This window comes from Leptodactylus fuscus, chromosome 2, assembly GCF_031893055.1.
Source record: "Leptodactylus fuscus isolate aLepFus1 chromosome 2, aLepFus1.hap2, whole genome shotgun sequence".
NCBI classification, from domain to species: Eukaryota; Metazoa; Chordata; class Amphibia; order Anura; family Leptodactylidae; genus Leptodactylus; species Leptodactylus fuscus.
In genome coordinates this window covers 139,144,658-139,216,746 of record NC_134266.1, presented here as the reverse complement: position 1 = coordinate 139,216,746, position 72,089 = coordinate 139,144,658, and the positions used below count along the sequence as shown (strand labels likewise).

General features: G+C 41.6%; 1 protein-coding gene across 5 annotated transcripts; it reads right to left on the bottom strand.

Moving 5' to 3' along the window:
- Positions 1–19,393: 19,393 nt before the first annotated feature.
- Positions 19,394–70,955, bottom strand: CLTC (clathrin heavy chain). Of its 5 annotated transcripts, none has more exons than XM_075264746.1 (34): positions 70,638–70,955; positions 60,930–61,137; positions 47,571–47,600; positions 43,622–43,890; positions 42,357–42,518; positions 41,581–41,694; positions 41,214–41,387; positions 40,560–40,757; positions 39,156–39,356; positions 38,826–38,978; positions 38,594–38,716; positions 38,129–38,266; positions 37,886–38,050; positions 37,230–37,410; positions 35,403–35,566; positions 34,019–34,144; positions 32,975–33,117; positions 32,612–32,846; positions 32,369–32,491; positions 32,111–32,256; positions 31,817–32,000; positions 31,538–31,730; positions 30,218–30,375; positions 29,846–30,010; positions 29,644–29,751; positions 29,321–29,488; positions 29,083–29,232; positions 28,719–28,850; positions 28,485–28,595; positions 28,206–28,376; positions 27,038–27,259; positions 24,625–24,645; positions 21,449–21,524; positions 19,394–20,669 (listed from the first exon to the last, which is right to left on the bottom strand). In XM_075264746.1, exons 1-34 carry the CDS (start codon positions 70,677–70,679, stop codon positions 20,542–20,544), a joined length of 5,082 nt encoding a protein of 1,693 aa, XP_075120847.1. In that variant the 5' UTR covers positions 70,680–70,955; the 3' UTR covers positions 19,394–20,541. The 5 variants fall into 5 exon arrangements, with proteins under 5 accessions (XP_075120847.1, XP_075120848.1, XP_075120850.1 ...); XM_075264747.1 differs by having other exon boundaries at positions 47,571–47,597; XM_075264749.1 differs by lacking the exon at positions 47,571–47,600.
- Between the last annotated feature and the right edge of the window lie 1,134 nt (positions 70,956–72,089).

Below are 72,089 nucleotides of genomic sequence, written 5' to 3'. Positions count from 1 at the left end.
CCACCCAGCGTGCACGTTCGGTAAGTAGATCACATTCTTTTTTAGGGTATTATTTTAAAGGGGGGGGGGGTAGTTTAATATAACATTTACGGTGCCTGAATAGCCTTTTTAAAGGCTATTCACGCATATGTGGGGCCCTATCAGCATGATTTTGCTGATAGAGCCCCTTTAACAAGATGTGTGACTGCAGTAAACTGGCATGATTTCCAAGAAGAGAGAAATATTTAAGATTCACCAAAGTGCACCAAGATTCTGAAACAGGATAAGTCATCTAATACGTTGGATAAAACTGGACCATCCACTTCTTGCATGTTAAATCGGCCTAAAAACAGTGAACTGAACCTTTGCCCGGGTGAAGGAAAGCCTAGCTACGGCTCTGCCTCCAGAACAATATTTTTCTACATAAAAATTCAGTAACTTTGCAAACTGTGATATATATGGCAAGTTGTTTTCACACTCAAACTGAAAGTGAGAATTCTGTTTTTCTTGTGTCTATTTGTGCAGCCAGAAGTGTGACCTTATAGCTTAGCTCTGTGGATTGGTTACATTAACTCCCACCATGCACTGCTCTCAGGAATTCAGTAGCATATTCTAATGATAGAATCCCTTTAAAGGATTCAAGGTATGCTACTGAATTCCTGAGAGCAGTGCATGGTGGGAGTTAATGTAACTGATAACTGTAACTGATCATATTGTAACTGATATAATTAGAATCCCTTTTTCACGTAATATCACGTCAGAATAGCCTTAAGAGAGGCTATTCGTCCCCTACCTTTATATTTCTGCTACGCACCGCCGTTCCGTTGACGTACCAATTTTTCCCGGTACGCAAATGAGCCTCCAGACAACACAGGCCGAGTCCCCTGTGCTGCCTGTAGGCTCTCCAGCTACACCTCTATCTTCTACAGCCAGGCCTCTCCACCGTGTCCTTCATGTAGTCTTCTTCTTGTGAGCCTGCGTTTGGAATCTAAACTCTGCACAAGCACAATCGGCTCTGCCATCGGGCTTCAGGCAGCGCTGACTGCGCATGTCTGTTTGACCATTTTACTGTCGCCACATACACAAGCGTATTGTGACTGTACATGGCCATTAGACTCCCTGGCCATGGTAGGCACAATGACCTGCGGCAAAACTTATAAGAACCTGCTTAAGTTGACTAAGAGTTTCCCAGCCATGGACTCCCTGTAAAATAGCACGCACAATCCTTCCTCAGCTGGAGATGTACTTGATATTCAGTGACTCAATTTAGCGGCAGCAGTAAGGGCACATGGGATCTTCAACCCTGCGTGATGCCTAGATCTCACCAGTTATTTCCATATCTTTATTAAGCTTTCCACAGCAGGTTAAACAATTGTGAAAAAAGGCCAAACAAAAGGGGTGCACATCATTACTCCAACTACACTTCCTTCACTTAGCATAATCGTTGATTATGATGTTAATCTGTTTTCCCTTAGTCCTAACAGCAGCACAATAGGGGGAGTTTCTGTCCCTGTGTTCTGTTTTTTTTTCTCGATCACATGTAGGAATAGCCTTAAGAAAGGCTATTCTTCTCCTACCTTTAGATGTCTTCTCCGCGCCGTTTGGTAGAAATCCCGGTTTTCGTCTGTATGCAAATAAGTTATCTCGCAGAACTGGGGGCAGTCCTCAGTGCTCAAATAGCACTGGGGGTGTCCCCAATACTGTGAGAGAAATCTCCAGCACACCTCCATCTTCTTCAGGAACGGCCTATCTGCGCATCCTCTTCCGGAGCTGGGTTCAAACTTCTACGCATGCGCAGTCGGCTCTGCCATTGAGACTCGGGCAAAGCCGACTGCACATGCATGCGGCCACAAGAAAATGGCTGCTTACACCAGGCGTGCATGCGCAGTCGGCTCTGTCCGAGGCTCGATGGCAGAGCCAACTCCACATGCGTAGAAGTTTGAACCCAGCTCCGGAAGAAGACGCGCAGAGAGGCCGCTTCCTTAAACCATTTTGATAAAGAGGGTTTAGAAGCCTTGAGTCTTTTGTCATATATATTAATTAAGAGGTTCTCCGATCTTCTGAAGATATGCAGAAGATAAATTTGGAGACACCTTACTACATTCAGTGCATGAAATTTTTCCTTCTCTGCGGAAGATGGAGCTGGGAAAAAATCTGGTACGGAAACCACCTGGTTGACACTAGCCTGAGAGGGCACCTTAGGGTTAAACCCAGAAAGAAATCTGAGTTGAACCCTATGGAAAAAAAATGAATAAATATATGGCTCTTCAAAAGAAAAGGCTGCGACCCTCCTACAATTTTTTCTGAAGTGATAGCTAGAAAAAAAAAGTGGTTTTGAAAGCAAGAAAGATCAATTTCCTCCAGTGATTCAAATGGCGGTCTGCAGAGACCAGAAAGAACTGTGGATAGATTTCCTGTGGAACGGGAGCTGCAACCACTGGCCTAAGTCTCATAGCAACCTTTAGAAATCTGGAAATTAAGGGGTTCTGAGACCATCGTCTGCTTAAGGCCTACTTCTGGAAGACCCCACTGTAGGGTGATCTGGTGGAAAACCTTTTGATTGAGAGATCATTTTCCTGATATGGTAAGACCCTGACTCAACAGATCCATTACTGTGAACCGTGGAGAGATGGTTTAGATTTTTCTCTGCCCAAGTGAAAATCAGACCTGCCTCCTTAACGAGGGATAATGATCTGGTCCCTCTCCGGATCTTGGCAGCTCTTCGTCTGAGAAGAGGAGGGAAATGGAGGAGCGCCCAGTAAACTGCTCTGAGTTCCCTCCAGTTGGATGACGTCATCCTTTTTAGCCTGCTCCAGACTCCTTGTACAGTCTTCTCGTACAGATGCCCCCCCCCCCCCCAAACCTGAAAGGGATGCATTGGTATTCAACAGGGTCCAACAAAGTTGGACCGAGAACATCCGTCTTTCAGGTGTATTCACCAGTTGAGAGAAGGATGGGTTCTGGGAGAAAGTCTAATCCTCTTGTCAAGACTCAGACGGCCACAATTCCAGACCGCTAGTACTTCCAACTAGAGGGGACGCATATGCCATAAAGTCCAAGGGACTGCATCGACTGAGGCTGACAAGGCCTAGGATTCTCAACCAGCTCTGATGGACACCAGACGTGTGCTGAGAAGATATTGAACCACTCTGATTATCTTTTCTCTCCTTGCCGGAGGTAAAGAAATTTCTAAGCAGACTGAGTCCAAGATGAAAGTATTAGCCTACAATTTTCCACCCAAAACACATTATATATCAAATCTAGATTGGTAAATCCCACAAAAACACATATATAACCTATATGGATGTTCCAAAGAAACTATACACAAACAGTCCAAGATGAATCTCAGAAACTTCCTCCATGTGGAAGGCATCACCTCTGACTTCCCCGAGTTTATTAGCCAGCCTAGGTGCTGGTGAAAAGACACAGCTGTCTGCAGGTGCTGGAGCAGGATGGTTTCTGACTGGGCTTTTATTAACCAGTCGTCCAAATATAGCAATATGAGCAGATTTTGAAGTCTGAGTGTGACTACTACTGGAGCCACCACCTTGGTAAAGGTTTGGTGAGCCAAGGAAATGCCAAAGGGCAGAGTTGCAAACTGAAAATGCCCCTTGTGGCCGGCAATTGATATAGCAATTCTCAGATACCTTCTGTGAGGCGGATAAAACTGGAACATGTAAGTATGTATCCCTTTGGTTGAGAGTGACATGAACATCTCCTTGTTGAAGAAAGGATGTGACTGACTTCAAGGTCTCTATTCAGAAACGTTTATTTTTAGATATCTTAGGATAATCATTCTCCAGTCCCTTGATTGTTTAGGCACCAAGAAGACTGGAAAGTAGACACCCAAACTTTCTTCTGAGAGGGAAACTTTTTCCAAGGCCCCCTTGCCAGGTATCCAGAATGGATTTTCCAGTATAACCTGCTTCAGTGTAGGAAAACAGCAATTTTCAATGAATCTGTCTTGTGGAGGGCGATGAAAATCGACCACATAACCCCGCTATATTACATGTAAGACCCAAGGGTCTTGGATCTTCTCCTGCCAGAAGGTGAGAAAATGGGAGAGGCGTCCCTGAGCAGGACTATTTGCCACGGCAGGAGGCGAGAAGCTGGTGTCAAAAGCCATGCTTCTTTCTTTCCTCTTCCTTGGGGAACTTACAATCCAGATAATCTCGACTGATATCTAGCCTTCCTCTGATATTGGGGCCTAGACTTACTCAGCTGCTGATAACTTTTGCGCCAGCTAGGTGGTCTTGCTTTTCCTCTAAAAGACTGCAAAAGGCTCTTATCCTTTTATCGGTAAGACCTTCCATCGTATCGTCCAAGTTTACGTGGCTCAAAGAGTAGGGAGCATAAGTTATATTTGGATGCATTGTCTACTCTCCAAGGCTTCAACCATAATTACCTTCTAGCAGCTGTAGAGAGGGCCATAGATTTGGCGGCCATCTTTACTTGGTGTACACAAGCTTCCACTAGATAGCCTGCTGCCAATTAAACTGAATCTATAAAGGTTAATAGATTGTCTCTGGAGACTCTGGAGTCAATGCCCCCAGTAGCCTGAGCAGAAGCCAAGGAATAAGCCCTCCTATGGTTGCACTCCATGCGTCTATCCATAGAGTCTTGGAGACTGGAGCCATCTTCTGTCGGGACAATTTAGGTACCGCCATATCCACCTTAGGCAGGGGACCCCAACGATCCTGCTGAGACTCAGCAATGCAAGATAAAGTCCTAAACCTCCTGGATAAAACATAACTTCATCCAGTGTCTTGTCCACTTGGAAGGCTCTATGCCCCCTATTGGTGGAACTAAAGGCTTCCCCAAATTAAACATCTTGGTCCCTTGACGGGACAGACTTCAGCAGCCTATGCATCCTTTCCAAGGGAAAAAGAGAGCTGCTGGGATTTTCAGAAGTGTCTTCATCAGACGAGTGCGTCTCATTGAGCACCTGAAATTCCTCCTCTGATGGAACTGACTGAGAAAACGAGTCCCGACTCTCCTTTCACATATTCCTTGACCCACATAATTACATCATGTATGGACCTCAGATGGAGTCCCATGTGATTGGCGACAGTGAGTGTAGTCATACCCATCAGGCAGAGGAATGTCTCACACTCGGTATAAGCAAAACGTTTCAGCTTGGAGGACCTATACCTCTTGGAGTGGCCACTGGCACCATAAGCAGAGCTGGACATCTATTAAAGAGAAAAACCAAAACAGTATGTTTGACAGTAACAGGAGATCGGAAAAATAATGCAGTGGTAATACCCTGATGAGGCCTAGGCATTGTATAGAATGCCCGGAATTTTTAGGTAATGTATGAAATGGGAGAATCATTACATACTTTGCCTAGGCACTGTATAGAATACCATAGAATACTATCTATAAAATGCCAAATGCTATTTAGGCAAAGTATGAAAAAACAAACATAGAATCAGAGTGCCAAAACCCAAAATTTATTAAGGGCCAAGGGTTCATGCTGGAAGCGCGCGATTGGAGATGCTGCTAGTGCCTTGTCACCTATTTCATACTTTGCTGCTTTCTCATTTGGCATAGTATAGAATACCTAGGCAATGTGTGAAATGATGAATCGTTTCATACATTGCCGGCTAGTTTTAGATTTCATACATTGCAGGTAACAAATATATATATACTAGCTGGTACCCGTGACTTCGTCTGCGGTGATCGTAGAAGTGGGTATATACAGGCGCGGATAAGGTTTTCGTACTGTGTATAAGGTATGGGATATGAAATGTAACTTTGTATCTTGTTGTTGCTGTAATTCTGAGAGCACATGAGACTTTTGTGTTGGATGTAATTTGTATTTCAGCTGCTATACGGTGTTGATATAGTGTCTTTGGGACAGAGTTATTTCAAGTGAATATACTTGGATATACGATATGGTATGATTTTTTATTTGCCACCAGTACATGTAAGTTTTGGGCACAGGATACTCTTGAGCAAGCAACATAAAGTCTGGCCCTGTGCATGACAGTGTAGTAACCAGTGGCGGATGCAGGGTTTGCGGGGCCCTGGGCAACTGACTTTGGCGGGGCCCTACGCGCAGCGCGCCGCAGCAAATTAGGCCCCACCCACTTTTATGTTGACTCCGCCCATTCTCATTCATTATTCATGTGATTCCACACAGTATAATCCTCCTACAGTCACCCGTAAATTATGTCCCCCCTCCATCTCTCCCCATTTTCATATACACCCTTCATCTACCCCTAGTTTCATGTCCCCCCCCTCTATCTCTGTCCGCAGTTTCATGCCATTCTCCCCCTTTATCTGCCCACAGTTTCATGTCCCCCCCCGTCTCTGCCCCAGTGTCATGCCGTTCTCCCCCCTTCATCTGCCCCAATGTCATGCCATTCTCACCCCCCTTCATCTGCCCCAGTGTCATGCCATTCTCCCCCCTTCATCTGCCCCAGTGTCATGCCATTCTCCCCCCTTCATCTGCCCCAGTGTCATGCCGTTCTCCCCCCCTTCATCTGCCCCAGTGTCATGCCATTCTCCCCCCCTTCATCTGCCCCAGTGTCATGCCGTTCTCTCCCCCTTCATTTGCCCCAGTGTCATGCCGTTCTCGCCCCTTCATCTGCCCCAGTGTCATGCTGTTCTCCCCCCTCCATCCACCCCAGTGTCATGCTATTCTCCCCCCTTCATCTGCCTCAGTGTCATGCCGTTCTTCCCCCCCCCCCCCTTCATTTGCCACAGTGTCATGCTGTTCCCCCCTCCCCTTCATTTGCCCCCCAGTTTCTTTGGGCCCCCTCCATCTCTGTCCCCAGTTTCATGCCGTTCTCTCCCCACCCCCTTCATCTTCCCCAGTGTCATGCCATTCCCCCCCTCTCCTTCATTTGCCCCCCAGTTTCATGGGCCCCCTTCATTATTTTCCACCTTAATATTTAATACAAAACAAACACTTACACTCACCTTCTATCACTCACCTTCCATCGTTCCCCCGACGCTCCTCTCTCTCACTCCAGTCACATACGCGATGCAGGAGCTGTGACCTCAGCTCCTGCTTAGCTGCGGCCCGGCTTGCGTTTGTAAGCGTGATGTGATGACGTCATCGCGCCTACACATGCAAGCCGGGCTGGAGCTTTAAAGCAGGAGCTGATCTCACAGCTCCTGCATCGCGTATGTATTCAGCTCATCGGCGGACGGACGCCGATGAGCTGAAATCCTGACAGGCAAGTGCCGGGGGGCCCCCAGAGGCTCTGAGGGCCCCGGCACTTGCCCGACTATGCCGAGGCTGACCGGGACCATTTTGTTAGGGCAGGGCCGCGGGGCCCCGCTAAGCTCGCCCGGCCCTGGTAGTAACTCCATGTGCCTCTTATTAATAGCAATTAACCCCATCATGTCCCTCACATTAACCCTTGTGTAAGAGTTACTGATATGTGAGAGACTTGGAGGTAATAATTAAGTATCTTCATTATTGAGGTCTTTTATTATTACCTCCATATGTCTCACATAGTAGTAACCTTTATATGAGGCACACAGGGGTTAATATGAGGGACATGATGGGGTTTATTCCTATTAATGTGAGGCACATGGAGTTACTAACATTAAACTAATAACCCCAAATGCCTGACATTAATGAGAACAGTAATCCTATGTACCTGTGTGTTTTTCAGTGTCACTTTGCTAGCAGCTTCCTCTCCTCCTCGGGGAATGTTAGCAGGATGTAGACCACTATAGCAGGCACAGACCTGAGTGATTAAGCTCCACCCCCTGGGTTTCCTGCACCCCTCTCAAAGGGGAGTGTCCTTATGCCTCAGCTCTAGCAGCCCACTGAAGAGACTGGGACTGCATTTAACTCTTGCAGGTCCTGTGCTGCTGGTGTGCCAGTGAAATATGGCAGGAGTGCCACTCTTGACATGCTGACCTCTGCTGTAGAGGGTAATATGAATTTTGTGGCTTGCTATGGTCCAAAGTGTGTGAGATTGCAGAGATAGTGATGTGAGTTTGGGTTTTGTGGGGGTCCTGGGAAAAATGTATGTGCGCTATTGTGACGAAAAGTAGCCTATTGCGCAATCGAGTGTAGTAACAATGTTTGTGGAAAATTTCAGCTTGCTATGGTCCAAAGTGTGTGAGATTGCAGAGATAATGATGTGAGTTTGGGTTTTGTGCGGGTCCTAGGAAAAACGTATGTGCGTTATTGTGACGAAAAGTAGCCTATTGCGCAATGGGGTGTATTAACTATGTTTGTGGAAAATTTCAGCCAAATCGGTGGAGCGGGTTTTGCGTGATTGATTAACAAACATCAGAACATCGAAACCCACAAACATCCAAACTCACAAACTTTCACATTTATAATATTAATAGGATATATATATATATATATATATATATATATATATATATATATATATATATATATATGTATATATATATATATACACAGACATATATATATATATATATATATATATATATATATAGCTATAGCAGGGTAAACAAGCGTACTGACAAGCAGCAAGCAGACAAGAGTATACCACAAGGAATGGGGTCTTTAATATCACTACAGCGGTAAAGAGAATAACCTTAAAACTAGGTCACTACCAGAAGTAGGCTGTAAAAGTGTTACATGAAAAAGGGTTCCCCCGGAAAACAGAACCCGCCTAAAGGTACCAGAGCCTGAAGTGACAATGTCACTTTCCCCGGCTGCAGAGCTGAAGCTCCACTGAAGCGCACAGCCAGGCCTGAATCTGCTTAGTGGCTGCAATCTGACAAAGACAGGCACATTCAGCTTAGAATGGCCATTGACACAGAGCACAGCGGGGAGAAAAAAAGGAAGCCTTGGGAGTAAAAGAAATGAACAACTGGAGAGGAGAAAACTATTAAAAAGTAATAGGAAAAAATAGGACAAAAGAGCCTTCCTCCACCTGACCCACCACACAGGACAGGAAAAAACAAAAGGGGGAAGTCTCTTTTGCCCTCTTATAGGGGTGTTGTCCTGCAATTAATTATGCTAATTAAAATTCTGCCTGTTCTATCAGCACATAGGGGCAGAAATACACCATAATGTGCTGCTGGTAGGATGTAAGGGAATTGTTTTAGTGGGTGGATGCACTAAACCTGTGACGCTTCTAGCTGACCTTAACCTGTTTATTCAAAGTCAAATACAGACAAAGCCTTCACTAACCTGCAGACTGAGAAAATTGTGTTACTACGCCATCAACACCCGAATATATTTCTCTGGACCAGAGATTACTGCTCTGTTGTCCAAAGTTCCAGAATGTCTAGCAGCTATAGTTTCCTTCTGCTTTCTCATACTCAACATGCAGAGAATAGAGTTCACCACCTTTGTCCCACTTTGCATGGACCCTCCCTACCTGACAAATCTTTCAAAGTTAATGGTACCACATTTACCCAGTCCCACAGGTCTGTTGCCTTTGGAAAGTCTTTGACTCTGATTTATCCTTCAAGCCACACATCCAAGCCCACACATCCCGGCATCTCCTGTCGCCTCCAACTCAAGAACATTCATTCATCAAAGTTGCTCCTTCCTCACCCTTGAAATTTCAAAAATGCTAGGCCACGTCTTCATAATCTCCTGTTTAGACTACTATGACACCCTTCTCCACGGCCTCCCAGCAAATCCTTGTGACCCCTTTCAGTCCACCCTCAACTTTGCACTCACTTAATCCACTTCTCCCCTGTCAGTCTCTACCCTCTGCCAATCCCTTCACTGGCTACCTGTTGCCCAACGAATAGAGTTGAAAATGTTAATTCCCCCTACGCCCAACAGCAGCACAACTGGGGTAATCCTGCCCCTATGAGCTGTTAGGACGGGTGGAATTTTTAATTACCTAACAGCTTTGACCCCTATAAGAGGTCAGAAGACCAACTCCCCCTTGTGTTTTTTTCTGTCCTGTGGGACAGGACAGGTGGTTGGGGGAGAGGTGTTCCGTCCTCTTACAGGGATTCCCTCTCCCCCCTTACTCATTTACCTTTCAGGGTCCTGGCTGTATTGAGGGTCCTCCCAGGTCTCCTGCGGTTGCTGCAGCTCTGTCGGGGTCTCCATCCGCTTCCCAGGAACAAGCACGTCGGGCGGCGCCTGTGTCTCAGTCACTCCACCTAGGATCAGGAGGAGGAACCCTTTTTGCCAGGAACCTTTGTGCCGGTCCGAGGTTCCGGCCGTGCGAAGGACCGCTCGGGTCCACGCAAAAAAAAAAAAAAAAGGAGGAGAGTAAGTGGCATGTAGGTCCCTCCAATATCCCCCCCCCCTTTCTAATGCGAGGGGAAGGGGAGGGACCTGGAGTAGAAGAAGGCAGCAAGGTGCTTGGTCGGCTCCTCCCCCTGTGCGCTCTATAAAAACCTCCCCTCCACCTGACAAAGTTGCCTGTCGCTCCGGTTACAGGCATACCTTTCTGAAGCTGCTGCTCAAGAGTTCCCTATTGCCCTATTGAGAGTACACCTGCTGCATACACTGAGAAAAGGTTTGGTGGAGGTGGAGGGGAGCGGGGGAGGGTTTTTTTCTTCTCTGGTTTAAAGATTGCTGTTTCAGCCTAGCATTTGCTATGCCCCCTCCTTCTCTTTCTTCCAGAATGTCTTCCTCATCTTCTTCCACCCCTCTGCGGAAGAGATCTTCCAAGAGAAGGCATTTGGCTTGTGCCAAGTGTAGAGTGCCACTCCCGGCTTCCTGTGAGTACAGGTTTTGTCAGGGCTGTAGAGCCCCCCCCTCTGAGGCTACCCCCATCAGGGAGGTAGTCTCATGGTTGAAGGATTTTGTATCCCAATCCATGTCTAAAGTGGATAGCGCTCTTCACCAACTGGCCAAAAGACCACGGCTGGAGATGGTCGAGCCTTCTCTCCCGCCCCTGGAGAGGCTTCATATTGGAGAAGTAGAGTCTTCGGATGAAGACGCGGAGGAAAAGGAGAAGGAGATCTTCCCCTTGGACAGAATGGGGAGGCTCCTTAGGACCGTTAGATCCAGGGACCACGAGGCTGGTGAAGGCCCAGCCACAAGCCTAAGGCTTTTAAAGCTAATCCGGACCTGATCCGCATTATAGAGGGGGAATGGAGACGGCCAGAGAAGCCTTTTATTCCATCGGCTCGCTTTAATGCGCTATTTCCTGTGTCTGATTCCCAGATGGGGGCCTGGAGTTCTCCACCGAAAGTGGATATGTTGGTAGCAAAGCTGTCCCGACGAACCTGGCTTCCTGCTGAGGACGGTTCAGGGTTACAGGACCCCCTGGATCTCAAGGTAGAGGGGTCCCTGAGATGGACCTACTTCACTGCCGCCTCCCAGGCCTCAGTAGCCGTGGCAACCAGCGCAGTGGTTTCTGGCCTAAAGGCAGATCTGGCATCCCTAACCAGGGATATTGATAGTGGAATCCACCGGGATGACCTTCTGTCAGCAATGACAGATATATACCTGATGGTGGACCACCTGGCAGAAGCATCAAGGATGCAGGCGAGACTGGCCTCTAAAACCATGGCCCTCTCTACAGTTGCCAGGTGGCCTTTGTGGCTGAAGCTATGGAGAGTGGATAATACCTCCAAATTGGGGCTGTGCGCATTGCCATTCGAACCAGGTTGGCTCTTTGGCCAGGAGCTAGATAAGATCATTGAAAACCTGGCAGACACGAAGTCTAAAAGCCTCCCTCAACCCCCTGAAAGAAGAAGGTCATCCTTTCGGGGGCGTGGATCCTCTTCCAGAGGTTTCAGAGGACAGAGGTGCCCTGGGGTCTCTGCCCGTCAAGCCGCAAGCCCTCCAGAAGTAGGCGGACGTCTCCTGTACTATCTAGACACCTGGCGCCATCATATTCAAGACCCGTGGGTCATTCAGACTATCCAGGACGGCTACAGGATCAGGTTCAACTCACCTCCTGTAGACCGGTTTACAACAACTCGCCCTCTTCAGGGCATCAAACAACTTCATCTGGAGAGATCCATCCAGGAGTATATAGCCAAAGCAGCCCTAGAGCCTGTCCCCCTGAGAGAACAGGGCCAGGGCGTCTACTCTCCGGTCTTTTTGGTTCCCAAGACATCAGGCGGATGGCGGATGATTATCGACCTCAGATACCTGAACCAATTCATCCGCAAAGTACGTTTCCGCATGGACACCATCAAGTCAGTGTTACCCTTTCTACAGCCCGGAGACCACTTTGTTACCCTGGACTTAAGAGACGCATATCTCCATGTTCCTATCTTTCCAGCGCACAGGAAATTCCTGAGAATAGCCATATATCTGGACGGAGGGCTGCGGCACCTTCAATTCTCCGCCCTCCCATTCGGCATATCTTCAGCCCCACATACCTTCACAAAGGTAATAGCTCCGGTCGCTGCCGCCCTGCGCCTACAAGGAATCTTCATAGTCCCATATCTGGATGACTGGCTCCTCAAGGCCCAGTCAAAGGAGGTCCTTACTTCGCAGGTTCAGACCGTGGTAGCTTTGCTAAGCCAGCTGGGCTGGCTGATAACTGGCCAAAGTCAGTTGTGATTCCATCTACACGAATCCAGTTTCTAGGGTTCATTATAGACTCTCTCACTATGACGATCTCTCTGCCTATGTCTTGCAAAGTGAAGATTGCTCGCCCGGTTCATCATCTTTCCGTCACCAGGAAAGTCTCCATCAGGACGGCCATGAAGGTCCTAGGATTGATGTCCACCAGCATAGAAGCAGTCCCCTGGGCCCTGTGGCACATGCGCCCTCTGCAGAACGAGATCTTGAGAGTCTGGAATCACAGTCCTTCGGGACTACAAAAGCCTATCCAGTTATCCATCAGCACCAGGTGTTCGCTAACCTGGTGGTCCCGTCTTCGCGACGGGCAGTCCTCGGCCAGGTTTACCTGGACCCTGTTGACAACAGATGCCTCCCTCACAGGATGGGGAGCTCATCTGGGGGAGACCCCGGTACAGGGTACCTGGAACCACCTCAAGAGAACGCGCTCATCCAACTGGCGAGAGCTTACGGCAGTTCACCGGGCACTTCTGACGTTTGCTCCACTCCTGCGGGGGAAAGCAGTCAAGATTCGGACGGACAACCTGACGGCAGTCCATTACATCAACAAGCAAGGGGGAACCAGGTCCCCATCCCTCCTTCAAGTCACCAACTTGTTCTTCGCCTGGACGGAAAAGAATCTTTCCCAGTTGTCAGCGGTTCATATCCGAGGGTGTCTGAACATCCTAGCGGACCAACTCAGCAGAGGGTTGGCGACCTCAGGCGAGTGGTCCCTTCACCCAGGTATCTTCCACTATCTCACCGAGATGTGGGGTCTCCCTGAGGTGGATCTGATGGCCACCCAATACAACGCCAAAGTAGAAAGGTTTTGCTCCCTGTACCGGGAGGACAACCCTTTGGCGGTGGATGCCCTGTCAATACCTTGGAGGTTCAAACTGGCATATGTTTTCCCTCCCATTCCGATGATTCCGAAGGTATTGACGAAACTCAGGCAGGGCCAGACCTCGGCAATAGTAATCATGCCGTTCTGGTCAAAAAGGGCATGGTTCAAAGACCTCATTCTTATGAGCCGGGAAACCTACTGGAGGCTTCCACCAGTGCAAAATTTGGTAACCCTAAGCGGCCGGCCTTGTCAAGGCCTAGACAAATTCAACCTCACTGCCTGGAGGTTAACCAGCCCATATGTGGCGATAGAGGATTGTCCCAGGGAGTACTGAGGACCCTGGCGCATTCTAGAGCGGAATCAACCAACCAGAGCTATCAGAGGGTCGCCCGGACTTTCCAGAGCTGGTGTATAAGTAACCAGCACGACCTCAACAGATATTCAGTCTTGGGGTTCCTGCAAGACAGCCTACAGAGAGGGTTAGCACCCGCTACCCTGAAAGTCCAGGTATCAGCTCTGTCCGCTCTCCTGGAGACCAGATTATCACTAGACCCTCTAATCAAACAATTTCTAAGAGGGGCAACCAGACTTCGTCCCCAGGTACAGTCGCCAGTTCCAACCTGGGACCTAGCTGCAGTGCTTCAAGGACTCTGTTCATCACCCTTTGAACCCCTATCTGAAGTGGACTGGAAGTACCTGTCATACAAGGTGACCTTCTTGTTGGCAACAACCTCCGCCAAGAGGGTTGGCAAGCTACAGGCCTTGGCGGCCTCCGAACCCTTTATAACCTTCTTTCCAGACAGGGTACAGCTGAGGTTCGTCCCAGGATTCTTGCCAAAGGTACCGACCCTTCAGAATATTAACCAAGTGATTGTTTTACCAGCCTTTTTTCCCTCCCCCACCTCGGAGAGGGAGGAGAAGATGCACAAGTTGGACTTGGTTAGAGCTTTACGGATCTACCTGGAGCGCACCGCACCTTTCCGAAGATCGGAAAATTTACTTGTAAACGTGTTTGGCCATAATAGGGGGGCCAAGGCATCAAAACCAACCTTGTCAAGATGGATCAAGGAAGCCATCATCTGCTCCCTACGAGCCCAAGACCTTCCCGTACCAGACTTTGTCCGGGCTCATGCCACCCGAGCAGTGGCAACATCTTGGGCTGAAAGACGTTCTCTTTCCTTAGAGCAGATATGTGCCGCTGCTTCCTGGAGTTCGCATCTAACTTTTGCCAAACATTATAGGTTGGACTGGCGGTCGACGAATGCGGCAGCATTTGGACACTCTGTTTTGACGTTGGCCTGCCAGGATGGCCCACCCTAGGGTAAAAGTGATACTTGCTAAATCCCCAGTTGTGCTGCTGTTGGGCGTAGGGGGAATGGAAGATTATGAATGATAATCTGTTTTCCCTTAGCCCAAACAGCAGCACAAGACTCCCTCCCTATGCTTTGTACTGTTGTACTATTCTGTTTATGTTCATAAACTTGTACTTTAATATATTACTTGCTACTAACACAAGGGGGAGTTGGTCTTCCGACCTCTTATAGGGGTCAAAGCTGTTAGGTAATTAAAAATTCCACCTGTCCTAACAGCTCATAGGGGCAGGATTACCCAATTTGTGCTGCTGTTTGGGCTAAGGGAAAACAGATTATCATTCATAATCTTTCATTCTGTCATACAAAGCCATCCACAACCTGCCCCATCCATGCATGTGTAAACTATTCTCCAGACGCCTATCATAACAGGTTTTAATGGATACTAACTGATGTTAATGTGTCCGTTGTTTTAACCGATCCATTTCATGGATCAATTAAAATCAAAACGAACACACTAGCATCAGTTACTGTCAGTGTCCATTTTTTTTTTTTTTAATACTGTCTGATTTTTTTTTTTTTTGCATCTGCTTTCTGAGCATGTGCAGGAAAAACCAGACACAAAATAACAGTAACTGATGGCTATCAGTTACTGTCTGTTGCCCATATACTTCAATGTTAAAAAGAATAGCGGACATTTGCCTCCATCAAGAATCCATGTGAAGCTAGTAGTATGTAAACTTTTTTTTTTTTTTTTCTGGAGGGGGGGGGGGGGGGAGAGAGGGACGGGACGCCTCTTTCTATAGTCTGCCTTAGGGTGCATTCACACTACGTAATCGCCAGCTTATTCTGAACGTAAAACACATTCAGAATAAGCGGCGTATAAAGCAGTTCCATTCATTTTTATGGGAGCCGGCATACGAGCGCTCCCCATAGAAATGAATGGGCTGCTTCTTTTACTACGAGCAGTCTCATTGAAGTGAATGGGAAGCGCTGCGTGTACGGCTCGGCACAGCCGGCTCCCATAGAAATGAATGGAACCGCTTTATACGCCGCTTATTCTGAACATGTTTTACGTTCAGAATAAGCTGGCGATTACATAGTGTGAATGTACCCTTAGGCAGCAAAGAGGGTAAGTTCACCCCTGTGTGTATGTGTTTCACAGGATTTAAGTACTTTTATGTGTGTTCTAGGGAAAGGGGGGGTGATTTGAATTTTATTTTTATTTTTTGCATTTATTAGACCCCCCTAGGGGTCTTGTCACTTAAAGAGGACCTTTCATGGTTTGGGGCACAGGCAGTTCTGTATACTGCTGGAAAGCCAACAGTGCGCTGAATTCAGCGCACTGTCGGCTTTTCCGATCTGTGCCCCGGGTAGAGAGCTATCTGTCCTAGTACCTGTCAGGAACATCCTTTCCCCACAGCAGTGCCTATAGTGCTGAACAGTGTGAGCAGGGAGGAACACCCCCTCCCTCTCCTCTTGATAATAATAGTCTATGGACGAGCACTGTGAGCAGAGGGAGGGGGCGTTCCTCCCCGCTCACACAGTACAGCGCGATAGGCGCTGCTGTGGAGAAGGACGTTCCTGACAGACTGTCAGGAACGCCCTTCTGACTGTAAAGAGCTACGGTACTGGGACCGAAATCTCTTTACCCGGGGCACAGATCGGGAAAGCCGACAGCGCACTGAATTCAGCGCACTGTCTGCTTTCCAGCAGTATATGGAACTGCCTGTGCCCCGGGCCATGAAAGGTTCTCTTTAAGCAATGCATTGCAGAAAAATTACATTTCTATTGAAAGCTACAAAGAGCAGCCTACAAAAGAAATATACTAAAGACAAGCCTGGGAGCCGTCACAAGGCTCCTAGCTGTCTTAGTAATGCAATCCCCAGCAAAATGGCACCAGAGGGGTTAATGCCCACGATCAGTGCAGGCACTGATCGCGGGCATTGGTACCGTGTCTCTGCTGTATAAAACACTCAACTCCCGAGCAGCCGCCATATTTAAACACCTGTCATCCACAGAACTATTATGGCAGATGTCGGGAAGGGGTTATGATGATTTTTGTTTGCTCATAAAATTGCCTTTGCTGTGCAATGCTCAAGAGAAAAATTTTAAACTCTTGACCCGGTGGTATCAATGTCCAGATCTCCTACATAAGATGTACCCTTGTGTGTCTGGTGTTGGTGCAGAAAGGGGCAGTGGGAGTGCATGGGGATCTGATAATTCTAGAAGTCTGTTTTTCAACCGCTACATTAAGGACTGTGGTCATGCCCTCACACCCTCCCCCCCAGTTGGCCCTCCATTCCCTTATTCTGGGTAAACGCAAAGCAGTTAAGGATGACCTCCCGTGACAATTCCTCGTGGCTGCCAGGACCACCACCCCCTCTTTACCGGAGTTCCTCCACATACAGCGTATGCAGGTGCTATTAGTGTCACACTCTGCTGACGACTCTTGGTTTGATGCCCTCTAGTGACTGTGGGTGGAGTTTCAGGAGTCAACTGATTGCACTAGCTCCTTTTCCTGAGGCCCTGATCACTTGGGATGGGTTTCTGTTACTAAATTCAGGTCTGTTGTCCCCCTCGTCTGTGTGTCTTTCTGTTCCCTGGTCCTTCTCAAGTCTGCTCCCATGGGAGCAATAGTTCCTGGGAAGCCCTCCTTCTAGGCTCCAGCTCCTTCTCTTTTTATCATGTTATTGTGAGAGCCTGAACTGCACCTTCCCAACTATCTTCTAGGCCTGCGGTCCTGGTTAGCCTTGCAATATGGTGCTACACAGCTTCCTGTTTTACATTTTTGTTTCAGCCTTTGTTACTTTTTAATGTTCTACATTTAATTTTTTTTTATACAACTTGATTAAACTTAATTTCCGTGTGGAACTTCTAGTCAGAAGACTGGCCAATAACCCTAGCCTGGCTTTGACACAAAATAATTGAAAGATTGAACAAACTTTACACTTATTTGACACTTAAGAGACTTCACACTCCAAAGTGCAATTAATGTTTATTAATGACCAAATCTGTGTATACTTTATAATCCAGATTATGCAATAATTCAGCAAATTAATCCAAAACAAAAATAATCCAAGTGTATATCATATGCAGAGATGTTAATGTCTTCCACTCGCCAGACTTTCTTCAGACTCTCACACTCCTGGAGGATGATGAATAGAGAATTGGCAGATTGCCAGACAGGCGCAGGTAGAAAGACGCTTCCCATTTGGCGATTAGTTGCCTTTCTACCCGCTTCTCTCTGTGGCAATCTGCTATTTCTCTACTCACCATTCTCCAGGAGTGTATGAGAGTCTGATGAAGGTCTGATCACTTACTGATACTACCTATGTTTAGTAGGAGATGCTCTATTTACTGTGGCCTTTAGGATTTGTCCATTAATATATATCTCTTTGTGAACCTTTCCATGTGTAGGTATATTATTTTTATTTTCATTTGACATATCTAAAGTTATACTATGTCTTACTGTATATTTTTTGGTTAATATACATGGCTTCACCATTACTATGGAAAATCTACAGGACTTGTTCTACATGCAAAACCACTAGCAAGCATGATTTTTTTGTATTTTGCTTTGTGTATATAGCATCTTCATGTCTTCCAACAAAACCATTTCATATACAAGACCACATTCAAATAGTGGTGGATTTTCATTGCAGATCATGCACTGTCAAGTCTGACAAAAGACAATGCAATAAAGGTATACAGAGTTTTTATATCCTAATTTACCTGCGTGGATTTTTCACAATAACATTTAATTTCACAATAAATTCCTCTGCTTGCACCAGCTTCCTCATGCCAATTTCTGCAAAGTCAGTGATCCTGCTATAAAACATCACTACAAGCAGTTATACTTTATGGTGTGTAAGTATATATGTAAAAACAGAAGGGTAGCCAAAGCAATGAACACTTTTTTCATCATATCACCATGGGACCAGCTTCAGAAACTCTTGGTGCTATTTGTGGAGTAAAGCAGTGCCTGCTGCAGGGAGAATACACTGTGGTATTACATGCTGGACTATCAAATGACTTGCTAACCATGCAATAAATGTATGGACTATGGCTGCTAAAGCAGCGCTCTCGTTAGCAATATTTTAATCCAGAAGGGTGGAGGTCGTCAGCAAAGGGAAGACAGAATGTCCGGGTCCTTTATTTACAATGAAAAGTTCAATCATTCATATGGACTAGTCGAAGCTTGCGCTTTTATTTACCCTATATACAATTTTTTTTTGTCTCAGCCAGCGAAAATGTACATAATGCTGAGGTGGCAGGTATCGGGGGATACATTAGTTAACTTATGTATAATCTGAAGTCAATTGAACAATAGGATATTTTAAAATGACTTCCCTCTCCAGATTAGCTGATCCACTGTGGTGGTAACATACAACCCAATGTTCATAACTGTTCAAGGATTTACTTTTCAGCAGCCACAAAGACATTAAAACCTAAGTCAGCGGATGACCCACAGCGCCTTCCCAGGGCATAGTCAATGACATGCAGAAACAGTGGGAGTGGAGAAGCTATGTGGTCTCCTTCATGTGTGGTGACCCTGTGTGACTTACATCCACCTTCACTGTAACGATAAGATGACGACTATATATGATCGCCACCACATAGGAAGGGTCTTGCTTATTGCCAGGGTGTAGAACAGATACATGGAAACATACAAACATGGCCTTTAAAAATCCATGTTATTAAAAAGGTAAAGAGGCTGAGGGATTTCACGTTTTATAGATTTCAGCAGTGGGCAGAACCAGTCTGAGTATAGAACGTGTAGAGGAATGAAATAAAGACAAAAATCAGAACGCATATTGTATAATATGTCCACAGTTCAGTATTTTTATTTCATTTACGTATTTTTTTTCTTTTAAATCTGTCATCTCAAATTGCACAAACAAAACCGAACAGCATTTATAGTTGTTGTTGCTTAAAGTCTCTCCTCTGTACACTCAAAACAGTGACCTAAGAACACCACAATACCCAACATACACAAACCTCAGGGAGCAGGAGAGGGGTACACAGACTGGAATTATGGTGCCTTCTTTGTTCCTGAATGAAATGGTCCCACAAAAAAAGCACAGGATACAGCACGACATAGGGCCATCTGTTCATCATGGAGTGAGCTACACACACTAGCATTATCTATATGCGCAACTGAATATTCCCTTACGTGACTGATGTTTTTTTCTTTTACGCAGAGTTGTCTTGTATGTTGCTAAAATTAACAAGAGTCACAACAAAAGTGGTATAGAATATGTAGATTAGTGTTCTTTTGTCATCGGCAGTCTTGCATGTGGAAATAGAAACATTTTCTTTTTTTCTTCAGAATATACAAGTAGATTTATATGCATTTAGATAAGACAGTACATAAGCTGCTTACATACATCAATTCTGAGTCAATATTAACTTTTCTAACACTAAGAGTGCAAATCAGATTCTTCACAACAGACTGTTAGCATTGTTAACCCCTTCGCTACCAGACAGTGTCTACAATTTATTTTGTTTTAGGTCATGTATTGCAAGTCCTGTAAGGGGTGAGAGTTGTATTAACCTCTCTAACAGCTGCTACACCATATGACGTCCCAACTAATGGAGGGGTTAGAAGCAACTCTCGTTAAAACAAAAGAACAAAAACAAAGAGGGGGGGGGGGAACACAAACAAAAACCACAAACAAACCACTAAGCCAAAATAAAAAAAAAAAAGCCTGCTTAAAATAAAGCAACAGACATAGAAGACTGTGATTTTTTTTTAGATTATGGAATGTGAAGAAAAATAATTAAGGGAAGAGTGATCCAAATACACTGTAAAAAATAAATTGTCCTTCATGAAACAAGGATTAAAGAATATGGAGCCAATTTTTGCAGCTTTTCCCTGCTATGGGACAGTAGGCGGAAGAGGGACGGTGGAGTTTCAGTAAGAAAATAGCCCAGGGTTCAGAGATTCAAACCCTTTTCTTTTACATGCTATAACCAAATCCTGGTTGGGGTTGCCCATAGGTGGGGGGTGCAGTATAACCATAGCCAAACGCAGCTTGAGGAGGTACTGGAACACTGGGTCCTGCTGTCAGCATCAACTGGGGCTGACCTAAAGAAAACATAAGAAAAGAGCATTAAATCATAAATTATCAAAATGCACCAAACCAAAGATTTTTTTTTTTTTTGCCAAACAAAAATAATTTCTTCAGTACAAAAAGAACTGAAGATCTGCTGATTTGGCATCAAGTGCTCAACTTAAGACAAGGTCACACAAAGTACATCACTTACCCACAAAATGATAAAATATCTGGATTGCTTTCCACCCCACCCTCCCCAGTCACCAGAATGGCTGTTTTGAACCCCCCAGCTTCACAGCCTTACCCCAGTAAGCAAGACTTTGAAAGGAGTGGTAGTAGACCATGTGCAGTGCCACTCTAAGTCCATAGGACTGACAGATAGTGGAGTGTAGAGCCATCTGCCTTGGATAATGAATGGCACTGCACAACATTCACTTGGACTCCAAACTCCTCCCAGCAGTCATGCAATGAAGAGGAAGGGGGAACCCAAGACCTCTACACTAGTGACTGGTGGGACCACCAGCAATTAAATTCTCAAATAACCTGGGATAGGGGATAAAATGACCATTATAGGAGAAACCTTTAAAACAGTGGGGACAAATGTAACTAGTTTAAAGTATAACAGAATTACCTAGTCTAGTTCAGAGGCGGACAATGACAACTGCACTGCTGTATAACAGTCCATGGCCTTGCTTAACCACCCCAAAATAAAGCTTATAGAATAGAATAGAATGGGAACCAGGAGGACTCTGTTGTTATGAATAGATCTCATGTGGAGAGCTCATACAAATAGTTACATCATAAAACTTACCATAGACAATAGGCTGCGTTTCTGTAGCTTGTTCCTCCTCTTTTCTGAGGGATTCAGAGGCATCCAGTTTGTCAACCTTCAAAACAGAGAACAGGAAATCGCATCAACTACATGATCAGCATACAATAAGTCACTGAGGTTCCTACATGATCAAAACTAAAACGTGGAAAAGCCTTAATATTTAGAAAGATTATTATTTTTTTTTTTATAAATGGACAAAGGCTACACGTTCTGCCACTCACAAACTGCAGCTACATTAGGCAACATATGGATTTAGTATGAGTAGTGACTTTGCACATTAGATAAACAGATATACTAACATACATAGTTATTGTGTGCTTATCGGTATTCTATATAATGTAGACAAAACCAGTCAGTGGATATGACCAAGCGAGATATGTTCAGGTAATAGAACCTTAAAGTGAAGCAATAACATCATAGGGAACATGATCAAAGCTCTAACTTACAACAGGTGTACACATTTGCTCCAAAACAATTCTTTAAAACAGTTTTTATGACTTCTATGTCTCAAGTTTGCATTGGGGTCTACTGTGTGTAAGACATGAGGTTACAAGAATGCACATCCTTATAGCTTGCAAGAAGTAAAATTCAAGCATTGCTTAAATTAGCATGCAGGTCATTCACGTTAGTTCCAGTCTCAATGTGTAACACCAAATATCAAGATACAGAAAGAGTTAAAACAAATGTGTGATGTAGAGAGGTATAAAAATGTCCCCTGACCTCCTTTATAGCCAACAATCTTCATTCTGTCTGATCATCCCTCACATGTTCTCCTCTGTGATCCACAATATGAAGCTAAGACAGCAAAGTGGCCAGATACAAATTCACATTAAGTGTTAATATACAGGGCCTTCGTTTTGGAGGTCGGTAAGGACGTGGTACGTTGGGATTTCGACTCTCTTCCTAGATGCCTGACTCTCCTGTCAGAACAGGAGTACTGAAGACTTATAGACATGACAGCCTGGAAGACACCACCTAAACAATTTGTGCATGTGGTCCTGCTCTTGACGCAGCCGAAGCAATGCCACACATGCAATTATGTACAGTGTTACGGTGTTAATCATGCCATTGAACCACCATGGCCAAACTATGGGAAGGCAAAACAAAATCAGCCCCAACAATGCCAAAACAATCTACTTCTATACCTGGAACACAATGGGCGGTTTAGCAGACAATGCAAACGGAGGTGCGACCTTTTCCACATGCTCCTTGCCTGCCTATGGAATAAGGGCTTTGCCTATTACCTTATGGAAATGGGAGTCTTAAATACAGACATATTGCTAGTCATAAACAATACAAAAAGCAATCCACGCAGACAGAATAGTACAATTGTGACTATTGATGCTATGTTCTCTTCTTTGTTTCCATGGTTTAACTTTGATTTATTTTTTTTCAGCACAGTTCAGAACTTTTAAAGATCTTTCATGTTTTTGTTTTTCTTTCCCCAAACTGGTTGCAAAGGCAAATAAAAAAACCAAAAACAAAAAAAACAACACTATTACTAAATAAGCATCTTTACAGAGACATTAAAACACAGTCCATAAATCTAGGTTACACTCCTGTAGCCCATTCCGACTCCCAGACGGCCACTTACTAAACTAGCAGTAATTGTAGGGGAAAAGTATAAACGCATAGGACTGCAACCATGTGTGCTTACAGGGATGCCACTGCTCTGTCTACTCTGATCTCGCACCTCGTGTCATCCATGTAAACATCAAATCAGAACTGCTATGAAAGGCTTTTCCACTGAAGCAGCAGCACATTGCAAAAAAATAAATAAAAAAACTCCTCTGGAAACATGCATTGAACGCCATTTGCGTGTTAAGTGTTGAACGTGTGCATGAAAAGAAACGGCAACAGAACTGAAGCAAGGAGTGGATTCTGAAAATGGAGGTTGCCATACAGGCTCCTGACAAACACAGCCAGCAGCAATGCTTGCTCTATCGTCTGTAAAACATGGTGATGCACTTGCAAAGGCTGTAAGACTCATGCTGTTCTTCAATAGTGCGACACTACTGCAGTTCAATTACCTGGTTTGTTTTCACACAAACACACACTCACACTCGATTCCTCTCAAAGGTCAGACACAGAAGGACATTCTCCTGCTGTATTTTCCAGAGTCCACTAGACTCTTCCTATGGTGTCAGCCCATTTGCCAAAGACATTTTGAACTATAGTGTTATCAAGCCCCTAAAAACGTTTAAAAAGGAAGGGAGGGGGTCAAACTTAGAACAAATGATTTACACTAAAACCCAACTGCAGAACAAGAACCGCCATCTTCTAGCCACTAGCAGCTAAAGTAGGTCATTTTCAGATGTTAGAAAAAAAGTCACGTCATGGTAAAAATTAGGGGAGGGGGGGACCCAAAAAACATATACTTGGGCAATATGTACTGACACCATAAGATCTGGACCAGTGAGAAGGGAGTAGAAAAAAAAACACAACAAGAGAATTCACTTCTGTGACTTTAGTTTTAGCTACTGTCAGAAAATCAGTTTAAGAAGAAAAATAAAATAAAATAAAAAAAGACCAAGAACTGGATCACAGTTGGTATTAAGAGTTAAGAAATAATAAAACCAGATAAATCTGAAGGATGTACATATGAGCTACTTTTATGAAAACTGACAAAAATTACAATATTGATTCTTGAATGTAAAATGTCAGAAAAAAGGGAAGTCATATAATGAGGCATCTTAAGCGCAAATCTTTAAACAGGTCATTCCACAGGTTCTGAACGCTTACATATACACGTAAGAGGTATGCTTTGTTTTTTGGTAGATTTATTAGCAAAGGAGTGTCATCTGGTGGTGAGAGATGGAACTACATGACATGTACATCTCATCCTCCAGATTTATAGGATTGATGACCAGGTTTACATTAGTAACTGTGAACCAATACCTTGCATCTTCCTGAGATTAGCCGATTAGTAGCAAAACACTAAAAAAACAACCTAATTCTAACTATTTTAGTTTGGTATTTAAAGGCTAGCAGAGGCTTTAGTGAGTGTTTCTTTGGGAGAGGGAAGGAGAAAGGACAGCAGCAGCAAAAGTAGTAAATGTAGTAGTAAAAGAAAGGAGGTGGTGTGGGAAACGCATGCAGATTCTTTAGACTTAGTCTTCCAGGTTTAAAGATGGAAAACAAGAATCAACTTTCACCTTTTCCTTTATTGCATCAACCTGCAAAGGAATTCAGAGGGTGCAGCTTAGAAAATCAAATTTCACATTGAGCATAACAAAAGGAAGAATAAGCAAAGAAAAAAATAAATAAATTAAACCGCGGCTGTTAGAGAGAATATACAAAAATAAAGAAATAAAAGGAAAATGTGATAAGGAGAGGTAACAAGCATGGATGTCATTGTATCTGGGTTTCCATAGTGGATTTGATGCATAAATCGAAATAAACAGGCTAGCAGTATACAGTTAGAAATGGCGTGGGTGCATTAGAGAACAGACTGGTGCATAGGTACATTGTCCCTTCAAACATCCATAGAAATGCATTGTGGAAGGTAAGTAGATCATCTTACCAGCTTGATACCAAAAACAAATGAAGGTGGAAACACAACATTAAAGGGGGTTCTCCAAAATTGTAGCTAGTTTAGTATTCAAACATAAGTAAAGACTGAGTAACTGCACTTAACAGATGTGTCCCTTGTGTTGAATACAAGGATGTCACAAACATAGACTCAAAGTATACTGTGTTTAAACTAGCACACACATCAATGGTCTTCTGAGACCCCCTGCTTGAGGACTGAGCTGCAAAATCTACTTTGGAAAGAGTCACCACCTAACAACTGAGAAGTCAGAGAAAATCCCTTTAAAAATCACTGATATGGTCAATCTCCGCTTCAAATGTAAAGTTATTAATCAGGCATTAATACATGAAAATCTTGCAGATCACCTTGTGTTAAATCCTGAGCGGACATTTTACCTATATGTCTGGTATAAAACCACCGGCAGAGTGTATACTACCCAATAAGACATCCACTGCAATTTTGAATAGAAACTACTTGCAGTGCTGGCTTAATACCCGCAAACAAAATAAATAAAAAAAAAAAAAAAATCATATCTGCATTGGAGTCTCTGTTGCAGTGTACACCCGAAATATGCTAGACCAACTTTTTTTGTACGCTAATTTGAAATGAAAAGAACAGATGCACAATGGATCCTATTACAGTTAATGGGGTCCACCGGGCTCCAGATGTGTCTGTTTTGGTACTTTGTGTGAACCTACAGTAAATTAGCCACTATAGAAAGCAGTTAGCAATGCTTAGCTGTTGCCAAGAGTGTGCCAGCACTGCAGACTGTGCTACTCTCAGAAGCAGCAGTGTACCATAAAACCTCCCGGTATGAATGACTGCACTAACTGGGCTGGAGCTTGTTGACACAACATCATAATAAAAACTGTATGCTGCAATGTGGTATATGATGGCACTAAATAAAAACAGGAAACAATGAACTTCATCAGAAAATACTGCAGGGATTCCATGTTTAGGGGCAATATAGAATGAAGGAAAGACTACTAACAGCCCAAACACCGCACAAAATACTATGGGACTTTGCTAATAGTACCTATTAAAGAATATGCCAGAGTCACAATTACAAATCTATTGCCGCTTCCTAGGAGTGACTGATGGCTGGTTGCTATGTAAATATATAAGAGCCCATCAACCATCGACCTGAGCCCATTGTATTCTTTGGTAACTCTTATTATTAAACTTGTGGTGGTGGGCTAACAGGATAGCAGACTGTCCAAACACAGAAATAAGGTCAACGCTCCCAAATCTTATAGATGTATTCATGTTAATTACATATTCCACTAACATTTTACGCCCATGTATAATTGATAAGTGTCCAAGACCTCTACCAATAGTCTCCAATTGCTTCATGCAAGCACAACCATCATGAACATTTATATTGAATAGCTTCCAATCATATGTTTTCATGTACCATATATACTATTTCCGAGTTAAGAAATCCACCTAGTGCTCCATTCACTGCTTTAGGGCTGTCAGAACTGCAAACTCAGGCAGCTACACAGAAGCGAATGGAGTACAGATCACACACTAGGGGAGAAGTGTTTAATGGGACAATCCCTTTAGCCACCATACAACTTCCCTTTCACAGAGTTACAAAGAAGGAAAGGGGAACTCTAAGTTATCATGTACAACCTTTCCTGTGTGGGTATGGGCATGTGTGTGGGAAGGGGGGAAAGGGGGGGGGGAGGGAGGGAATGGAAAAGCTACTTTTTAGTTGATGGATTATTGGGGTAAATTATAGTAATGATTTTTTTTGTACATATCGTCATACAGGTACACTGCAACTATAAAATACAATAACCCACAAAACATCTTTCTGAACAAAACTTTACAACGTTTCGTTGTCTGCTCCTGTTAGACAAAAGCAAAGTTGCAAATTCAACAAGTACATATAACAGTACATACATTTGTCTACCCCAGAAGTGCACTAGCCTACATGGGTAGTATTTGATCATTCCTATAGTCTCTATTTATTACACTGGAATAGACTTTCTGCTCTTATCAAAGAAAAAACACATTTTTGCTATTCTTACCTTGCTTAAGTATTCCCTCATGACCTGAATGAAGTACGGCATGGCAAAGTCCATAATATTGTGCCTCCATGCAGTTTCTAGGACAACATCTGGCCGCAGCAGGTCATAACAAGTGAAGAGACAAGCTGCAAAGCACTCTCTTTTTCCTTCCACCAAAAACCATTGCAAAAGCTCCTCTGCCAGTTCTGTGTCTTTGGATTCAGAGGCATACTGCATGGCATCCTGGGAGAGAAATTTGTCAAAATGAAAACCTATAGCTTCACAAGAACACTGGTCATTTGTGTTTTCTATTTTTTTTTTTTTTTTATTGAAAGCATAAATATATTAAAACCAAACAAAAAGAGAACCTGCTATAGCGTATGACTGAATTATTGATCAATTACCATTCACCCCGGGGGTTATTGATGGCATAGAGGTTTAGGACAGGTGCATCAGTTGCATTTACTGTGTAGTGGCCAGTCTATTGTAGCTCAGTTCCAATTGCCATTCAATTGAACAGTGGTTGAGCTGTTATGACCACTACACAGAAAAAATGAGCTGTTCTTCTATCTCTATTCTCTGGTTTAGTTCTGGCACCAGCTAAGAGCAGCAGATCAGTGGAATGTCAAACCGCCACCAATCTGATGTTCATGGCCTACATCCTAAGAACAGGTAATCAGAAGCCGTTAACCCCTTTAGGGTATATTCAGACACAGGAATTTGAGGCAGCCTTACATCTCAAAAACCTCTACTAAATACAGCCCTATTCTGTCTCCTATTGTTTTTAATGGGAGGCAGTGATGAACACTTCATATTTCAGCACACTGAAAAACACAACATGATGTTGCCACCATGATTTCCATGACAGAATTGTCAAGGAAACCGCAAGACATAGCTTATGTATATAAGGCTAAACTGTGTACAAGACTGCAACAGAAAGATGAGGCTCAGGAGCTGCTTTCTGCCAGGGGTTCCATAGAGCTGGCTTTTAGAGAGGACTTTGAGGTGAAAAGACTTCAACTTCCTTTCCAAATTCCCCCATGTGAACATTCTTTTTAAGGAAATTTCATCTTATGTGAATACTATTTGGGCTGCGCTAATGCTCCTTACAATGTAATACGAGTAGCACTGGGTCTGCAATGCCAATGGACAAAGTTATGAATAGATGATAGATTCTTCGGATATATACCTTATAGAGCCTGTCTTTCTTGCACAGCTCTACACTCTGTTTCCAGCGGTTGTTACCCTTGAAGAGGTATGCTGCAATCCTTCTAAATTCAATAAGCTCATGCTTCTCCAAACGTTGAGCAAGGGATATGTTGTCAAAGTTGTCATAGGCATCTATGGATGTACGAAGTGCCTAGAACATGCGAAAGTTTACTTTTTACAAGATCAATAGATACAAAATAGGACATTATGTAAATGAACTTCTATGTACCCTTAAAGTGACACGTTTCAAATATATTACCTGGTAATCCTCTTCTGTTATGAAAAGGTTGTTAAGAGCCTCATTAACAGACTTATTGTTATGATTTTGCACGGAGCGGAGGTATGGTTTTACAAGAGGAAGCTGTTTCACCTTAAACAAGAAAACAAATGGTACGTTATAAATAATCAATGCATGGGAGACACACTAACATACCATACAGAATTAGCAGATATTATGTGTATACCAATTAGTCCAAAAACTCTCTGAACTCACCTTGCTGAAATAGTTGACAGCACGGGTGTGATCCAGTCTGGGAGATAATACCATCAGGAGGTCATTCAGCAAGAGGGGCTTAAACTCCAAATAGAACTGTATTGCTCTGTAATACAGCTCCACATTGGCCACCTTAAAACAAAAAAAGAAAAGGAAATTTGAGATCAGTAACATTAAATATCTCTGTTTTTAGACTTCCATTAATGTCAGTTTTTGCTTAGTATGCAAGATGCTCTACTATAATGGATATATTAACCCCATCCCCCTACAAAAACCCTTTTCTGTGCAATGTCTATTTTGTGGGAGCCTAACAATGGCAATACAACTACGAGTTTTCAGAAGGTAAAAGTATTCCAAGTATTACCTTTGTGATAATGTCTTTGAATTGCCCTTCCTTCCAGGCATCTGTCGGGTGGCTCATCATTGTGATAATGGCATTATCATACTCTTCATATTTATCATAAAGGAACACCAACTCTGCCCAAAGATGAGCTTGCTCGGCTGCTCTGAGCACCTGTAAAAATAATGTGCATATATAACTGCCATTCGTCTTAGACACACACTAAACTATATGATAATACATTTACAATGATGTGGTTTACCTTGGGAATGTTGACTCTGGACCAGAAAAGCTCCAAGTGCTCTCTCATTTTTTGGGGCTTGAACTTAGAATACAGAATGGCAAGCTCGGTGAACATGCCCATGTGTGCCCTCTCCAGTCCTAGAGCTGCTTCAAGCATGGTGATAAGCTCTTCAAAATAACCACGATCCTATATTAAAAGCAAAATATATACACATACAGGTGAAGACATTTTCTCTTACACAAGCAAATAAAGTTCTAAATTTCCCCTTGGTGAGGAACTCTCCTTTTCTCCAGTTTGCTTTAACTAACTTACAATAAGCCAAAGAATGTCTCGCTATTTACCTGATAATAGTTTATTAGCTCCTCCAACTCATCAGCATGTACCACAATGTGAAGGCCGCACATTTGGGCAAGTCGGAACTCTTTACCATCAACACAAGCAAAGCAAACCTGGTGCAAGAAAAAAGCAGGAAAACTGTTATAATGGAAGACTTCAATTGCCAAAGATCAGCCTACGATAAATATAAAATAATGTGCATTTCACCTCTTTCCAAGTGCGAGTGCTGTTTGCTTTCCTTGCCCCATCCACAGCAGCTTGATACTCTCCCAGATGAACTAATGTGGATGCCAAACGGCCAAAATTTGAAACATTATTGTAAAGTAACTTAGCAGCATCATACATTTTTTCATCATAGCATCGATCACCAACCTATTAGGAGAAAAAGAATGGTAAAATAAATTGGTTGTATACATTTCTATACATGAAGTACTGATCTATGTGCTAAAAAAAAAAAAAAAGAAAGAAAAGTGTGTGTGTGTGTGTGTGTGTGTGTGTGTGTGTGTGTGTGTGTGTGTATTATCCCAAATTAGGAGTCAACATTAAGCAACTTCTCAGTGTGTAAAGATAAAAACCTACTTGTTGAATATGAGCATTGTTTGGTCCATTAATAAATTCCTCTAGTTCTGTGAGACGGTTGGTTTTAGCAAGGGCAAAGATGAGTTCTGTTTCCACATATGACTCTCTTGCCTTCTTCCGGGCCATCTGAAGGTATTTAACAAGTTCTTCCCAATTTCCTTTAAAAAATAAAAATAAAAAATTAAATCACATGAAAAAAACAAACAAAAAACCAGTAATGTGAACATCTGCTGAGGTTTTCTAACTGTTGTAATAGAGAATATTACTTCAACTGTATAGCGCAATTACATCCCTAGCTCTACAGCGCAACATCATCCTTAACATGCTGCATCATATGGGCTCACTAAGTAGGAAGTGCATTAACTATATTATTTTGTATACACACTGGGGAGGAATTTTTCATTTAGGCGCAGAGTGTGTGATGACCTTTCACTTTAAATAAGACTTAAGTCCACGGTTGTCAGACACTTAATGACAATTAAGCGACACATTCCCCCCCCCCCCCCCCCCCCCCAAAAAAAAAAAAAAAAAAAAAAAAAAGCTGATCAGATCAAGAGGCTGCAACGTTTAGGTGAGCACTTAAACCTCTTCAGTACTTGGCATGCACAGTGCAGTAGCTATACTTCATATGTAGCAAAACAAAAACAAAGAAACCATTGCGTTTTTGCTTTTTCCCTGCGGTATTATACATTGCAATTTCACAGAGTTTTCCTCTGCGGACTTAGGGTAAATTCACACTACTGATACGCTGCCTGATTCTGAATGTTAAAACACGTTCAGAATCAGCGCGTATAAAGCAGTTCCCATTCATTTCTATGGGAGCCGGCATACGAGTGCTCCCTATTGAAATGAATGGGCTGCTTTTTTCACTATGAGCGCTCCCATTGAAGTGAATGGGAAGTGCTCGCGTGTATGGCTAGCTCTGCTCATTCCGAGCCGTACACGCAAGCACTTCCCATTCACTTCAATGAGAGCGCTCGTAGTGAAAAAAGCAGCCCATTCATTTCAATGGGGCGCGCTCTTATGCCGGCTCCAAATTGAAATGAATGGGAACTGCTTTATACGCGCTGATTCTGAACGTGTTTTAACGTTCAGAATCAGGCAGCGTATCAGTAGTGTGAACTTACCCTTAGCAGTTATAATTGAGAATTTTTGAAAAAGTTTTTCAACTGTGGATTTTTTTTTTTCTACACTGTATGAATGGTATTAGCAAGAATCCCATCCACATTGCAGGTACTGTAAAATGCATTTCACAATGTGGGGCCCAGGCCTTAAGCTGGTTTCACTGAGGTGTATTACGAAGCATGAACACAAACATACCACTAGCATTGGCAGCTTGTACAACTTCCATGTAAGAAGAAGGATCATCGGCTTTAATGTAGGAGTCAATTGCTTCCTTGACCATTCCTTTTTGCAGTTGAGCCTTTGCAAGTTGGCTCCAAACAGCTGGTTCATTGCAGCGTTCAGCAAATTCATATGCACGGTCCAGATTTCCAATGTGCTCGATCAAAACCTAAAAACACATGAAAATGTTATTAAAAGAAAATGGAACAGATAAGACAAATGTTACAATAAGATAAATTAAAGGTCTGGTCTTACTTGAATAGCAGAAGTGTTAACATCAAATTTCCTAAAAATGGCAAAAGCTTCTTCATACAGCTCATTACTGATGGCAATATTTGCAATATCTGGAGCATCATAATTATCAAGCCGATTAATATATTCCATGACCCTGGTGCGATCAGCTTTAATAGCAGTCAGGATTAGCAAATTCTGTAGATTTCTAAAAAGGAAAATAAGCTAGTTAAAACTGGATGACACTTATAAATTTCACTGGCAAACCATTTACAGTCAATTTGGTAGCACAAGCCACCTGTTATGTCTGGATTGTACCTGTGTTCACTGAAAACTGAATTATCCAAAACAATCTTTTCCAATAGCTCAATGAGTTCATTGGGAAGGTCGGCAGTCATGAAAGCTTTTACAGTAACAGATACTTCCTCTGGATCTTGAGTTTCTGACAATGCTGTTTGCACAACCTGCAAATGATAAAAAAAAACAAACTGCTTTATTTGGAAAGAAACAGCTCACGGTGCAAACAAACTAACAACGAATTTACTATATCTCACATTAAAAAGTTGTGGAACCTACCTGATCAATAAGAGGCCTTCTATATGGATTGCTTTCTAACAAAACACTGGCCCACAATTCAGGGTCTTTACGGCGTACCAGATATCTTGACAGGCTTTTGAAAAGTGAGTTTTCATTGCAAACCTGCAAAGAAAAGCATGAGATAAAGAAGCTTTAACAAGTTCAATAAATCAAACAAAATTGACAAAGGATACAAACAAACTGCATAAGGTTTAATGTTCATAAAAGTAGAGAAGCACATACATTGATAAGCTCCAGGTCACACTGTCCTCTCTCATATGCCACACATGCCAGATGAGGATCTCTCTTTTCACAATACTTTCCAACAACACGGCTGTCATAATATGGGTTTTCACGAAGGAAACGCTCTGGGTTGTTATTACTGTCAATGTAAATCTTTGCCAATGCATTGTGTGTGGCTGGCTCTTCACAGCCCTCGTGGATCCTAGACTCCAACCATGGTAGAAGCAACTTTAACCTTAAAAAAAGAAAAAAGAAATAAGTCTTCTTTAGGGGATAATAATGGTTCAATCGTGTAAAAGGTCCAATAAAAGCTCATTTTAAGTATCACATCATGCCTTAAGTGAATGTTTGTTGGTCACTTACCGGTTCCTTTTCTCAACTTCAGCAACAAGCTCATCAGTAGAGAATTGTCCCCTCACCACCAGGATAAGGTTCTTGATCACATCCTCAGAACAGTCTACATCAAGTAAGCCACCAATAACCACAGGCAATCGGCTAGGGTTAACCTTATTGCAAATAAATAAATAAATAAAATAAATCAGTCCCAAAAGTGGACAGTGTAGCACATAAAAATAAAAGACAACATTTTATTAAATTAAAGCTGATGGGTGTCGTTTCTGTATCTACTGAACAGCTGTTCTTTCCAGAGAAATTGAATCTGACTTGTCAAGTTCCCTGCATGTAGCATTACATGCAAGCCATTCAAATGAATGGCTGTCCATGTAATAAATGGACTACCAAGTCTTCCAGAGGCACTTGAGTGTGGAACCACTCCTCTATGATGTCCATATGCCATTGCCAAGTATGTGCACAGGGACTGTGTATATGAGGCTATGCCTTTCAAAGTAGAAATAGGAAGGGTAGATTGTATAGACTGTAAGCCCTCGCGGGCAGGGCCCTCTACCCCACTGTGCCAGCCGATCACTGTCAGTATTATATCTACCTGTATATTTTGTGTACTGTATGTATCCCCCAAATGTAAAGCACCATGGAATTACTGGTGCTATATAAATAAATAATAATAATAATAATAACAACAATAAAAGGGTGGAACTATTCTATTACAAGATAGAACAGATGGGAAGACAAATTATTACTGCAACCAAAGTAACTGTTAAAAACATGTATGTTATGTCAAGCGGACAGCAAAACCCGACACGTAGGTTTTTTTCTGTCCGCTTGAAAAGTCGGACATCTTTGGGAACAGACAGTTAAGGACAGGCACGGACTGTAAAAGAACGCACCCGATCTCCATTTAAATGAATGCAAAATGTCACGGACACAGCTAGTGTCCGATGCTAGTGTCCATACAAGATTTTGAACGAACATTAGCAGCGGACACCGACAGTAGTGTGAACGCTCCCTTTCAGTAAAACAAAACACACGTCATATAAACTGATGACTTACCTTCTGTACATAAATTTCAATATACTTCTGCAGATTATTTCTGTACAGATACAGAACAAGATCATGGACAAAGTCAAAGCGGTCACATACAATTATGAGTGGCAGCTGGTCTGTAAGTTTGGCTTCCTGCAACAACGCATAAAACAAGAGACATGTAAAGAAGTAGAAATCAGCATTATCACTAGCTATCCAAATAATAACATTTTAGCAGTATACTATAAATGCAAGGTAATCGGTAAATAGGTATCTGAACGGATAGTTTGGCAAAATATAAGGGTTCTGACACTGATACATGCCATTCTAATCTGTCATTAATATCAGATAGGAGTGTGTGTGTGTACTTTAGACACATTTCACTCATACTGATAGTAGAACCATATTCACTAAGGTCCTGCGTGCGTCACAAAAGCATTCTAAGGTAATGAACTTAATTTCCATAAAACAGAGGAAACCTTAAAAATGTCCCTTCTTTACATGACAAGCCTACATACACAATTACACCAAAAAAAGTACAGTGGGGAGACCCATATAAGATTTACCTTGTACATGTCCTGCTCATTCCACAGAAAATAGGAAAAGCACAAAAAATAATAACTTCCATCAGGAAAAGCTTTAAATACATTAAAATGGGTCGATACGGGGTACTACATCTAAAACTTTTCATGGCATTTCAAGCATTAAGTAAATGAATAAAACGCAACTAAACATATATTGCAATTCTAATAGGTCACGTTAGCTCCAGAACCTGCAGTCTGGCTCCTGTACTTGTATGTCCGAAGATGGAAGTAACGTCTGATCCAACTGGCATTAACCTTCAGAGGTTAAGGGGAAGTGTAACTTTATTATTGATTTTGCCCCTTACACCTGTAATCTTTTTCTGTTTCCGTACACGAAGATGCCTAGGGTGTCTTTTTGTGGGGCCAGGTGTACTCTTTAATTATACCATTTTGGGGAATGTCGATCGCTTTGATCACTTTCTATTCAAATTTTTATCAGTGGTGAAACAGCGAAAGAACTTTATATTTTTTTTCCTCGCTACAGCATTCACCGTATGTGAAAAGAGTTTGTAGACCAGGCGTTTTCGGACGCAGGGATAACTAATGTGTATGGGTTTCACATTGTTTTATTTTATACGCATTCTAGGTTTGAACTTGTTTTTTTTTAGGGGAGTAGGATACAGCCTTTAAACGGCTATTTTCCAAAAATATAAAAACTAAAATTAAAATTTTGAAAGGAGAAGCATATTTCAAGAATACTTTAAATTACTATGAAGTGTAAATTAGAAATGACTAAATCATTTTATAGTGTTCGACATACTTAGAATAAAACCACTCAGCGGAGGTTTATGGACAAAATACCTAAAGATCAATTCAATTTCAATTACCTTAAGGAAGTTTTTCACACGTTCCGGATCATAACAGTTGCTCTCTCTGCAAATTCTCTCAACTTCTTTTATCTGGCCAGTTTTGCAAGCTGCTTGAATGTACTTGAAGTGGACGTCAGGATCCTGGCTGAAGTTAACAATAGAGCCCAGGAAATAAAACAGCCCTAAAGAAACAACAATTAATGAAACAGTTCACATTGCAGCAGAATTTATGAAAAATAATTTACATATAGTTTATATCAATAAAGATTAAGTATATCTCCAGCTATAAACTTTCATAAATGTTTCCATCTCCACTTAAGCTCATCTCCTCCTTTTGATCTTCGCTACAAGTAGGACTTTTCTTTCCTGCATTTTCTGGGCAGAAACCCGGCAGACCCCATAATAGTTTTTTTTAAGCAGATTAGCGTTTCGTTTTTTGGGTCTCCAAGCGGAACTGAAGAACTGAAAGCTGAACACTAGTGTAAATATAGTGTCAGGCTTATAAGTGGACAGGGAAGCATTTCTTAATTTTCATATATTCACTTGAATACAAGTCTTGAGAACTGCAAATTTATGTTTTATCCAAAGACTTGCAAAGATGGAATAAAAAGATTTCAGACTTTGAGAACACCATGTCCTCAGTTAATTTACATTTATTTGTATAATTGGAGACAATCCCTGTAAATGGCAAACCACATACAGATGTAGAAAAGTTAACTTGAAAATTCTGGGGCATTTGAAAATTCTTAACTTGGTTAAACTGCTGCAGTATGAAATATCATCACAAAAGACAACAAATGTCCTTTTCATTTTCACTTCACTTTTCATTGATTTTCGTTGTCTCTTGGTAAGATATCAGTCTGCAGCAGTTTATCCAATTGCAGAAGTTCAGATTAACTTTTCTACATCTGTATTTGGTTTGGCATTTACAGGATACAATAGCTTAAACAAATTCATAATTGCAGATGAGTACTGTATAGCAATGACAAAAAAATAAGCCTCATACATTGTTACTCAGAAAAATGCAAATCAGAAGCTATGTAATAGTCCAGAAATATTGTTGCTCTTTATGTAAACATAAGTTAGTCTCTTTGGTTAGCTTTCAAAGAGGTATCAAATTTAAGTGATTAATATGTCTACTGAAGGTATTATGCTAGGTTCACACTAGCACTCGCGGCTCCATCTTGAGTCCCCATGTGGACCCAAACAACAGACCATGTTCACTTAAAAAGTGGTTATCCATACACTATAATGGGGACCACCAGTTTTCATACAAACCAGTGGAGAGAAAAGTCCTCCTCGCAAGACTTCTCTCCGCCGATTTTAGACTGAATCCGTGGAAGTCTCCTATGGAAACTCCAACGAAGACGTGAATCCAGGATTATCCTACAAATTTTTTTTTTTTTTTTTCCTGAAATGTAGATTGTGAGCCCCCCCATTGGGCTCACAATGTACATTTTTCCCTATCAGTATGTCTTTGGAATATGGGATGGAAATCCATACAAACACGGGGAGAACATACAAACTCCTTGCAGATGGTTTTTTGCCCTTGGTGGGATTTGAACATCAGGACTCCAGTGCTGCAAGGCTGCAGTGCTAACCACTGAGCCACCGTGTGACCCCTATCCTACATAATGTTTTTGAACAGCGAAGGAAAATGATGTTTTCACAAAAAAAAAAAAAAAGTTAATTTATAGAATAGAAATCATATAACCTGCTCACAAGCAAAGTTCAAAAAACAGAAAAAAGTTCCCAAAGAATCTTCTTTAAATATTTCTAATAACTTCTAGAATGGATTGCATTTGATTTGTTTTTAGGTGAAGTTACTTTTCATTCTCAACTCACCTTCAAAACTCTTAAATGATTCAAACAGTTCAATGAGAGACTGGGTAGAAAGCTGCTCGTGGTATTTGGAGGCTACTTGTACACATATCTGCAGGTTTTGACGGATGTTTGCAGAAAGCATTGCACGCAAGCACTCAAGAGAGTCTTCCACAGATAGAGAGCCAAAATAATTAACAAGCCACTGGAGGGGGGAAAAAAAAAAAAAAAAAAATGAAATTAGTTAAAATCAGCAAGTTTACACCAATTCAGACATGCTACCAAATTCATACATGCCGGAATCCGCGGCAAGATAGGTCATTTACTAGCTAGCAGAAAAAAGAGCGAGTGGCACCTATTGAAGTCAATGGGAGCCGTTTTGGCAGGCGGATTTTGGAGGTAGATTCTGTTTCAAAATCCACTGCCAAAAAAAATTCTGTGTGAACTAGCCCTTATAATATTTATATGCAGTAGTAATGAGAACTCTGGACAACCTGGAGTAAAGAGGGTTTTTGGGTTGTTTTTTTTTTAAACTTGTAATTGAAAATCCCATTTATTCTTACTAAATAAATAAGGAAGTCTAGATAACTTTTTAACATTGGCAACTTCCTATAATTTTATGGGAATAATTAGCTAAAATATTATTAATGAGAGCTGACAAAATAAGATGCATTACTTACCTCTGGATTGAGAAGATGAGTGTGAACCACAGCTCGCTTTATGTCATATAGATCTGTGAAATGTTCTAGAGCTCTTTGCAGCAGACCAGCTTTCTCACAAAGTTGGGCAATGTGAGCACGATCATAGTGTGTAAACATTTGGTTGCCCAAGATAGCATCTGCTACCTACATGGAAAGAGACAAATTAGACTCATACCAGTTATGAGCTTGTAATTCATTCCACAAAATATAAGTCAGTCTTACCTGAGGAGCATGCATAAGATTCATTTCAAGCAAGCGGGTTTGCAAGGGACCCTCGCTGGGACGGTTATTCTTCAGTGCATCCAGTAGAAAAGCAGTGCACTGCTGGATAAGGTTGTATTCCATAAACACATCCACAATCTGAGGAAATATTACAATGTTAATGCTGCAAAGTATCCTGACCAAACGTAAGACTTTGTTAAAAAAAAAAAAAAAAAAAAAGGCTACAGGGTGTAATTCATTATGCCAGGTATTCAATATCAGATAGCGCTGTGGCCTAGACTTTTATATATATAAAAAAAAAAAAAAAAAAAAAAAAAAAAAACACAAAAAAACAAACAAACCCCAAACAACTAACACCAGGCACAGCCATAGCTATTCTCTTTACATTCGAAAACTGGCATGTGTGTGTATATCTTGGCACTTATGAAGAGGCAAAAGCACAAATTCCTCATCAATTTCCTTTACCTGTGTGATATCAGCAAGTGGCTCCTCATCCTGAACTAACATTTGTGCAAATTGCTGGCCTTGATCTGGGTTAATTCTCATGACATTTCTCAGCAGGAAAATCCAATCAGGGGTGTATCCAACCTGTATCATACAAGCAAAAGCTGTTAACTTACACATTACACTAATTCAATGTGAACAAAATACATAGTACATATATAGAAGAGAAAGAATCAAACGAATATTATCATACCTTTTTAGCATACAGGACAATCTTCTGAACCTGTCCAGTTTCTGCGAAACACTGAATAACCTTGTTAGGAACATTAGCCCTCAAGTAGACACTCAATGCTAAAGTAGGGTCTACAGACTTTACAAGATCTCCAAGCTCCTCTGAGCACTCCAGCTGATAAAGAAAAAAAAAAAGAAAAAAATTTTTTGGATGATGAACCAAATATATATTTTGAAGGCAAGTAGAATGACAAATGTAATTCTTTTATATACAGAAAACTACACAAAAGAAAGGATGAGTTTTAGCACAGAATATAAATCAATGGCTCTGACATCACAGCCTTTGATATACCTTGTCCTCTTTGAGCCACTTCTCGAGAAGTTGCTTGCGACCCTGCTGCAGTACAGGTCTACATAATTCCAGAGACTCAAATTTATTTAGCTGTCCCTGGTCCAAGAGAATGCCGAAATACTGGAGAAGTGGTGAGGTCTGACCGGGCTGTGCAGGAACACTTTGAAAGCGTCTTATTGTTTCTGGTGTACGAAGAATACCCTGCAGGAAAATGGATAAACTATCAAACACAGAAAAAAATAAAAAACGACTAACACTGCAAAGATGAAATCAACCCTAAGCATCTTTTCCTACATCAAAAATCCATTATAATAACACAAGCGCCAAACAAAAGATTTTTCCAGCATAAACTTTACATGTGGTCTATTCTACTGCTGGTTTTAGGTCATTCACATTATCTATTCATAAAGTAAAGGGTGAAGCCCCAAACGTTCCACACAATATAGTCTGTAGTTGCTTTTGGCAAACTGGTTTCACTTTCATGTGTTACATTAGGTTTACAAAACCCTCTTGTAAATAACTATTCAACTTGTAATCCTCCAAAGGCTTTTCACAATTACAACTTCTTTTAAAGGGATCCTATCAGACAATTTTGTAGGTACCACATCGGAACAGTCTTAAGAAAGGCTATTCTTCTCCTACTTTTCGTTGTCTTCTCTGCGCCGCCGTTCGCCTACAATCCCAGTTCTTGTCGGTATGTAAATGAGCTCTCTCACAGCACTGGGGGCGGGTCCCAGCACTCAGACTGCATTGGGGGCGTCCCCAATGCTGCAAGAGAACTCTCGCCAGCACCGCTGCCTTTTCTTCAGCAGTGTCATCTTCAGCCTCTTCTTCCGACGGTGGCTTGTAACTTTTAAGGCCTCGGGCAGAGCAGACTGCGTATGACCATAGGCCACGAGAAAATGGCCGCTTCCAATACTGTGCAAGCAGCCATTTTCTCATGGTCTGTGGGCCGAAGGCCTTAAAAGTTACAAGCCACCGCCGGAAGAAGGAGGCTGAAGATGACTCTGCTGAAGAAGAGGAGGAGGCGGCGCTGGAGAGAGTTCTCTTGCAGCACTGGGGATGCCCCCAATGATGTCTGAGCGCTGGGGCCCGCTCCCAGTGCTGCGAGAGAGCTCATTTACATACTGAGAAAAACCGGGATTGTAGGCGAACGGCAGCACAGAGAAGACGACGAAAGGCAGTAGAAGAATAGCCTTTCTTAAGGCTATTCCAACGTGGTACCTACAAAAAATTGTGTGACTGATACGATCCTTTTAAGGGATGTGACTTTTTAGATCTCTGCTGGCCAAATGCTGACCAATAGTATATTCGGAGTCAAGCTATTTATGATGGAGGAAAGCCCAAGGGATCATGGCCTTTAGAGCTATGCAGTAATAGATTAAGAAGTGAACAGCTGCTAACCTTTGGTGCATTTGCAGCAACCTTTGCTGCCTCGGAATAATTCCCCTGGGCAAACAGAGCATTAAATTTGCGTGCAAATAGTTCCTCTGCTCCAGCAAGATTGTTGCGTACAGCCATGCGCAGGGCGAGATCTGGGTTTTGCAGGACATTTGTGATGTATGGTATGATATTTTCTTCTTCAACACAAACAGATAGAACCTAAGAGGGGGAAAAAAGACAAGCAAATGTATCAACTGCTGTCATTCACTGATCGTTCATCTACAGATCAAGATGATATAGGAGAATACAATCAAACTAACTACAAAAGTTGGAATGCTTCCATTCAAAATTGCTGATTAAAGACATGAGCATTTGTTAGCTAAGAAAAGCATGCCTATATGTGACCAAATTATTAAAAAAAAAAAAAAAAGTCTTGAGTTTTACCTAGCAATCTAAAATTATTCATGTGGGTACATAACATATACAAAATACCATACACACCTAAAAATAAAGGCCTATGTGGTGCAATAATAAACCTATGGTGCAAGGGGGAACTATCAACTAGGAGCGTGGTAAGAGTTAGGACAGCGGCAAGTCAATGCACTTTGGAGTAAATGGCCACTTACCTAACGTGGCACCACACAGTAACTTAAAACAGAATTTGCTATGAATTACCTGGCCCTTTCTGTTCACTCCAATAATTCCAGCAGTGGCTTCATGTGGTGCAGTGACAAATATGGTCTCTCCACTAATCCTGTTCATATAAATGCAGGTACCAGTTTCAAGGTCATATAGATGAATGTAACCATATTTTGTTATTAAGAAGACAACATCATGTTTTCCACTGATCTATTGAGAGAATAAAAGCAAAATTAAAAAAAGGTGAGGTGATTATAGCACAAACGACACAGTTATTGTATGTACCAATAAAAAGCAATACAACAAGATTTACAACTAGCAGGCCTTTGGGCTGCCGCTAGGAGTCAATATTTAGAAGTCAAACCAAGAATCATATCTATAGTTTACAGTAATATTAGTATACCTGCATTGCAACAGGAAAGTCATTCTGGGCTTCTGGTGGAAAGAAAACATCCACTGCCTTCTTTGGGAAAGGCTGGTTACCAGTGGGTGGTGTTCCAACTTCTATGATATGCAACTAAAAGGCAAAAGAAATGAACAAGGCACATACAAAGATGTTCTAACAGTCACTGCATTATTAAACTAAGTAAAACAGGAGCGCAAACTTGTTCAGGGACTATGTGATATCAGGTTTTTTTTCTTGTTTCAAGAATAGATTTAAAAAAACAAAACAAAACACAAAACGTGTTTAAAAAATATATAAAAATACATGCTTTATGCAGTATCTGAACAAAACTGCAATGTATTTATAGCTAGTGGTAAAGAGGAAAACAAATTATTTTGTTCACCTGAACCAAAATTTACACAAACCAAAAGATGGTTGAAAACTAAATTCCGCAGTAAGTTATAGAGCTTACAGGTATAGCTGTAATAGCCACTGCTATGAGGTCATGTAGACACACACACACTGAGCTACGTCCCAGTACAAATATGGTGCATGTAATTGGATAAAGGCAACAGTGATACATGGTGAATACTCATGTAATAGTGTTCTTGTATTCCTTTATATTGTTACATAGTTATTTTTATGATTCTGATTTCTCAAGTATACAAGTGTAACAATTTTAGTCAAGCAAACTATTCCTTTTGTCCTTATTTTTTTCCTCATGCTGTGAATGGTACTACAGGTTGGCATAGAAGTGACAAAGCTTATCAACAAATTCACTGCTGTGTCTTTACCTTTCCACCAGCCTGGCCTCTTACTGCAAAGCAGAACAACGTTGACTCTTCAGCATTCCCTTCCATTTTAAACTGGGCGAAGCTGGCTGCATGGCCCTCAATGGGTTGAGACACTTTCCTGTCCACAGAGTAGAGCTGCATTGCTCCAACAACACGGTTTTGCTATGTAAAATAATTCAAATAGGTCAGTTTATTAAAGTAAGGCATGAAAATGATCAAATAATATCACAAAGCTGAAAAGAGATTTACAGTATTACATGGATATGAAAGTAATCAAAGTAGATTGTAAAGTCAGAACAGGGATAAACAATGGGAACAATTGTAGAGATTTGCCATAAAGTCAAAATCCATGCAATTGCAGACAGATTTTCACAGTAAGGCTAGTAAACTTGTGCTGTATATCATGAGACCATGCTCAAATCAAGCGTTTCTTGAAGTCTGATTTTTTTTTAATGCAAATTTAAGTTATCATATGCACATATATGCATATAAAAAGGTTGCAAGTGTGTGTGTATCTATAAAAAGAAAACAAAACACAAAATACACTCTCACCTTGGACATCCCCTGCCGGTCTGACAAGTCTACAAAGATGACATGCCGTACATGCATATATCACCACTGAGGTCAGCGACTGGCTGCAGAAGCCATGTGTGCATTCATATAGCATGCTATCACTGTCAACAAGACCATCAGGTATGACTGCTGCAGCATGAAATTTACCAGTAAAAGTATTCTGATATTTTATCATTTCTGCAGTCATTTTTTTTTTGCATCCAGAACAATCCTTTAACATATAATATGGAGTGCCTAGCTTTGAAGTGCAGATGATTCTACACCAACATCACTGCATTAGAGGATGAGTCATTCTATCAGACAGGCTTTTGAAAGGAATTGTATTCATGTAACACATAGAACAGATTTTTTTTTAAAGAAAAAAAAATCTTTTCAGCTTCTTGCATTTACAATACACCTGCATAACAAATTATTTAAACTAGCAGAACACCTCCTGCTCACATGGAGTAGTCGAAAATATGGGTATCATAGAGGGGCAAGCAAACTCTGGCTGTTGACACATTACGTGGCTTGCAGCAAGAGGAACAAGTAGCCAGCCGAATCTGCCCAAGGTGCTTTTTGATGAGCGTCTCGGGAGCCAGATCTCATTGAAGCGTTGGTTGTCTGTGGTGAGACTACACTTGTTTTTATAAGGATTAAATATTATCTATCCTGAAATCAGAGAAAAATGAAAGACCTTTGCTTCCATTTACCTGAGCAGAAATTCCAGTCAGAAGGAGCCACTTCTGTTTTGCATCTGTTCGGTAGTTAATAATCTGGCATCCTGCCAGACTGGAGTGCCGATCAAACATCTTTACTGGCTGCGATTCCCCCTCCATGCTCCAATGATATACCGCATTGTCAGTTACTAGAGCAACAGTATTCAGCGAGATCCACTTCCAAAAGGTGACATCATCTGTCATGGTATGAGCCTTCATTTTACTTTTCATTTCAATGTTAAAGATTTGGAGGGTTTTCCCAGCTGAAAACAAACAGGTATAAGTTATTTTCCATGAGGTGTGTCCATGAAGCAATTTTTGCCCTGGCAAACACAGATGTAATTACTTTTAGAATTTGTCTGTTTTCATCATGCAGAAATAATATGGTTGTAGATCATAATGTATCGTGTTTAACAAAAATCTACAAAGGATATCACCGGGATAATATTAAAAGCAAACACCTCTACAAAGAAAGTATTAAAACTGTATTGGAGAAAACATTTGTAAATTGGTTTAACAAAGGGTTAACCAATTTGATTTAAAAAGTATGGAAACACAGCTTTCTGGCCATGCTAGCAAACAAAGCATGGCTCGTCCCCCGGAAGCCGCCAGCATGGACTTCAGATTAAAATTAACCCACATATTCTACCAGTTCTTTACATAGCCATATACTTCCAGCTAAGACTAAAAGATTTTATAATCTGACTCTTTATAAAGCTTAAAAGGGCTTGTCCAGTCTTGGGGCTCGTGCACAAACTGCATATTTACTGGATCCCATCATATGAGATCCTGATTTAGCCAATCTCAGAGGACATAGTCCCATCCTGTCATTGCCAGTAACTATGGCGCTAAAGCGTGGGGTCAAAGGGATTATCCAGGACCAGATAACAGAATATATATCATCTCTATGGACAAGATGTGTGCGGATCCTGGGAAATAAGGGTGACTTTTCTAGCTTGGACAACCTTTATCATGTGAACTGGTCCTTATATAAAGTATATTCCCTGTATAAATAACTTTTCATTAAAGGGGTTGTGCAAGAGAAGCAAATGAAGAAGCTATACTTATCTGTACTTCCTGCCACCATTTCCATAGGAGAGCTCAGATTTGCTGTAGTGAGATGTTGTCCGCATACACACATCACTATTACCATATACTGTACCACTGCAGCCAGCGATTTACTGTAGTGGTGATATGGACATATGGATACCTCCCTTCTGCACTCATGCAAAAAATACAGAATGGAGGGCTAAAGCTCATCGCTGAAAGTGGTGGCTTGGATAATATTGCTCGGTCTCAATTATTCCTTGCGCTTTTTTTTTTTTTTTTTTTTTTTTTTTACTTTTGCAGGATTAGATAAACATGGCTTCTTCTCAGAGAGTGACCTCCCGTCCATTGGTCACATTGAAAAGCTACAGCTCAAACCCATTAAAATCAATGGCACTGAGAAGCAGCATGATCAAGCAACCAAAAGACATGATGATGTCACTTCCTGAGAAGAAGCCATGTTTTCTTATCCTGCACAACCCTCTTTAAATAGACACTCACTAGTTTACATTCAGGGCTAAATATGCACTTGCTTGCCGAGTTCACACTGTGTTCATATGGAGGTTTATGCAGTGAGCTTTTGAGAAAATATGGCATAAAACAAAATATGATCACAATGTGTAAACACAGCTTTACGGCTTCATGTCCGTGATTCCAAACAAGAGCTGCGCACACATTATAACAAACACTGTTTCAAGCACTTTGAACGTAAACCATGAATGTGGTTATTCACTGACTGCAAGAAGAGGTCTTAGAAGACAGAGGAATATTTTAGAAAACTGCTTAACTTCCTTGAACATGGCAAGAAAAATTCCAGGAGCCTGGATGGCTCCTCGTATCTCCAGGCAAGGTTGATCTAACCAACACTTCACAACCCCTTTAATAAAATACAGTATTTTAACTACTTCCATCCCAAAGAGATCAATAAATATTAACAAGTACTTTCTTTTAGACAAAACTATGTTCCCATCACTTTCATTAGGCAAATGTTGACAACGACAAGCAAGGAAATGATTGGAAATGCAAATCATTTAACTAAAGCGGTTTACTACAATGGTATGCTGAGAGCTCTTTGAGGGTAGCAATGTTTAACTGCTCTGGTTAAGAGATAAGTAAGGGGTTGTGGAAGATTAATCTTGGTTTGAAAATTGAATTGAGGACATGAACTGCTGTAAGAATGATTACATAGAGGTGTGTACAGGCCCTTAAAGATAATTGTGCAAGGCACTGAAGTTGTTCAGTCTTCCTGGGTGAGACATTAGGGCAGAATGTGGCTATAGCTGCATTCACATCTAAGTGCAACACACATTAATGCTGACACCACACAGCCAGTAATGAAATTAACTCATTAATCGGAGGTTCACTAACTTACAAGTGAAAACACCAGTGGCCCCAGCACTGAATGCAGCTATAGCAGCATTGTAATGACAAGTCATTTACAGGTACTATTCCCGCTCTATTATTCCCTGACAGGAGCCATCAATGAGGGCCAGTCAAGCCTAAACACCTTAAACATGCCAAATCGACAGGATTTGTCAACAGAAATATATTGACTACTACCAGTGAATGTAGTGTTACAGGGCACCCATTCTAATGGATGGCATATGACATGCTAGGACAGGGTATATCCACATGCCCGAATAGGGTATATGGAAAGCGGATGAGCCAGCTTAATGCCGAATGTACCAATACTGATTTGATGTTTCTGCCCAACCTCTAAATCAGTCTAGTGGAGAAGGCAATGTAAAAAATCAATGCCTGCCACCCTGAAATACAGAGGGCTTAGAGGGAGATTTCTGGAACTTTGATATTGGTGGGGTCCAGGTTCTACTGAGCTGTGCCTGGTAAATAATGAAGGGGCGTGGAGCTCAATGAAACAATGCAGCCCCTTCGATCACCTTTCATTCACCAGTCTGGAGGGAGTTGGGTAGCAATTCATTCAATTGCAACATATACTAATTGGATCTGAAGTGTAGGCAGAGACCGTAAAGTTGTACATAAAACATGAGCAGCTTTGAGATGAAAGATCTGTTGGTCATCTGCTATCTTCCCCCTTAGAGAGGCCCTGTCAGCATGCTTAAGTTGATTTTAGTATATAACAGTATCCCCCAAATTCTGACAATTTTAAAGCATCTCTTTTTAGAATGTGGAACTGTTCCTCTGTTATCCCTCTTAGATTTCTCGAACACTCTTACATGTCCAACCAGAGTGGACATACTGTGCAGGGACATAGTCCTTTGACCAGTAGTAACAAAAGGAACACCACAATGTAGAGAAAAATAGCTTCAGAATGGTTTATTCATGGGGAATAAAGGGTTTAAAAAGGTGACAGGTCTTCTTTAAGGTGCTCTATACTTTATTTGAAACAGTACAAGATGAGTGTGTTAAGGACATAAGCCAGTGTGATTTCTGTCATTGCAAGCAGAGCTGGACATAAGACAATACCAATCATACAATCCCTATGACTTGATTGTACAACATATGCAGTACTTTTAGCACTGGTATGTGTTCACTAGTTTCTGGCCTTTATAAATCATATCTGTGAAAAGTAGTCAAACTTTATATCTATCAAAGCTAAGTTCTCATTCCCCATTTTGAGGCAAGTGAGATGAGTTACAAAGCCCTTGCACTTTAAATTTAGTTAAACTACATATATAAACTCACACATGTCCTGAAACTGGAGAGAAGCTGCCATCTCATCGAAGAAATTAAATGCCTATCACACAACCATTTATAACCAAAGCGATGGGATCTGCTAAGAAATGTTGCGCTAATCATTAGAAATCACTCTCCAGCCATACCTGGAAAAGCACAATCCAGGCCAGGCTCCATTCAGATTACTTAGCAAGCAGACATGGTTAGTGTTGTGCATCTAAGGCTACATGTTGATACTCACCCTGAGCTGCACCACTGTCCACAGAGCCTGCTTCAAAAAGAATCAAAAAGATTGCAATCACTTTATAAAGAGCTGTCCATGCAAGACTACTGAATTGCATATACATATCAAATCAAAAAATCTTTACAATAAGGTAACTGACAGATTTGGGGTGGGGTGGGGGGTGCACTGGGGTGAAATATTAGGGAAACATAGAATAATGTCAGTCCCTAATATGCTGTTATTGCTATTAGCAGGAGAAACCAGTTACTAAGGCTCCATTCACACTAACGTGTAAAGCTCCGTTATAGGCACGTGAGCTCTGGGCAAAACAGGGCCTGTTTTACAGCCTGGGCTCACTGAAGGAAAGGCTATGGACCTGGGAGGAGCCAGGACATGCACACGTTTGTCTGCAGGTAGACTTCAGTAGAGAAATTAAACTTGGTCCTATTTCCAAGCAACCTGTCAAGCAACTACTCTACAAGGTTGCTGTAAAAACAAATTGTAAAGGTTATATACAGGCACAATTAAATTCCCATTCAAGCTGATTTTATAGCCAGATATTGAGCAGGACCTTTCACCACCAAGTTCAGCCGTATACAACAACAGGCATTGCTTTACTGATTGCAGCACAGTTGGAAATTTGTTTTCTCTAGCCCCCACCATTCCCATGCAATCAATGCTGTTCGTTTTGGTGTCTGATATGCTATTTAGATAAGGATTGTGATTCTGAGCTCTGACACTGGCTGCCTCCAATTGGAGACCCCTTGCCTGATACTGCCATATAGATCTTAGATAGCATATCCGGCACCAAAACTAACAGTACTTATTGCTCAGGAAAGGTGAGGATTAAAAGAGAACATTCCAACTGCGCTGGAATCAGTGGAGCAGCACCTATTAACAGATGCTAAGAACCTGAACTTATGAAAAGTCCTCTAACAAACTTTAGCCTTGTTCACATCACATTTCTGAGATTCGTAGATCTGTTTAAAGAATAAACTAACAATGGATACAAATGGAAAGTCATTTTGCATTTATAATCTGGTAATTATATTTTTAGGCTGCTCTTTTCACTTTCTGAAAGGGGAGCACAATGAGGGAATTTTTTCTGGCAGACTTCAGTGTAGGTGAATGTCATGGTGGAGGACGTATAACAAACAGTTTTATGTACGATCTGGCCTGTTTTATCGAGCCATCATTACGCTCTGAACATATTGACTAATGAAAACAAGCTGGAAGCATTTTAAGAAATGTAAATAAAATGTTTTCTGGTATCTACATAAATCTCTTATTTTAAAAGGATTTACATTAACAATTTACAGAAATACAGAAGCACTAATATCGCATGTACAAGATTAAACTACCACAAGCCTAGGGAAACTGTCAGCCTACATCACAGTGGAAGAAGTCCTATCATTAGATCTACACAATATCTAGCTAAATAAAGCAGACCTATTGTACCAACCATACTGTCCCATCTGAGGGTAGCTAGTGAGAGCTGAGAACAGCTGTCTTATTCCAAAACATGAAGTAGAAGAATTTCACTAATTATTTGTCCTGAGTCCTTAGGCTGGTTATTACTGTGTACGAGACAATCGACAGTTTCACAGTGACATGACAACACGGGGGAAGTTTGGAGGGGGGGTGGGGTGTTGATGGGTCCTCGCAGGGAACATTAGGTAACCATTTAAATGAGAAGTTTAATAAAACGACACATGAAAAACATAAGCGCCCTCCCCAGTGGCAGCGTGACAGTTCTAATAGGTACACTATAAGGAAATAATGCGGTCTATATCAGTCAGGTTTTGAAGAAAACATATTTTAATAATTTCTCAAGCTAAGGGATATGTGAAGGTGATGCTGACAGTGTAGATTCCACCAGGACAACACAGTCATTTTTTTACATTGATGAAAAAACAAAATACATATAAGAAATGTCATGACAGTGAACACCATTACACCAAAAAATACATTATACTATCCTTGGCTTACTGTAGACATACCTGAAAGAAAACAGAACAATGGCTCAAGTAAACATTTGGACTGGTGGAGCCAGTGGAGTTGTCAAGTATTTATAAAAAGTGTATATATTTCTAGAATCTAAAGGTGACAATATGTGCAAAAGGATAATGGGTGGTAGGGTGAGCACATAGTGCTAAAGACTCACACTGCCACAGTCTTGCCTCTAGCACAAGTACACTGTCAGGGCCTACCATGGAGTAACAGGTCACCTCTACCTGCCCTTTATGAAAATCCCCAGCCTCTTATGGCAATCTAGAAACCTGCCACAAACGCACAGTAACACAAATGACTTCCAAAACAGATACAAAAGGGAAGTAATGTGAACATACAAAATGTCTGAACGTTGGAGTCAACATTAGTGTATGTGTGAGATACTCCTGAAGACTTAGGGCTAGTTCACACGGGGACATGCAGGAGGATTTTGACAGCGGAATCCACGTCATACTCCTCCTTCATAAAATGTTAGTCCATGTAGACTGCTAGCTTTTTTTTTTTCTGCTAGCAGAGAAAAAGCGACATGACCTTTCTTCTTCTGAAGAAGAAAGCCATAGACGTGAATGGGAGGTGAAAACCGTGCGTTTTTTTGTAAAAAAAATTAAATAAGCGACGCCTTTTTTTTGCACAAAACCGCGTGGAAAAAAACCGCGACGCGTTTTTTTCAGCCCATTCACTTTACAGGAGGGGAAAACAGCCTGGCTTTTTTTTTTTTTTTTTTAAAAAAAGCTGTTTTTACAAAAAAAAAAAAAAAAAAAAAAAAAAAAAAAAGCTCAAAAAAGCTTGGCAAGGTCCAAAAAAAAAGCTTCCCAATTAGGAAGCTTTTTTTTTCCGGTGCCAAAATAAGCCACACGTTATTTACGTGTGAACTAACCCTTAATATATCTGCATGTGTTATACAAGCATTCTGGACTGGAAGGCAATAGGAAATCTTACTTTTCTTTCCCTCACACACAGATGCGAATATGTTTCCTGTAGGAACAAGGATTGGGAATGCTGAAATCCAACTGACTGCTCCTTGGTATCACCATCACAAGAATCAGAAAACTGTCAAGTTTGGTGGACGTGACACTGATGCCTGATCTCAACTGTACATGATCTATTATAAGTCAATACACAAACCTAGGCCTCTCTGAAATAGATTTTATATCCTCACAGAAGACAAAAAAAAAACAACTATGAAAAGTCAGTGGAAAATCATTTTTCACTGGCTTGTCATTGTTTTATGTTGCCTTCTGTGCTAAGATGTCATGCTGGAGCAGAAGTTCAGGTTAGCTTTGCTACATCTGTATCCACCATATACACACATGGAAACTTCTTTCAGATAACCACCCATAATTACATGAAAAAGTTTCTTCTCAAAGAAGATGGCTAGTATGGAAAACTAAAAATATATCACAAAATGTATATAAATACATATGAAGGATAAAGGAGGAACTAGCACTTGCTGATGTTGATGATTTTGTAGATTACATTTTCATCCTTCATATACGCAAAAATATCCAGTCAGAGATGTACACTCACCGGCCACTTTATTAGGTACACCATGCTAGTAACGGGTTGGACCCCCTTTTGCCTTCAGAACTGCCTCAATTCTTCGTGGCATAGATTCAACAAGGTGCTGGAAGCATTCCTCAGAGATTTTGGTCCATATTGACATGATGGCATCACACAGTTGCCGCAGATTTGTCGGCTGCACATCCATGATGCGAATCTCCCGTTCCACCACATCCCAAAGATGCTCTATTGGATTGAGATCTGGTGACTGTGGAGGCCATTGGAGTACAGTGAACTCATTGTCATGTTCAAGAAACCAGTCTGAGATGATTCCAGCTTTATGACATGGCGCATTATCCTGCTGAAAGTAGCCATCAGATGTTGGGTACATTGTGGTCATAAAGGGATGGACATGGTCAGCAACAATACTCAGGTAGGCTTTGGCGTTGCAACGATGCTCAATTGGTACCAAGGGGCCCAAAGTGCCAAGAAAATATTCCCCACACCATGACACCACCACCACCAGCCTGAACCGTTGATACAAGGCAGGATGGATCCATGCTTTCATGTTGTTGACGCCAAATTCTGACCCTACCATCCGAATGTCGCAGCAGAAATCGAGACTCATCAGACCAGGCAACGTTTTTCCAATCTTCAATTGTCCAATTTCGATGAGCTTGTGCAAATTGTAGCCTCAGTTTCCTGTTCTTAGCTGAAAGGAGTGGCACCCGGTGTGGTCTTCTGCTGCTGTAGCCCATCTGCCTCAAAGTTCGACGTACTGTGCGTTCAGAGATGCTCTTCTGGCTAACTTGGTTGTAACGGGTGGCTATTTGAGTCACTGTTGCCTTTCTATCAGCTTGAACCAGTCTGGCCATTCTCCTCTGACCTCTGGCATCAACAACGCATTTCTGTCCACAGAACTGCCGCTCACTGGATGTTTTTTCTTTTTCGGACCATTCTCTGTAAACCCTAGAGATGGTTGTGCGTGAAAATCCCAGTAGATCAGCAGTTTCTGAAATACTCAGACCAGCCCTTCTGGCACCAACAACCATGCCACGTTCAAAGGCACTCAAATCACCTTTCTTCCCCATACTGATGCTCGGTTTGAACTGCAGGAGATTGTCTTGACCATGTCTACATGCCTAAATGCACTGAGTTGCCGCCATGTGATTGGCTGATTAGAAATTAAGTGTTAACGAGCAGTTGGACAGGTGTACCTAATAAAGTGGCCGGTGAGTGTATGTGTATAGGACATCTACTGGCGTCACCTACAGGCTGCCATATATGATGTAAAGAATTGGACAACTCTGACACCAGAAGAAAGCTTTTAAAGGGGCTAGGGACTGGTCTTCAAACCTCTCATACCCTCATTCTCTCAATTCTTTTAAATTTTTTACATTTTCTTATTATGTAGATTGTGAGCCCTGTATAGGACTCACAATGTACTTTTTTTTTTATACGTATAAGTATGTCTTTGTAGAATGGAAGGAAATCCATGCAAACACGGGGAGAACATACAAACTCCTTGCAGATGTCGTTCCTGGTGGGATTCGAACACAGGACTCCAGCGCTGCAAGGCTGCAGTGCTAACCACTGAGTCACCGTGTTGCCCCCTCTCTCATCAATTTTTATATTATTGATGTGAAAAGGAGGTGTGTCAGTACATTAGGATTCGCCGTGTTTATCTAGTCGGTCCTCTCTACAAGTGTCACTGCGGTTACCTCAGCAGTTGAAGCATCTGAAACCATACAATAAGCCTCCTGCTAAATAGCAGAAAGACAGCTAGACTTAAAGTGACACAGAAAGGGTGAAAGATCGATTGAGAGATATAAAGTGTATAACTTTCTTCACAACAATCTATAGCTGTGAGAAAGGTCATGTTAATACTATCCATTTAGACCGTTGTTCTGCACTGAAAAAAAATGAAGAAAAAAAAAAAATGCTGACCGAGCATCTACCGTGTGTCTGTCATCAATGAATCTGTCGCTGGTTATCAGTACTTCTGTATGTCCCACAGACTTTAAGGAGTCTACAGCAGCAAATTTAAATTAATGGAGAACCCCATCCTCAAAAAAAAACAAAAAAAAAAAACCCCAAAAACCCCTAACATTTGGTGACATTCCCTTTAAAGCAGCGGTCTAAAGGTAGAGAAGTAATATGTAACTGTTTAAAAAAAATACAAACCATCTAAAGTGTTTGAGAATAGTTTATAATTAGTTCTGTGTTGCAGAATAAAAAAACCCCCCCAAAAAAACCACCTACACAAAGGTTTTAAAAACTTAAGGAGGTGTTTCCCCGGAAGATGGCAATTTTGTACGATGGCACAGAATGAATTATACATTATAAAAACAACAAAACAAACATAACCCTATTAAACCAACACCCTTACAGAGTGCCAACATTAAAAGTTTTCTGGAGTGCTGTGATTATTCTATCACTAAACCAACAAAGGCCAGGATACCCGCCAGTCTTTACTTCCTGGTACCACTCAGTCACAGGTCACAGGAAATGACTGCTCAGTCAATCACTTTTGACCTTGACCATGTAGGAACAGAGGTGGCGAGGATCATGTGTGGGTATTTTTTTTGTTTTAAAGATTTTTATTTGCAGAAAACCCCTTTAAATAAATGAATCTACACTGCATCTACTTTTCTAAACCTATGATTACCTAAAATTACATTGTGAAGTGTAGTGGCACTACATTCCAAGTAACGTCCAATAATATTCACATTGAGTGGAATTGATATAGTCCACAATGGTTTATTATTTTAAATTCTTTTTGAGTCAAAGTCATCCTGGAGTGGATTCAGCAGTAAGAAGGAGGTCCATTCTTTATAGTACCCACTTCTTTTGAAGCCACTCCTGGTGTTATCGTTAAAAAATAAAAAAATTCTTCACAAAGAAAAAGAGATCAAGTCTTCAGCCTCACACAAGTTGTTGCGCATGGCTGGCTACTGAAGGGGCTTCACAATTCCAAGTTAGTAGAACTATGGCCCCTTCTATTTTAATCACCAGTGATGGCCAGACCCCCACTGACCAAACACTGTTGGTCTATACCAAGGGTGGGCAATTAATTTTCCCATGGGGCCACATGAGAAATTGTAACGGTTCTAGAGGGCCATGCGTACTGTGGCAAATTTAGCTCCACCCACTTCTATGCTGACTCTGCCCATTCTCAATCATCTTCCCATGTGCACTCACAAAGTAAAATCCTCCTACAGTCAGCCGTACATTATAACGTTTCCCTCCAAATGTCCCACAGTATTAAGTCCCTCTCCTTGTGCCCCAGTATAAACCAGCAGAAACTAGAGGGGACATTAAACTGGAGCAGCTGGAGGGGGACATTAAACAATGGGGATAGTTGGACATTAAACTGGGGGCAACTAGTGGCAGATATGTCCCCCTCCAGCTACCTCCCCATGGTTTAATATCCTCCTCCATCTGCCTCCTAGTTTAATGTCCCACTCCATGTGCATTCAGTTTAACTGTTCCACCCCCCTACATCTGCCCCTAGTCCCCCCTCTTGCTCACACATGCTGTCTCTTCTCTCTTCATCATCTAGCAGCCTCCATTGTCGGCAGCTTGCAGCACAGTCCCATGTGGCTCCGCCCACTAACAATTCATAGCCTATCCTGGTGATAGGCTGTGATGACATAATCACAGGTCCTTCAACAAACTTCCAAAAGCTATGCAGGCCGGACAGAAGCAGTCAGAGGGTCGGATGTGGCCCGCGGGCCGTACATTGCCCAGGTCTAGCCTATACTGTCAGGATAGATCATTAAAGGGAAACGATCACCATGAAAATGCAGGGCCAATCTGCAGGCCTCATGTTATTCATTGAGAAGGAGGAGTGGAGCAGAATGAGATTATGATTTTATATACCGTATATACTCAAGTTTGCTATGAAGTCAAGGAGGTGGTCCCATCAGTGACAGCATACAGAGATAGCTACACTACAGGACCGACCGCCTTGACTTCACAAAAAGAAAGAGTGGACAATTCAACAATTTATATTGTGCTCTTTGTTCCTCCTATAGCATGACAATTACAGACTACTTTGCACTTTCCTGGTGACAGGTTTTGTTTAATGTTTTATAGTCCGCTGCACAGATCCTTGACCTAATTAAACGGATTTTAATAGCCATACACAACCAGATAAGATCTCTAAATGTGCATCTCCTTCACAGAGCACAGGCACTTACTCATTTCTTATGTAGAAAATTGTCTGAAATATATGGTGCTCTAGTCTAGAAGTTCTAAATATCAAAAACTGAAAAGAAGGGAAGTAGCAGGTGACCAAACCTTGGTGCCACAACATTTCCTTTAAGTGACATCTGTAAGTGAAGTGTGTCTGAACAGGCATATCTGGGGCTCTATCAACATTATGTGAAGCATATGAAGGGGTATATAAAGCACACTAAAGGGAAACACTACGAAATAGACATTGTAAAAGTCACTTTCCTGTTAATAAAAAGCTTACATCAGTTTCTGCAAGTTTTATTTTCTTAAACTTTAGGTTTATTAAGAAGGTCTTAACACAAGACTTTGCTAGACAATATAACATAACTAAACTTCAATACTAAGATATGCCACTAGGACTCAGTTCAGGAATGAAGGAGGTATGAAGGTTTGCTTAATAAATATAATTGATATACAGAAACTACTACTAAAGCTTTTTATATATACACACAGGACTGTGACTTATACAATGTAATAGTTAATAACTCACCATCTGCATACACACAGAAGCATTAAAATGTAACAAAAAGTAATTAAAAAAATTAAACAACCGTCATAAAAAGAGCATGTTTTAAAAGAACCATTTTCTTTTTTCTTAAAATAAATAAATGAAAATAAATTGCTTTTCATAAGGAGTTACAGGGTGCATTCATATGGTGCAGTAATGGTACAGGTGAGGCATGCCATAGAAGGTATTTTCACACAGTGCAGTCAAATCACGGTTTATTACCAAAACTACCACACATGCTAGATTCAGATCTGCATCAGAGCCTCAGTTCTTCGCAGTGTCTGCCAAAATTCAGGTGGGAGGGGAAAAAAAATAAAAAATTTAAAAAAAGTCCTGCATAGCAGACTTCTTCTCCACCACTTTGTTTCGAAATGACAGTCAATGCGGTTCTCTGGGCAGAGTGTAACTGCTGTATTAGCGATCTGCTTCCCCATTGATCGGATCCCCGAACGGACCTGAACAATGGAGAGTAAGCACTAGCGTGAACTTAGTGTAAGATTACAACAACCTTTTCAATTTGTTGATAAATACAGAGCACTTTATTATAATCGTGGCAATAAACTATGATCTGACCACACGAGATGCATTTACATAAGCGGTTATCTACTGTGCAGCTCCCAATGTTGCTCTCATCTGCACCATTATAGTCATGAGTGAATAACAGAGGGTACAGGTTACTGCATAAAAATGCATTTCAGAACATTATTAAAATTTTAATGATTCAAATGCTTATTAAAACTTGTGACAGGCAGTACAGTGCTATCACGGTAATACAACAAATAGATGCATCTACAAACTGAACATAGCAAAAAACAATAGCCCCATAAAAACAATTCTAGTTGCTGTTTAGTCCTAGCATTGCAGTTTACATTTGCAGTTCTTCACTCAGAGGTACAATCACATATCTCCAACTTTGTGAACTGTCAGAGAAACATGAACAGCTCACTGCGAGAAGGTTTACAATGCGTTTGCATATCTATGTTTGAATAGGTTTTCATTAACACAATATCTGAATATACTGTAGATATTTAAGGGTATGTTCACAAGGAGGAAAAGGTCACCGAAACCTTTTTCGCCTTGTGAACATTCCACATGGCCAGCCGCGACGGGATGCCAATGCAGCATTGGCATTCTGTCGCAGCATACCGCTCCTGATTAAGCCCGAATAAATGGGCCAAAACAGGAGCATGTCTCCAGCCACTGACTACTGCGGCACCTGCACAAGATAGGTCATGTCACTTCTTTTTTCCACTACTAGCTAGAGGGAAAAAAAGCAAGCAGCTCCCATTGAAGTCAATGGGAGCCATTTTGCAGGCGGATTTTGAGGCAGATTCCGTGTTAAAATCCACCTGGTAAAAACTCTAAGAACATACCCTAAAAGGCATACTGCCCTCTAAAGGATCACATTCAGTTTTGTACTTTAAGCTAACTAAAATGTTTACTTAATACTTGCCAGATGCAACTAAACAACTGGTTGCCTAATCTACAGACCTGATCCCAGGTCAGATTGACAACTCAGTTCCTGCTCCACACACATTATGTTCTCTCTTTTTCTGCCCATTGCTTTCAGTTTCGAGCCCTGATAAGGGCTAGATAAGCTTCTTAAGCAGTGCTCCCCATCATTCATGTCCATTGGGGGAGCTGAACAATGGAGAGTCGGATTGCTAAAACATCGGGTACTTCTGAACAGCAGCAGATTCCAATGACTATAATGGGGTCCACCATATCAAAGCTGAAAGTTGGGGAGGAAAAAAAAAAAAAAAAAAAAAAAGTCCTCTCCATGCAGGACTTTTCTCCAACCCAGCGGTTGCACTCCCACTCCAACCCCACAGCAACATTCCACCTATCTGTGCAAAAAAAGTCTCAAAAGTCAGCAGTAGGCCAATCCCTTTAAAGCTTCCTGGTTATGGAAATTAATTCAATTTAGGGGAAACTGTCTGACTCAGACACACGAACAGCTCTAAGGAGCTTTGCACCTACCTGTAGTTTTATAGGATGTCAGCAGCAGAAAGACATGTATGTGCAAGACATTCTTTATACAATGTAGACAGAACTTATAAAGAAGGATGCCTCCAGACATGCATGTGCTTCTTACACAGGTATGTAGAAAGGAGTATACTAAATAGCAGTTTTGACAATTCTATTCCCAAACATTAGATATATTAGTATAAGGCTTGTGTTTATTCATTGCTCAAATTCAGAGCATCTCTACCTCTGAAGGAACAGGCTATGAAAAGTGTTTGTCCAACGTGGATAATCAATTTAACACATACAGTTTATAACATCCATAATATTTAAAAATGATTAATTATTCTAGCATGCTACAAATAATGGTCACAACGCCCTGGTAGAATGAAGAGACTGGGGTGAAGACAAATACCCTAGATGCCTACGAGGCTTCCACTTCAAACAGTGAACTCTATGATAATTCACTCCCAGTGGTTATAAACAGTAAAAGTAAAGGAGTCTAAGGAGGCCATGTGAATCACTTCTGTTCAAGTATACTTACAAATAAAAAGAAGGGATGTGCAAATAACCAAATGGGAAGAAGCGTAATTTAATAAATACTGACTAGGTAAATCTCTGATAGCGGCAGTTCAACTCTAAGTGTATGTTCACACAGTTTTTTTTGCAGGCTGAAAAAAAACCTGCTGAAGGAATTCGGAAACAAGCACACTGTGTGGACCTGGACCCCCCCACCCAAAAAAAAAAAAAAAAAAAAAAAAAAAAAAAAAAAAAAAGTGTTTTGATGCCTTTTTTCCGCCCGCCTCCCATTGAATTCAAGGAAGTATCTACCACAAGATAGGTCTTGTCACTTTTTCCCTGTAGCTGAGAAAACTGCTACCGACTTCCACTGAAATGAATGGGATTCTGCCTCAAAATCAGCCTGCAAAACATTCTGTATTAACATACCCCAAGACTGTCCTTTACAAATGTAACCTGCAAAGCTCTATGTCAAATTCCAAAATAACTGAAGACTACAATTATTATATATACTAAAATTGGGGGTGGGCTGACCTCTGCAACACAGAACCATTCAAGCAAATGGGGGCCACCGAGTAGCACCCAGCACACCAGATGGACAGAACTACTGTATAGGTAAGGTGAAGGATATGGAGAGCTTAAAGGGGTTTTCTCTACACATTACTGCTATATCGACAGGATAAACCATAAATGTCTTAAAAATTGCTGAAGACTGAAGATGTGTAATTGCACATGTGTAACCACTGATAAAATTCTTATTGGCATCTATAGATGCCTCAACATAACTGTAGAGTTTAAAGGCAAACAATGAGTGGCTGGTGCGGTGGTCTTGATGGGAAATTTTAACAGAACATTAACTGAATGTATTTCCTAAGTTGGAAAAATAATAAAATAAAATGACTAAAAACAATGGGACTAAAACCAGCACATGAGAATTCAGCACACCATCAGCTTTGATATGGTGTATAATACTCCCTACCATAGAGGACATGGAAGGCCCTCTTCAATAAAATCTGTAGAAAGGCAATTAAATCAGCTTAAAAGGATTCTATCATTAGAAAATCACCTTTTGAACTAATAGCACGTTGGAATAGCCTTTAAAAAGGCTATTCTACTCCTACCTACCATTCTCTTCTTCTCCCCGCTGTTTCTGTAAAAATCTGTTTATTGCGATATGCAAATTACGCTCATGGAGCACAAAGGGCCTTCCACCTGTGCTGCGAGCACTGCAGCATCATACGTCATGAGCATGTAACAAACCACCGCAAAATGGTGGAGCATGCGCAGTCGGTGTATAGAACAGCACTGGATGCCTACACAAGGCATAAGACCATGAGAAAATGAAGAGGGACGTGAACAGGATTAACTAAGGGGCAGCGAGAGGTTATGACGCGGGAGTGCTTGGAGCACAGGCGGAACATCTTCTACATCTGGAGGAGAGAAAGATTCATAAGCAACATAGACAGGGATTCTTTACTGTAAGAACAGCAAGGATATGGGACTCATTGCCCCTGGAAGTGGTGATGATGGATTCAATGAGCAAATGCAGAGAAGGTCTGGATGTTCTTCCCGAACAGAAAAATATTATGGGTAATGGATTTTAGATTTTGGCAAGTTGATCCAGAATTAACTAAGAGGGATTTTATATGGTTTGATTTGAGGGACCTTTGTCTTCATCCATCCTCATCTACTATCTAACTCCTGGCTTTGACTCAGGCCCAGTTCACATCTGAGTTCAGTATTTCGTTCGGGGAGTCCGCTTGGGGACATAGAATTGAAATGCATTGAGAGAACTATGTGTGACCCCTCTTCACTCACATAAGCTAGAAGGCAAGTGGGACCAGCATCAATAAGACATTTATAACAAACCTTGTGGATATAAAGTAAGAACAAGGCCAAAAAAAAATTGCAATTTATGTAATTTTATTCTATTATCTTTGATACAAAAGTAAGGCAGGTGACGTTTCATACCCTTTATTGGACCTTTATCAAACCACTGGACAGCCTACTATAAAAATGGATCAAGTATATGACAGCATTGTATATAATGACATATGGATATTATTGTTAGAGAGGAAAACCCCTTTAAACTAGGGAAGTGAGCTTTTTCCTACAGATGATTGCTGGGGTTCAGATTTCTAAAGATCAACAATTGATGGCCCATACTAGCAATAGTCAAATCATTAGTCATTATTAACAAGCCCCTCTAAGAAAAAAAAAAAAAAAAAAAAAAAAAAAGATTGCAGATTTTACTGCATGTGGAAATCTGCACAAAAACTCTTAGTTTTGGACTAATATCAATCACACATTGCAAGCATCCACTAACCACTCTTAAACTCTCTATGCAATTTTAGCATGCAGTCATATTTTCTTGTCATTGCATGCATATTCCAAAAATTGTTCACTTAAATGAGGTGAACGAAGATCCAGAAAGATCCATACATTAGTGGTCATCTTAACATAACCTACAATGTATGGCAGAGTTCCACATACAGCACCTCTATAATAGGTCAGTGCACGTGCTCTATCAAAGTCTTAGCCACAATGCAGGAGCCATAGACAAGCATTAAATTAATATTGTGATATTCCAAACACATAACTAATACAGACAAAGTAAAGTCAAAATCCAACAATACCTTTTAGCGCTATGACTTTGCTGGCTGGATTCATGATTGCATTATCAGCTGATATTGGCCTACGGATAGGATTACTGGGGTCATTCATATCAATGATGACTACTTGGGCTTGTTCACCGACCTTCTCCCTGATGCAGATGAACTTGTCAGACTCCATGGTGAGTGTACTAAAGCCAATATTAGCTGGGTTAATACCCAGATTTTGGAGCTAAAGTACAGAAGAAAAAAAAAAAAACAATATCAAGTTAGTATCTTTTGTAGACGAGTCATGACATTATAACAGCAAATTTTAGGAAGGAAAAAAACAAACAAATAATCATAATAATATCCTAGACAAATATACAACTTCTACAACATTGTTTACTAAATAAGTTATTACTTAAAGTAGACACAACCAAAAACAGATATAACAGAACTTCTGTTAAAGACTATTAGGCCATAGGCCTAAAGGGGTTGTCCAGGCAAAAATGGACAACCCCTTTCAACTTTTAAAACAGCTCGGAGCATTGGAGGAAAAAAAAAAAAACCCCTCACCTGTCCCCGATGCTCCAGTGTCCTCCTGGCACGTTCCAGTTCTTCTGCTCAACAGTTCTCTTCCAGAGTTCCATGGATTGGCTCCCTTGGTCTCATGTGACTGCTGAGGCCAATAGGCAGCTTCCGAAAGAGACCTGTTCTGTCACAGGTAGTGACATCGGATGACCTTCCCTTATTGGCCTCAGTGAGGCCAATCTGCAGCTCTCTGGAAGAGATCTGTAGGGCAGAAGAACCGGAACGTGTCGGGAGGACACCGGGCCATCAGGGACAGGAAAGTATGAGATTTTTTTTTTCACTGCTTCCGGCTGATTTAAAGTTAAAGAGGTCGTCCATTTTTGTCTGGACAACCCCTTTAATGATAATCTTTCAAAATGTGTTAAAACCTCTAACAATAATAGCGCGAGTGTGGCCAATGCCCAGTGGAAAGGCACATCACCCGCAACGGGGTCTCCTGACAATATAATAGTATTAGTAAAATTGGCCTCTAGGTACATCTACAATAGAGAATACTGCATTCTAAAACGTATTTGCAAACCTCACATTTAAATGAACATTAAAGAGAAAACAGCACAGGATGAGAAATATGATTCTCCGAAGATATGTAGAATTCATGTTGCTATTTCTATAACGGGCAGCAGATGGTATTCTTACTGGATGCCAGGCTTATACACCACTGTATCCAATCAACTTAGTCAAGACAGATTTACCTTAAATAATCACAACAAAACTCAACCATCTGTTAACTGCAAGAAAATACCAAGGAACCACGTCCTATAGTGTCAAAACCTGCCGCCACGTCTGCAAGATCTTTACCTATGCATTCACTACTGGAAAAACAAACATTTCTTGTCAAACCTAGAATGCTCCAGCTACTCAAACAATGCAAAGTGGGCAGATTAGGACTACCATCCCCAATTCTGAGGATCTGTTTTAGAAGTAGTGTCACCTCATGGGTGCTGCAAAGAAAAGCACATAGCTGGATATTACAGGAGAGGAAAAAAAAAACCCCATAAAAAAAACAAAAACGTGCTGACTAGGATTCTTCCACCAGTTTCCCTAAAGTTGTCAGCAGATTCAGGCCGGGTGCTGTAAGGAAGGACACAGATCTGCTGACCAGACCGCATTCTTTTACTTCAATACTCAACAACAGGATGTCAACTATTGTTCTCAACGGATTTCCCAGTGTATTTCACAAAACTAAACCCTCAAATGCACCGACAACTGAAAGTCCTCAAGTCATTTCACATTCACTACAAGCAGAAATAATGCAAGTCAACAAAACTAGATTGATGAGGCTATAGATCGATAGGGATGCTATAAGTAAAAGCCATTAGGATTTGTGGTAGTAATAGGGTCACATAATACATGCATATCATAGCCTTGTGAATTCAAACATGCTCATATTGTAGGTCTTGGCAATCAGAAATAACCTAAATCGTAAGTCTGCTCAATTAATGGACAACGGCCATTTCAATTTTATTTATTTTTTTATGTAGATTGTGAGCCCCATATAGGGATCACAATGTACATTTTTTTCCTATCAGTAGGTCTTTGTAGAATGGGAGAAAATCCATGCAAACACGGGGAGAACATACAAACTCCTTGCAGATGTTGTTCCTGGCAGGATTTGAGCCCAGGACTCCAGCGCTGCAGTGCTGACCACTGAGCCACTGTGCTGCCCCCCAATTATTTTTCATCCATGCCTTCCTGTCTCACATGGGCTAAAGGATATGTCTCTATCCAATCAGGATTGTTAATGCATGAATAACCAACACCTAAATTCAGTGGCATGATGTAGTAACAAATAGGGGAGTGTCTTAAAACAATCAAAAAAGGTAAAAATGTTAAATTTCTATACCAGGTAGATGGAATGGGATACTTTTATAGACTGAAGTCAATGGCGTAACAATTCTTCAATAAAATCCTAAAAAGCAACTCAGGTTCTATGTATAAAATCTTACATTTAGTGATCAGAGTCTATTTTGTGGGACAAACATGTAATAATGTGCCAATACATTTTCACATAGGTGTCAATGACACCAAACGTTAATAACTCATATTACTATTACATTTAGTGTAATTCATCACTCAGTGAACACATCAATATTATTTATCTGTGTGCTGTGGCTGCATTTCCTTAGGGACTCCAATGACCTTGTTTCATGCTAGATATCTATATGCATTCTGTCAGCTTAAGAAGGGGGTGCAGAGTGATGTGCAATATAGAATTGTGGTTTTTACAGAGAAAACATTAAGCGCTTTCCTTGGAAATGGACAGGGTGCAGTGTGCAATGATTTTGTGCTGCCTCAGCAGAATATACAGGGTGACACGGTCATACTTCAAGGTTAGAAAAATGAAAGGTTTCATCAAAAACCACTGATTTAACTATTATTCTGGAACTGTCAGCACAGGCAGCTTACTGGTAAATACATAGCGATAATTTACCAGGACAGTGACTCCTCACTATTTATAAAGTCATAGTTTTTACCATATGCATGAGATTTGAGAAAATCGTACACGCTATGCTGCTACAGTACATCACAGGGGGTTAGCCACCAGCAAGGACACAGTACATATAGCCAGTGTCTCACTAAGGCACTTGAAGGGCAAACTCTAGAATAGGCCTTAATGCAATTGTCATTTTTTGTGTTAAATTTTTTTACCATACTTTAAAGATGACATGGTGAATTTTTCCAACGCATCATTATCATGATAACATAATTATATAGGTTATGTTATACCAGGGACATGCCATAACTTTTTTTTTTGGTTGTTGACAGTTGTATGATGGCTTTTTGTAGGGTGAACTGTAGGGTTTTTTTGGTACTATTTTCAGATGTGCAAACAACGAGGCCGAGGGCATGAGAAAGGTCTTTCCCTCGCTAAACACCAAGATGCTGTGACCTGCCCATGCTTGTCAGCTGATCAAGCCATTCTTATTATGGGTGGTTTGTCTGGACTATCCAAAGCCCATTCTCTGTGTGTTTGGGCCCTCATGTAACCACTGCTCTCGATATCTGCTATCAATTTGTTGAAACGGCCGTTCTGCTTCTCTCTGTCCCCCAGTACCCACTCTCAAAGTCTACAAACTGTACGTGTCGGAGCTCCAAAGAGGCATGACTAGACATCATTGATCGCTAACCAAGATGTAAACTATACAAAAGTAGCCTCAGAGGACAGAAGGTAAAGCACTTTTACACCCTTCTGCACCCTCAAGGCTACATCATTCTATTTCACTACACCTGTTTCTTAAGGATGCAGAAACAATACACCTGAAATCATTCCAGAGTTTTGCTGCAATACCTCATTTCTATATGGGAGCGGTATTTGTGTGTGTTAGTGATTGTATAGCCTGGTACTGCTTGGTAAGGTCCAAACGTTTATAAAAATCTTTCTGGATACCTGATTTACACATTTGCCAAATATGGAGGTGAAATATTTTAGGCTGTAAGATATCCATAAAAGACAAACAGATATTTGTTCTTATAATGTAAATGACAGATTAGTGTGAAATTAGTTAACCGGTAGGCAAAAGTCCTAAAGTGCAAGTCCCATCATAGAATAATGCCATCCAGGATGCTGCACCAATAGATGAGGGAGATCTGTTATACATTACATATAGATTCTACCAGAGCCATCTTATTTATGTCTATTTCTACTAATGAAACTGGTACTCAATACGGCTGGTCATCTGAACACATCATTAAAAATGCATCCATTCCATCAGTCCTAGAGGAATAGCAAGTATCCGTTTCCCAGTTTTGCTTCAGAGTAAAGACTAACCCTGTTCACTGCATCTATACACTACCAGTCCTCAAGACATCTGACGGTTCTAAGCCCATTAATGTGAATTGATATTCTCACAGCTAAATCCTTAAATTACCCAGACGTCTCAAAAGCATGGATGGGTTTCTAGGGAAAAAAAAAAAATATTAAAACAAAACCATCAGGAGGGCCATATAGCAGGTATTTAGGGCCGACTGCTCTCATTGGCAGCGAGTGTCCCAACAACCATACTTTAACAATCCATAGGTGAGCGGTCCTTATTTTTGTAGGATCAAAGAAAGAGTATTTAAAGGGGTATTCCCATCTCAAGGATACTATTTAAATTGCTAGCTTAGGATATGCTCACATCTGCACCGCAGAAACCAGCAGAGAAAAGTCCTGCACAGAAGACTTCCCTCTCTAAAGGTTTCAGTATAAAAATGGCAAAGCCCATTGGAGTCTATGCGGGGTGGGGGTAGGGGGCTAGATGCCAGAATTCTCTCCCAGTTTATCCTCTGCTGTGTGTCTGGACAATCAGGTAAGCTAATTGCAGTTTGCTGATAAAGGCTTGGACTGTGCTCTCCATATCTGTAATCTAATACATGTACTGTGAATATTATTTGATCAGCATTATCATAATAGTAACCATAATAAATCTCTCGCAGTAAATGTCTATATCTACTAGCCCCCTCCCCCAGCTTGTTGAAGAATATAGGAAGTGAGAAGAAGAGACAAGGCAAACTGGTGAAAGTGAGATGGGAAAACCACTTAAAGGGAGTCTGTCAGCAACAAGTTGGTTATAAACTTAATCACCGTACCTTGTAGAGGTCACTCTACAGTTTCCAAATTTGCCTCAGTTATACAGCTTTGGAGCCCCATTTTCATGTATATAAACATTCCAGACATATGCAAGTAAGTGGAAAAGTGCTTCGAAGGTATGCCTTTGATTGCCTGGGCTTTGGACTCAGCTCTACATTCCCAGGCAAAGTACTTTTCCTGTCATTTGCATATAAATAAATTGGAGAGTTACATGAAAATAGGGTCGCAAAGGTCAATAAGAAACATATTTGGAAACTGTAGAATCACTTCTACAAGATCCTGTAATTAGGTGTATAACCAATTTATTACTGACAAATTCCTGTTATAGGCGTTCCCTTATGACTGCAATTTATCGCCTATCCACCAGTACTTGAATGGTGAGGGATCCTACTATTGTGACCTACACCAATCACAAGAATTTTTTTTTTTTTTTTTTGGGGGGGGAGGGAGGGGGAGGTCCTGTGTCTCCACTTGAATGAACTAGGGGTTAAGCACACACACTGTCATTTCATTTAATAACCAATGGGACTGGCAGAAAAGGTATTCCTGGCATACCATAGGGTTTGAATGAGCATGCACTCCAACCACAGCTTTTGGCAACAGCACCTTTGCTCCTGTGATCAGTAGGTGCTGATTGTCAGTTGTATCCCATATTACAGCCCAGAGCTAAACTCATAACTCTGCAGACTTTATAACCCAAGTCTAACAACGTGCAACAGTGTTCATGTAAGGAGAGAAAAACAACCTGTCACAACCTGAACTGAGGAACCAAGCAGTCAGAGATGACATTGTCAACAGACTTGAGAACTCCTATGCACAACAAGTAGACTCGAAATACAAAATGACTACGACAATATGTGCTGCCATGCTGTCAAACCAAGTGCCATTTTACCCCAAGCACACCTTCTCAATCGGAGCTTTGCAATTGTCACCTATGGATATAGACAGTCATACTATTTCACACGTTTGAATCACATACATGTGGCATCTGCAATTTTCACAGAAGTCATACAACCCAGCCTGCAAAAAACAATATAGGCACATTTTTTTCTCCACTAATGAAAGTGTATGGGTCTGTGAACTCCCCCCCCCCCCAAAAAAAAAAAACAAAAAAAAAAAACTGATCACATCTGTGTGTCACCCTATCCATCCAAAGACTTGAAGAGCAGGTGAGCAGGGCAAGGTTCTCTCTGTGAATATCATGGACATCACATGTGAATTAGGCCTAACTATTCTAGACAATGGCCTGCTTCTTTAGCTTCTCCTATGCACATCAGTATAGTACATTTGGTCATGTGTACTTCTTTCATGCTTGCTATAATTCAGCACTGACACCTGTTACATTTACACTTCTTTCCTTATCCACTCCTGAAGTGTGAATGAGACCCAAGTCTAAAGAACCTTGTAATGAATAATTATGGCTACTTGCAGGAAACACACGCTAGAAAACCTTTATCATCCAGCACTCAGGCAGTCGTTTAAAAATATTCACATTTTATAAAAAAAAAAAAAAAAAAAACATAAAAACAAAAACTAACATGCCCTAAGGAAAAGTCCGTGGTCTCCCTGTGAAACTCTGTCCGTGTATTAGCCGGATTTACCAGTCTGAAATTCATCCTGGGGGATGAACTCCTAGCATCAAAGGTAAGTATAATGCTAGTAGTCCCTGCCGCCCAGCGACACACAGTCCTGTACTGATTAAAGGTAAAATTCACTTGTTTGAGTCTAGCCTTAGTCATAGCATATGAAACATCCTGGGAGAAGATCATGGTCTCTCTTACATATTTTGAGCCCTATATGCCATGACCAAGAACCCCATGTCTAGGATTTGAAACGTGTAAGACACCTCAGTCTTCTCCCTGGATATGTTTCCTATATGTTTTTAACTTTTTTCTTTTAAACCATTTTCTGGATGATTGCCTCTATCTTTATACACTATCCACAGCTGGCATGAAGTTTTCAGTCGGAGCACCCCCATGGGCCAAAATTAAAAACTTTGCTTTTTAATGTGTGTGCCAGTGACAGGGTTGTTCCCACTGTAGACATTCATGGCATATTATATGATAAGTACGAATATATTCCCTAACTGTATCCAGGCAAAGAATGAATGGAGAATTGGCCATACATGTCTGCAGTTCTCTCCATTCATTTCTGTAAGAGACACACAATCCGCTGAGCATAGCCAGCAGGCTGTTTGTATTATTCCCATAGAAGTGAGCTGCACACATACCATTCATTCTCACCACATCAGGCAGCACAATAGTCAGAAGACCACTGTTTGCCTCAGAAGTGGGATCAGTATCTTATTAGACACCTGTAACATTAAGAATCTGCATCAAAACATCATTTAGACTAAGGCCCCATATTGTGGAAATCTGATTTTTTTTTTCAGTGCAGATTTTACTGTGGTTTTTAAAACAAAATCTAGTAGTGGCTATAAAGGTAACGGTAAATATAAAAAGCCATTATACTTCTCCCTTCAGCTCAACCCACTCCTGGCTTTGGCTCAAAAAACTGCAGCAAAGTCTGCAACAAAAACAAGCAGCTTTTTAATTGCAGAGCATGAAAGCGCCCTTCTAGGTTCTCTCTATTATTTACACCTGGTTTGGGCTCCATAAAAAGCAGCAAGAAACCTGAACATGTGTCCTTACCCTTGTGATAATTTATAACCCCCCCCCCAAAAAAAACAACAACTTATACTCACCTGACCCCGATCCCTCCACGCCACAGGTGTAATTTTTGCCTGAGAGGTTTTTTTTCCTCTCAACAACCCCCAGCATACTTAGAAAAAAATAAATAAAGTTTTCAGTCTGGACAACCTCTTTAAATGTAGGTGAAAAATGCAACTAAATTAAAAACAAAAAATACCCACTTGCTTTTTTTTATGTGATTGTAAATTAAAAACACAAAGCAATAGCTGCACACGACAACAATTTTATATTTGCAGATACTTTGTGTTTTTAATTAAAAGCCCACATGAATTTTACATTTACAAAACACCAAAAAAAAACAAACCACACAAATAGAACGCTCTGTGAAAACCCAGCTTTAAAGGGGAACTTCTATTGACGTTTATGGTGTATCCACAGAATATGACATAAGTGTACAACACATAAGGGTCCCACCATCTCAAGAAAGGGGTTCTGATGACAACTGTTTGTAACCACCGAGAGCTGACAGCACATCACGCAAGTGAAGCACCCTCTTTTCAAGTCTATGAGAGATCCAACAGCTAGGCCCTGATTTTGTAATAGGTGGAACCCTCATGTATTGCACATTTACACATCCTACATATGCCATAAATGTGTTAAATGGGAACATTTATTTAATGTAATCTTTTTCACAGCTCACGAGGAATGTCCAATAGAGTCAAGGTCAAATAAGGGAGTTTATATGATGCCCATGAAGAACTTGTTATTCTAATCAAACCCCCCCCCCCCCCCAAAAAAAAAAAAAAAAAAAAGAAGAAAGAAAAAAGGAGGAAGCCAACCATTATCTAATAGATTTGGACCAGTATTGTATAGCTTTTGTCCAGAGAAAACTACCTTTACCCCCCCCCCCACATAACTTGCATTCAGCATTTGTGGCATAAAGTCCTGCACATATATCTTAGGTGGTCTCACATACAACCCCCCCCCCAATTGACTTTTATATAATGACCAGTCTAGGGCTCACTAAGAGACAGTAGCACTTTGTTATGGCATCTTTTAGATTTGTTCAGGGCCTTGTTTGCTACCACTTCATTAGAAATCTGCCGAATACAGTGTTATTCTGTCTGGTTAAACTTTTATGGACTGCAAGGGGTGAAGAAGAAAACAAGGCAATGGATGCACTTTACACATTGTAGCTCATTCAGCAACCTGTGTGCAGCCTTGTGGGTAATATTGTTACCTGTAGACACTATACTATTAGCTGGGAAGAGGAGCAGTGACAGGTCAGTGAGCCAGGCCTCCATTTGCTCTATAAGAATCTTTGCCCTTTACAATCCAGCTTATAGTCATTCATTCGTCAGTGCACATACATTACACAATGCCTGTCACAGTGACACTCCCTACTGGTCATGCATAAGACCTGCTATCCACCTGCCTGAGATCTCCCTTCCCTCCTATACACCTATGACTCTCTTCCGCCTTCAGCCTATGACATCAGCAGGGAAGGGGTTAGCAGGCCTGCAGCCATCGCTCCGAATGAGAACCATATAGATGAGCAGTGAGGAGAGGCAGAGGTCAAGGTTACCCACAGCCCCATCCCAGCACCTCTGATATATTAATACATCTGCACCCATGACATCAGCCTCATATATACGGCCCTGCACGATGAGTACACAACGCGGAAGCCGGGGTCAGGGGGACACGACCGGGGGCTGAGAGGGGACCTGGGCGGACGGCTGAGAGGGGATGCCGGGCTGGTGTGAAGGAGACCGCTCACAGGGTGTGAGGTTAATTCATTCGGCCGGCCTAGTCACTAGCACTGGCAGTAATGACAGATTCCCCGACCTCCTCCCCGGCCCACACATCAGCCTCCCACCAGCAGCTTCAGCACGGCCCCCTATGACAGGGCCCTGGGCTCGGCGGGCTACGCTCCGGTACCTGCAGGTGCTCCTGGAAGCGGATGGGTAGTATCTGAGCCATGGCGGTTACGAGCTCTGCTGCTTCTCTCTTCTCCCCGGACCGTCACCTCCCACCTCTGGCTGCTTCACTCTCTCAGCGACTGGGAATGGTAGAAAGATGTCCTCGGTGCGCCGCCTGTCTATGAGAGGGCGTCCTCCGGCTGTTCCTCACAGAGTATCGGGCAGGAGCCGCAATGGCGGAAACGGGGGAGCTGCCTCTGCAATCCGGAACGACAGCTTCACCCTCACTCAGCGCCCCGCCCCCTCTACGCGCAAGAATACCACCTATAGCGCCACTGCCGTACGCTCAACGCCCGGCGGAGGGATATCACTATAGTTCTCAGATTACGGCGCTACTAAATTCTCCCTTAGTGAATGCAATACTTTACTACTGCGGCGTGTTTATATTAGATATGGTTCATATAGAACACTGTGGGATTAGCTCCGTGTGAACGTTTATATCCAACACCCGGGATTATTTTTCTTCCTTCCTTTTTAATTTTGCCACATCATGCGACTGGGTGACGTGACGTCATTTCCGGAAAATTTGTACCTTGGCCTTGAGTTGGTGATCACATGACGCTGGATGTTGCCTGGTGCTGAGACTGAGGGGGCCGAGTGTCAGTGTGTTGTGCGCTACCTGTCAGTCACCTGAGCAGCAGTATCCCGCCCAGGACTGCCTCACACGGTCACTGAGCGGCCCTAGGCGGTACTGCCGTTTATGTGCATCACACAGGGAGTGTCACAAGTCAACTCCAGCCGATGCCCCAGCCCTGTGAGGCCGCTAGAGCCGCCGTCAGACACGGTACAGGCTGACCGTGCTCGGACAGGACATCACTACCGGAGAAACTTTTTCTTCGTGTGTCTGAGGCTTTGTAACCTTGACTAAGGTCATTAGTGCGGGCCAGATAATACTTCCTGCCTGCAAGGGGCTTTCACACCGGCTGGGATCAATGGAGATGAGATTATTTCCCAGGCTGGAAAGTAGCCAAAGAAAAATCTGCTACACTACATTTTGCCACAAGTTTCTTTGAAGTCCATTGCATTCTACAGGCAAAACAGAATAGTAACTAGATGTGCTATTAACTCCTGTCCACCCTTGGCATTTTTTTGACGCCACCTTCCAAAGCCCATAATGGGTTTTTTTTTCCCATTCACAGAGCCATATGAGGACTTAAAGAGGGCCTTTCATGTCCTCCCGAATGAGCAGTTTATATACCGCTAGAGCGCAAACAGTGCACTAAATTCAGTGCATGATTGTCTTTCCCAATATGTGCCCTGGCTAGGGTTGAGCGATCGTGTTCGGAAAAGATCAGATTCCGATCGGCAGTTGAGTAAATTTCATGATCGTGATCAGAATTCCAAACACGATCTTTTTAGGTGGGATCGAGATCAAGGATTATTTCCTACAATGCTTTGCTACTGGCCAAGC

Bases quoted from the DNA above. Each gene is read 5' to 3' on its own strand.
- CLTC (XM_075264746.1), bottom strand. From the start codon at position 70,679: ATGGCTCAGATACTACCCATCCGCTTCCAGGAGCACCTGCAG. The intron at 35,567-37,229 runs GTGAGTTGAGAA...TTGTTTCTTTAG, and splicing joins ATCATTTAAGAGTTTTGAAG to GGCTGTTTTATTTCCTGGGC. The intron at 28,377-28,484 runs GTAATATATTTG...CGCATGTTCTAG, and splicing joins TAACAGAAGAGGATTACCAG to GCACTTCGTACATCCATAGA.